This window comes from Vipera berus (assembly GCF_964194415.1).
Source record: "Vipera berus genome assembly, chromosome: 2".
Taxonomy (NCBI): Eukaryota; Metazoa; Chordata; class Lepidosauria; order Squamata; family Viperidae; genus Vipera; species Vipera berus.
This window is the reverse complement of record NC_138203.1, coordinates 144,334,803-144,406,891: the sequence shown is the minus strand read 5'-3', so window position 1 is coordinate 144,406,891 and position 72,089 is coordinate 144,334,803. Positions and strand designations below refer to the sequence as shown.

Here is a 72,089-nt window from a genome sequence, read left to right as displayed (position 1 = left end):
TAGCTGGAAAAAAAAACATTCTGAAAGAAGAAACCAGTTTTATGTGCAACAAGTACAACTAGTATACTGTGAAGCTTTTTTCACTGTTGGGAAATAATTGTAAATAAATATAATTCTTTGGGAAAAGTAGCTATCTAGGCATGTTAGTTTAGCTACTGTTGTAGAGTCAGTTTTGTTTCTCTCATCTAGGAAGCATGAGATTGGATCAAAGACTGAAGCTAAATTCACGAGACATGCTATGCCATTTCAAGTCAATCTCTGTTCTTGGGCCAGTCAACCTGACAGGGTTGTTGTGTGAGGAAAATGTAGTAAACCATATATATGTGTGTGTATCGCTGATATATATATATATATATATATATATATATATATATATATATATATATATATATATATATATACACACACACACACACATATATATATATATATACACACACACACACACACATATAATATATATATATATATATATATATATATTGCTGATTTTTTTAAAAAAAAAATGAAAAAAGGCTGGAGAAAGAGAGGTAATTCCCATGCCTTTGATGACCTTAGTTAAAATGATGACTCTGTGTTTTTAGTGAAAGCATTAAACATTCCCCACCGAGCAAATAAAATTATGCTAATTTGCCATTTTGGGAGTACATTATGCAAATTGCCGCATTTGCATACACATTATCGCTATTAATCATTTCTATGGCACTTTCAAGATGCTAATGTTTTACAGTGCTCTTCCTAGACATCTTTATGACAACCTGGGATAATGAATTAATATTCCCATTTTATAGATGAAGCAGTAAGGATAAGAGACAGTTAAGACTCACAGCAATTCTTGGCCACATAAAGATGTGAACTCAATTCCAGTCCCCGTAAGTATAATATTTTACTCTACATATTTATCTGTGTCAGACAATTAATTTTGGAATTTTTATGCTGAGTGTTATTTAAAAACAAAAACAAAAAAACTCTGAAAATGATTGTGACTCAGAAATAAATGAATAGTGTTCCTCCAGTCTTCACCTCCAGGTGTTCTAGGTCTCCAACCCACCGAATTCCCATCTAACACACAGAAAGATGAGTCTTGGCCTACACGTAGGCACTACCGGTAGGTTGGTGAAACTTTAAGAACTTCAGGAGGAGCACAGTGAGTAAAAGTGCAACAGCTTGAACAGATTTTTTTCCTCTTTTCCTTTGGATGCAGTAGAATATCCAGGTAGTCTTTGACTCACAACAGTTCATTTAGTGACCATTACAGCAGCACTGGAAAAAATGACTTCTTATGACCGTTTTTTACACTTACAATCTCTGAAGCATCCCCACAATCATGTGATCAAAATTCGGATGCTTGGCAACTAGTTCATACTTACGTCCCTTCCCGTGTCCCAAGGTCAGTTGTTGTTGTTAGCTGCGAAGTCCTGTCTGACCCATCACCCAAGGTCAGTGGTGGGATTCAAATATGTAAACAACAGGTCCTCTGTGTGGATGCCGCTTCCGGAAATCCGTTCTGGGCCCGGGCAGCAAAAAATTAGCTACTGGTTCTGCCGAACTGGTGCAAACCGGCTGAATCCCACCACTGCCCAAGGTTATGTGATCCCCCTTTGCAACCTTCTGGCAAGCAAAATCAATGGGGGAGCCGGATTCACTTAACAGCCATGTTACTAACTTATCAACTGCAATGATTCGCTTAACAGCTGTGGCAAGAAAGGTCGTAAAATGGGGTAAAGCTCACTTAACCAATGTCTCATTTAACAATAGAGGTTTTGGGCTCAATTGTGGTCATAAGTTCGATGACTACCTGTACTTTCTATTTTCGCACATCACGTACCAAGAATGTATTAGACACTTATAAATATCCAATACAGATAGTCCTTGACTTACCACCACAACTGGGAAAAGAATTTCCATTGTTAAGCAAGGCTGTTGCTTAGTTGTTAAGTCTGTCGTGCCTAGTTTTACAACCATTTTTCCCCCACAGTTGTTGAGCAAACCACCGCAGTTGTTAAGTGGATTGTGCAGTTTTTAAGCAAAACCGGGTTCCCCTGTTGACTTTGTTTTTCGGAAGCCAGCTGGAAAAGTTGCAAATGACCCTGGGACACCAGAACCATGACAAATACATGCCTGTTGCCAAGTGCTCCATTTTGATCATGTAACGGTGCAGACACTGCAGCAGATTGTAAGTGTGGGAACCAGTGGTAAGTCACGTTTTTCAATGCCATTGTAATTCTGAATGGTTGATCAACAAATGGTTGTACGTCAAGGACTACCTTTAATAACACTGCTGCTGCTGATGGTATATGGTGTCATGAACAATTATATCAATATTTTCCTGTTTGTTTGTTTGTTTGTTTAGCAAATTTATATGGCGTCCCAACTCACGCAGGGCGACTCTGGGTCACTTACACCAATGAAAAAACTCCAAAGCATAAAACTGATACAATCCCACCTCCACCACCCCCACCCCAGTGGCAACAAATACAATCATACCAATAACTTGACTACTTGCTTAAAGACTGAAAGTCCCCCTTGGAAAGCTAGTCACTACAAAAATGACCTCCATACTCTTTGACACTCCTGAAAATTGGGTATAATTTTCTGATAAATGACTGATTTCCAATAGAGAGAACTATCAATGCACTTATCTAAGGCAGGGCTTTTCAGCCAGTGGTACGGGTACCACCTGTGGTACATTGGCACCTGGCAGGTGGTACGCGACCATCCTAGAAAAGTGGTAGTGGGGGAGGGGAATGAGCTGAACCTGTGGCAGCACCGCACAAGCCTGAGTGAGAGATGGCTGGAGCTGCAGGGCTGTCAGGGCTCAGCGGAAGCAACAGGATCAGTGCCAGGCTCCAGCTGGAGCTCGGCGCTGATCCTGGCGCTTCTACTGAGCCCAGAAGAAGCGCCGATCAGCTGGAATGTTGCAGCATCCCCAGGGTCTTGTGATTTACATTCAGATGCTTGGCAACTGATTCATATTTATGACGGTCACAGTGTCCCAGGGTCATGCAGGTTCGCATCCCACCAGGCTCAAGGTTGACTCAGCCTTCCATCCTTCCGAGGTAGGTAAAATGAGGACCCAGATTGTTGGGGGCAATTAAGCTGACTTTGTAATAATGCCGCTTGGGGTGTGTGTGAAAGCCCTAATAAGCAGGCATATACATAGAATGAAGGCTACTGCTAAGCTTGTAAGCCGCCCTGAGTCTTCGGAAAAGGGCGAGATATAAATGGAATTAAAATAAAAAAAATGTGAAGTGACCAAAACCTGCTGCAACCACCCAGCAGAGGGGGGGGGGAATAAAAACCAAATACCCCCACCCCACCCCCGCTGCCAATCCTCAACAGAAATGCTCACAACAATGAAAACCTCGGACAGGAGGAAGAGCGCCACCGGGCAGGCAGGCGTCTTGCTCGGCTGTGGCTTGGGGGGCAATTTTTTCAGTGCCATTGTAACTTCAAACACTAAGTGAACTGTTGTAAGTCAAGGACTACCTGTACTTCATCACTTTTTTTCCTTTTTTTTGTCATCAAGTTTTTGACACCTTGCTAGGCGACTGGTGGTACTTGGATATTGCCATATCGTAAAAGTGGTACAATGGGTGAAAAGGTTGAAAAGCCCTGATCTAAGGAACAAGTAACCCGCAGTGCTGGACTTCTTAGAAGTGGAATAGGGGTCTTTATTCCTCAGATTCTTGGGAAAGCTCAGTTCTCCTCCTCCTCCTCCTCCTTCTTAATTCTTTCCTTCAAGTCCTGAAAGGTGTTTTTTTTTCCTTTAGGGCCAAAGCCAACTAGGTTGCTGAAGAACAAGAGACTCTAAGTATTCAACCGTCATAATGGATAGCAGTTTTTAACAAGCGTAAGCCCCAAATCGTGAAGGTGGGGTGGGCAAGGTAGGAAGGGAAGATGGCTTCATTCTATGCAAGGCCGTTGACATGTCAAGAGGGACCTGGGCTAGTAAGGGAGGGGGGAGCTCATACCATAAATACACATTTGATTCAAGGCCTTTGCCTCATCAGCCTTTCTTAGGGGTGTGGGGCTGTTTCAGACAGTGAATGTCTAATTGACAGTCAGCTGCCTCTGGGGTGTCCATGATGGATGGATCAGAAACATCAGTGCAAAAGGTTGCATCACTCAGTCATTGCCTTCTTGCGTGCTCCCCTCATCTCAATTCCCCAACCCCCAGCCCTCCACCTTAGCCTCTAAAAGAGGAGTCCTCCACCTTCACCTCCATCCATGTGCCATAGATTTGGGAATTGTTGGTCAGAATATGGGCCTATCGTGGGGAGGTTCAGAGGAATAGTGGGGAGGATGGTGAGACTGAGGAGAGTATTTATGAATTTATTCATGGCCTGCTGCCTACTCAAACCAGTGCTGTGGAATATGAATTCACCATTGTTGCTTCCTTTAAAAAAATCAACTTATGGTCAAGATTCTTATTCCACACAATACAGATTTTCACCAATTTACTTCTCCCTCCTCCCTCCCTTCCTTCTTTCCAGGATAAAGGAAAATATTAAATTAATATTAGTAGTTCAAAGTCACTGTAACTCAGGGGGGAAAAAGAATGTTGCTTTTGTTCATTCTGCAAGCAGAGGAGGCTGCCATGCGAGAGAGATTGTTGCCACACTAAAAATACCTATATGGCAAAAGTACTAATCCAAATTGATTATCAATTTTAATGTGAAATAAGAAGAAAATTAATAAGTAGGTGGCCAACACAGTGTTAACTGTTCTGTAGCTAATTTAATTGATATCAAATCAAACTTCTATTTCCACCTCATCCAATTTTAGACCATGATTCCTGCCACATCACTCAAAATCCACACTTAGTCAAAAGGTCATGCACCCTGCCATTCAATGCAAGATAAAAAAATAAGTTGGGAATTCAACAGGAATAATTTATCACCACACTCTGGGATTTCCTTGTCAGGAATTAGCAAATATAACACATACTTGTCCTTGCGGTTATCATGGCAACATTGCACAGCCAATAGAACCAAAGGCCATGGTAAAATCTAATATGATCAATAAGGCACAATTTCCTTTATTGATTTCTGTGGGGAGACTCATTAGCTCAAAGCACTTGCACATCCTTAGTGTCATATATTGTGAGACAAATACTAGACTGGAAAGGGCTGAAGACACTGATAGGTGTGCTTGAAATTGCACAGCAGTAGAAGGTGGTGTGTAGGATCAAGATGGGCAACAAGTTATTTGTCTTTAGGTGGGACTGAACCATCATCTATTCAAGATGTCTTTTTCTGACCTCCACAACAAGCAGGGAAATCACAGACTCCTAAGTTATTCTTGGGAACTCACCACTCCAGCATGATCCTTGATTCCACTTTTTCAGCAACTCTCAAATGCACATTGGTCCCTGACTCGTCCTTCTTTGTGTTGCGCTCGTTTAGACCGGAATTTTCCCAACACATTTCAGGTGTTTTGCAGAAACTGAAAACTCTTCAAATTGAGCTGACAATGGGGGAACCATCAAACAATGCTTCAGTGACCACACTTGATGACTAGAGGATAAGCTTAATCAACCAATGGTGTTTTTTGCAGCACTGATGCTGCTTCAACATAAAGATGAATAACAGCCTCCAGGTTTGTTTGTTTATTGCATACATTTATATGACTCTCCTACTCCACAAATTCTAGGTGGATTATATTATATTGGTAATATCATAAAACATCACAACTCATACATCATGCCACTTTGCATGCTGTACCCTCCCTCCAGACAGATGCCTGCAATTTAGTCACACTCTTCAATTAAGGTTCACAAGAAGAGAACAGTTTCCACCGCCTTCCAAAATGTTAGCAAGGAAGGAGTCATTGTCACCTCAGGGCAGGCTCTTCCAGAATAGGGGAACTGCTATTCAGTGGCCTTGTTCCTGGTCTGCCTCCAAATTTCAGTGGGTGTGATTTTCGAGTCTAGGGCAACTCGGTGTGGCCAGTTGATCACCACCAGCTCGCCACCGCCTCTGCCAACTCGCCACCGCCAAGTCATTGCAAGATGACTCAACATGGTCAATTTGCCACAGGAACTACTCGCCGTGGGTAGCTGGAGGGAGAGTTGGGTGAGCAGGGAAGCAAGCGGGTGGCAGAGCACAGAGCGGCAGAGCCTAGGATACTTTATGGGGGCCACAGGTGAAAATCATGGCCTGGAGCTCGAAGCAGCAGCAGCAGGAGGGGTAGGGGTTGTGAAAGTGGAAAGCCCCCAGCCGCCACTGCTGCTGCCACACAAAACTCCAGACCATGATTTTCACCTGTGCCCCCCCCACAAATACCCTAGGCTCTCCAGGAAGGCATGTACTTTCCAGTTGAGACCCACTGATCTACAAGACCAATGGGTATAGTTTCTATACCATGCTCAGCCTCAACACAACCTGGAATGGCATCCAGAAAATCTGCTTCATCCAGGACTTCTAAAGCTGTTGTCCCACCTTCTTCTCAACAAGCTTTGCTAAAATGGGAAGACTGGAAACAAGCTTGTAATTGACTATATAGGCTGGGTTCAGGGAAATCATCTTGAGAAAAGGGCACACCACCCTCTCCCTCAAAGAAATTGTTTCTATTAGCCAAACTCAACATCTCAACTCCTTCCTGGCAACCAAAATCAATGAAGGCAAGGATCAAGCTTTCAGGGGCAGGGCATATTTTACAGAGAACCCTGCCAATTGCTCAGAGATCATAGGTTCATATAAATCCCAGATGTCTTTGTAAGGTAAGCCCTGCCATAGCTTCAGCTCAATCAGCCTCTAACTCCACCAATAAATTATTAGTGCTTTTGTTTATAAGGAGCGTGGCAGAAAGATCCCGCTAGCCAGTGGCCAATCTCCCTGACCTGTTGCTCCCTAAGGTAGCGAGAATAACCGAAACAAGTGACTGGATGGCAATCTGCAAACCTAAGTGTGAAGAAGTGTGCTTTGCCGTTATTTCCATAATGTACCCATGTTTAATAATATTCATTTCTTATCTTTTACTTGCAGTGTTGTAGATGTCTGTTTTGTGTTTCGATCTCCCAGAGCTGCTCATTGAATCAAGGAGAACTCTGGATTGATGGACAAGGAAATGCCATCCAGGAACAGTTCTATTAAGTGCTTTTGTTATCTCCCAATTCCATTAGTTGTTTAGAAAACCAGCAACCAAATTGCTGGAAAAACTCTTCAAGTGCCTGCTGAAAATTTCTTGGATCCAGGAGGCACCTTAGGCAGGTCTTTAACAATCCCTCCCCACTGCATGAAGCCATGGTAACAACCAACATCACGGTGATCAGGGGTCTGACCATGACAGAGGCCTGAAAGTGATGTTCCCCACTATTAGATCACATTGTAACTGCTCTCAAGTGAAACTAGATCTAACTCTTCCATGTATTTTGCACCCATTATGAGTTGGGAGATGCCCGTGGATATCACTGAGTCTGCCCAAAACTCACCCCTAAGCATTGAAGTTAAAAGCCTCCAACACCAAGTGTGGGAAAAGTAGGAATCAACCCCCAGCCCAGAGGTTGAACAACTTTGGGATCCTGACACCCTATTTCATAAATAGGATATCATATGCAGCCATCTGAGTAGCAACTGTCTGGCTACTACCAAGTTCTCATAGAGAACAATTGCCTCCCACTTTCATGGCCTTGCAATCATGGCAGATGAAATATCTGATACCTGTTCAGTCATGGCTTGGACAGACATCCTGCTGTCCTCATTGAACTGTCTGCAATACAGATCCATCCTCTTTTTCCCAATTAGATTGTGGAGGGGCTGTTTTATTATAAAACACCATGGATTTATATTAATTGCATTGTGCTACAGATGAACCAATGGCTGGCCCTTTTTCAGACATCACTAACACCCAGTTCCTGGTAACTGCATTATTCTTGCTTTGACCTTACATTGCCAGTTCAAGTGTCAGCAGGCATCTGTTGGCATCTGCACTTGCAACCCTGCAAGAAACAACCAACTACCAAGTAGGCTTCATATTTTTACAGGAACCACTATCCATGTTTATTAGTAATTATATTCTGAAGACCTGTAGGGAATTCAAACCTTTATGCCTGCAGAAAATATAAGGTCATTTTCGCAGCATAGGTAAATTGCTGATATTTCTGGCAGACAGAACTCCAGGTTCAGTAAAAGGGCCGACCCTACTGTTTTCATTTGTGACAATTTGTTAAGTAATGTTGTGAACACTAATAATATATATATTGAACAAAATAGGTATGGGTGTTCTTTAAAGAAAAAGCTGGGTTTGCATGTGCTTGCCAATGAAATCTTGACTATCTTGATTACCTATGAATAACCGAATATTTATTTACTGGATTAACTCAATTACCCTGACGATAACCCAATGCTTAACCTTACCCCAACCCCATTTTCATGTTCATTGTTAATGGGATTTCCCATTATTTTACTGTGGCCCAGAAAAAAAATCCAAATGAAAACTTCTGATGTTATCTTTCTTTTGAGAACCTCTATGAATCTATCCCTAACACCAGTCCTCAGCCCTGACTCTGAGCAAGTCAAATCCTAACTCTAAACCTAGTTTCATTTTCCAATGCATTTTTTTAACTTTTTAAAGTTTTTTAATTTAATTTTAATTCCATTTATATCCCGCCCTTCTCTGAAGACTCAGGGCAGCTTACAAGCTTAGCAATAGCCTTCATTCTATGTATACGCCTGCTTATTAGGGCTTTCACACACACCCCAAGCGGCATTATTACAAAGTCAGCTTAATTGCCCCCAACAATCTGGGTCCTCATTTTACCTACCTCGGAAGGATGGAAGGCTGAGTCAACCTTGAGCCTGGTGGGATGCGAACCTGCACTAATTGCAGGCAGCTGGTGTTACTTAAGGAGGCATTAGCCCACTGCTCCACCAAGGCTCTATTTTACTGCAGCCTAGAAAATGTCCAGATGAAAAGAGGTCACTTTCCCTTTCCATTGAGAACCTCTAAGAATCTAGTCCTAACACCACTTGTGAGCCCTGATTTCAAGGAGACTTAATCCTAACCCTAACCCTAGTCTAACCCTAACCCAGGTATCATTTTCATTGTCAGTGGGATTTTCCTCTGCTTTTTACCGAAGTCCAGAAAAATGTTAAAAAGAAAAGCTGTCACATTCTCTGTCCTTTGAGGACCTTTAAGAACCTATCCAAAGCACTAGTTTTCAGCCCTGCCTCCAAGAAAACCTAACCCTAACTGTAACCCTAACCCAAGTTTCATTTTCATTCTCAATGGCATTTTCCCATGTATTTCACTCCTAGCCCACAAAAGAGTCCGAATGTAAAGCTGTCACCTTGTCCTTCTTTTGAGAACCTCCAAGAATTTAACCCCCGCATCATTTCTCAACCCCAACTCCAAGAAGAACTAACCCTAACCCTACTTTCATTTTCATTGTCAATGGGATTTTCCCATGTATTTCATTGCGGCCCACAGAAGAGTCCAAACAAAAAGCTGTCGTGTTCTTTTTCCTTTGGGAACTTCCAACAATCTAACCCTAATTTTTCATTTTTCACCCTTGACTCCAAGGAGACCTAACCCTAATCCTAACCCTAACCCTACTTTCGTTTTTATTATCAGTGGGATTTTCCCATGTATTTCACTCCTAGCCCACAAAAGAGTCCGAATGTAAAGCTGTCACCTTGTCCTTCTTTTGAGAACCTCCAAGAATTTAACCCCCGCATCATTTCTCAACCCCAACTCCAAGAAGAACTAACCCTAACCCTACTTTCATTTTCATTGTCAATGGGATTTTCCCATGTATTTCATTGCGGCCCACAGAAGAGTCCAAACAAAAAGCTGTCGTGTTCTTTTTCCTTTGGGAACTTCCAACAATCTAACCCTAATTTTTCATTTTTCACCCTTGACTCCAAGGAGACCTAACCCTAATCCTAACCCTAACCCTACTTTCGTTTTTATTATCAGTGGGATTTTCCCATGTATTTCACTGTGGTGAACAAAACAGTCCAAACGAAAAGCTGTCATATTCTCTTTCCTTTCAGAACCTCCAAGAATTTAACCCTAATACCATTTTTCACCCTTGACTCCAAAGAGATCTAACTTAAACCTAAGCCTAAACCTAACCCAAACTGTAACCCTAACCCTACTTTTATTTTCTCCTTCCCCCAAACAGAGGCCAGCTTTTAGAAATGTAGATTTGCGGCCACCTATTCATAAGCAAAATGCCTTCAGCACAGCACCCACCACCATTAGAATACCAAAAGGGCACAATCAAGCTCAGGTCAAAGTACACTGCACAGGAACAGGAACAACCTCAAATACAAAGCCCAAGAAGGTATAAAAACCCACCCACTCCCAGCACCATTTTGTCAGCCACCCCAGAAACATTCTGGCAACTAAATAAACAAGAACCTTCTTTCCAAACAGCCTCCATTTTAATTATTTCCAACTTGCTGGACCTGATGACTTTTCTTTCCACAAATGGCAGTTTCCCATGTATTTCACTGTGGCCCACAAAGAGTCCCTATGAAAAGCTGTCACGTTTTCTTTCCTTGGAGAACCTCCAAGAATCTCACCCTAACACCATTTTTCACCCTTAACTCCAAGGAGACCTAACTCTAACCCTAACCCTACTTTCATTTTCATTGTCAATGGGATTTTCCCATGTATTTCATTGCGGCCCACAAAAGAACAAAAAGCTGTCATGTTGTCTTTCTTTGAGAACGTCCAATAACCTAAGCCTAACACCATTTTTCAGCCATGACTACAAAGTGATAAAGCCATAACCCAACCCTAACCCTAACCCTACTTTCATTTTCATTATCAATGGGATTTTCCCATATATTTCACAACAGAAGAATCCGAATGAAAAGCTGCCCCATTCTCGTTCCTTTGAGAACTTCCTAGATTTTAACCCTAACACTGTCAGCCCTGATTCCAAGGTAACCTAACCCTAACGCTAACCCTAATCTTAACTCAATGCCTAGCACTATTTTCATTGTCAATGGGTTTAGGTTTAGTCTCCTTGGAGTCAGGACTGGTGTTTGGAATAGACTCTTAGAGGTTCTCAAAGGAAAGAGAATGTGATAACTTTTCATTTGAACATTTTTCTGGACTGCAGTAAAACGCATGGGAAATCCCTTTGGCAATGAAAATGAAGCTAGACGTAGTGTTAGATTTAGGCTTTTTGTTCTGACTAGAAATTCCTCTTTGGAGTCGTGTCCAAAGGCTGATATCGAGGGATAGATTCTCAGACATTCTCTAAGGAAAATGACGGTGAAAATTTTTCATTCAGACCAAAGTAAAATATATTGGAAAATTCCATTGTTAAAGAAAATTAAAGAATATGGGAAACTTCTGCTCAGAAAGCAGTTCATGGACACACACCATGGTTACTCTTTCCCCTAGCTTTCCTGGACTAATCTCCCTCCCCCTGCCTTGCATTCATCCACTTAAAATACATCATCTCTATCTACTGTGCTGCTCCACTTGTGATTTCCCCTTGTTCCCCATTCTTTCTTCCATTTTTGTCTGCTCGTGTACCTTACAAAGCACTAGGGACAACCATCTCTCACACACCTCCAGGTTCCTATTATTGTGTAGTGGGTCCGATGCAAGGAAGAGACGCCAGCCGGTGTGTGAGTTCAGCTCTTTATTGGAAGGGGGAAGTGAATTGGGTTATGAGGGCTACCTGGCCTCCTTATATATCTGGCCAGGTAAGCTAACAGCCAATGGGATTGGCCCTAGGTTTCCCACCGAAACTGTCCAGGCCAACGCCCCCTGGTGGCTGTTGCTATGCAGGTGCCTGCATACATAACACCCCTCCCCCCTTAGAGAAGAACCACATAACAGCAACAACAACAACAACTATGACTATGCCTATGTAAGAAAACACGGTCCAGTGTGCAGGTCACTTGCACACATAATCCGACAGGTAGGCAGGTGTCCTGTGTGGTCGTGTGGATCGTCTGGGGGTGGTTGGGCCCTGGGCTTGGACCGTAGGTTCTGGCAGCCTTTGTGCAGGGCTGCAAGGAGCCGGAATCAGGAAGTCCTCCTCCTCTGGTCCCTGCCTTGCAATGTCTGCGGCTGGGTTGACCTCTGCTGGAGTGTGGGCCCTTTGTTGCGCGTGTGTGTTTTGTTCAGGGTCGTGTGTGATGTGCTCAGGGACGTGTGTGATGTGCTCAGGGACCCTTCCTCTGAGTTGATCAATGTGTCACCTTATGCGCCTGTCCCCCTTCACCCCCACAATGTACGATAGGGGTCCTGTTTTCTCAATCACTGTCCCTGGAACCCAAGGGTGTCCGGCCCCGTAGTTCCTTGCCCAAACCAGGTCCCCCAGTTTGAGGACCCTGTGTGTGGGTGATGATGGTGATGGTGGTGCTGGCCTTCCGGTCTCGGCTGCTACTCGGTCTGGGTGTAGGCGGTCCAGCTTGGTGATGAGGCGCCCAGCTTGGTGATGAGGCGCCGTCCCCACCGCAGTTCTGCTGGGCTCTTCCCGGTAGTCACGCATGGTTTTGTGTGTTGGGCTAGCAAAAATTTCGCCAGTCTGTGATGCCAATCCCCGCTGATGATGTGCCGGAGTGCGTCTTTGGTCGTCCTTACCATCCGTTCGGCCTGCCCGTTGGTTGATGGATGGAAGGGCACGGAGGTGGCGTGCCTAATCCAGTTCGCCTTCAAGAACGCCTGGAAATCAGCAGCGGTAAACTGAAGCCCATTATCAGATACAATTACGTTGGGGAGGCCGTGTGTTGCAAAGATCGCTCTGAGCACCTGGATTGTCCTCCCCGAGGTCATATTGGGGACAGGGACTACCTCTAACCACTTGGAGTGACTGTCCACCACTACTAGAAATAGTTGGCCCTGGAATGGCCCCGCATAGTCAATGTGAATGCGGGACCAAGGCGTGTGCGTGGCCTCCCACTGGTGTACTGGTGCGTGTGGCATTTCTGTCCTGGATCTCTGGCACGTGTAACAGGCCTTGACCCGATCCTCAACTTCCTTGTCCAACCCGGGCCACCAGAGGTAGCTCCTAGCCAGTGCCTTCATCCTGACCACCCCCGGGTGCCCCTTGTGTAAGGAATCCAATACCCTGGCGCGTAGTGTGGGTGGAATGATGACCCTGCTACCCCACAGGAGGCATCCCTTGTGAGTGGAGATTTCATCGCGTCTAGTAAAGTAGGCCTGAAACTCTGGTCCCAGGGATTTGTCCTGCCACCCTGTGCAAACCCATGAGAGCATGATGTTATCCGTGGCTGTGTGGCTGGCAATGTCCTTGGCTAGCATTGGGCACTCGGGTAGTTCCTGCAGGGCTAGGATCTGTGTGGCTGGTGCTGGATCTGGCTCGTGTGTGTCTAAAGGAAGCCTGCTTAGACCGTCTGCGTGGCCCATCTCCTTCCCTGGCTTGTGCACCAGCTTGCAATTGTAGGCTGCAAGGAAGATGGACCACCGGAGCATTCTGGGGGACAGAATTTGGGGGGTCTGCCTGTCTGTGGTGAACAGGCCCAGGAGTGGTTTGTGGTCTGTAAAGACAGTGAACTCCCTGCCATATAAGTAATCGTGGAATTTCTTTATTCCTGCCACGATTGCCAGGGCTTCCTTGTCAATTTGTGCGTAGTTTCTTTCTGCTCCAGACAGTGTCCTAGAATAGTAAGCTATGGGGATCTGTGCCCCATTGGGCTCAAGGTGACTGAAAACAGCGCCCACACCATAAGGGGATGCATCGCAGGTGATGCAAATGGGCTTAGCCTCGATAAAATGGGTTACTGTGGACTTGTCCGACAGCAATGCTTTCAAGGCCTTGAAACTCTGGTCATGGGTGGCCGTCCAGGCCCAGGTTGCCTGCTTGTCTAGCAGCCTGTGGAGCGGTTCAGCGATGGCTGCCTTGTGTGGGAGGAATGTATGATAGAAGTTCAGCAGACCCAGGAATGCCTGAAGCTCTGCTTTGTTCTTGGGTGTGGGTGCTAGTTTGATGGCCCTCACCTTGGATTCTGTGGGGTGGATTCCCCTGGCATCTACTCTGAACCCCAAGAATTCTGTGGAAGGGACGCCTATGCTGCATTTTTCCTTTTTGAGTTTGAGGCCAGCTGTGCGCAGCCTTGATAGCACTTCCCTGAGCCTACCTGCCAGCAACTCTGCTGATGCTTCTGCGATCAGGATGTCATCAAAATACAGGCAGACTCCTGGAATGCCCTTAAGTGTCTTTTCCATGACCTCCTGGAAAATGCCAGGAGCAACGCTGACTCCAAACTGCAGTCTGTTCACCCGGAACGCCCCCCTGTGGGTTACTATGGTTTGAATGTCCGCTGTTTCCCTAGTGACCGTGAGTTGCTGGTACGCCTGCGCAAGATCGAGCCTTGCAAAGATGGCGCCGCCTTGGAGGGAAGCGAGAACGTGGCTGACCGCGGGAACCGGGTAAGCGTGCGGGTTTAGGGCGCGGTTCACCGAGCACTTATAGTCGGCGCAGATCCTTATTTCCCCGTTGGATTTGAGGGGGGTCACGATGGGGGTCTCCCACTCCCCCCCATCTACAGGCTCTAGAATTCCCTGGGCCACCAGCTTGTCTAGTTCACGCTCGATTTTGTGTTTGAGCGCAAAAGGCACTCGCTGCAGCCGGACCCTAACGGGGGGAACGTTCGAGTTAAGCTTGAATGAAATGGGCCCCCCGGTGTACTTTCCCAATGACCCGTCGAAAATGTCGGCGAACTCCCGGCAAATGGTCTCAATGGGGTCCCCTTGGATCCGATGGATCCCCGATACTGTGATTCCCAGGGCCTCAAACCAATCCAGCCCCACCAGGCTGGCTCTGCGGCCCTCTACCACCACAACGTCCAGATGCCCTTTGCGACCCTTAAAACACACTGACACGGTGGCCTCCCCCTTCACCTTGACCGGTGAGTTCTGGAAATCGGTCAGGGTTAATTTAGTAGGCCGTAATTTAATCCGTTGCTTGCTCCAGCTAATTATGTGATTAAGGGTCTCGTCTGAAATAATCGAGACCACTGAACCGGAGTCAAGCTCCATGCTGCAAGGGACACCTTGCAAACGGATTGCTAATCTAATTTTGGGTCTGAGCAGCCGGCGGCTACCCGTGTGGTTAACGGCCAGCCGGCTCTCGATAAAGCCAATTTTTGTTTTGGTGGGGGCCCCAGTACCTTCGAACGGCGGTTCCTCCAGCTGCAGCTCGTGGATCTCCTCCCGGGGGTGGCAGCTACGGCAGACGGCTATGTGGCCTGTTTTCTTGCAGGCCCGATACGTGGCGGACCGGAACTTGCAGAGGCTGCGCACATGGTTCCCACCACACCCTGTGCACCTCTGAGGGACGGCGGTGTTGCTGGGAGGCCTGGGCCTGTCTGGGCGTCTGGCTCGCTGGTCGGGGGTTGACTTCCGCTGGAGGAGGTCGATGCTCAGGTCGTCCTCCTCTGTGGCCCCTTGCCGGTGGACGCTGGCTGCCTGGTTGCCGGGCCGGACTCCCTGGCAGGCTTGGACGGCCCTGCAGGCCGCTTCATGGGCTAGGATGGCGTCCTCGGCTTCTTGGAGGGAGACCTCCTCTCTTTCGAACAGGCGCTCCTGCAGCCGCCTGTTGCGTAGGCCGCAAATCAGCCGGTCCCGTAGCCGCTCCTCCAAATTTGTGAACCTGCAAGCGACGGCAGCTTCTCGCAGGGCGGCGAGGAAGTTGGCGCCGGTCTCGTCGGGGCGCTGGTCCCTTTTCTCGAATTGTGACCGCGCGGCCACCTTGGAGCGCCGGGGCTTGGAGTGGGCGTTGAGCCTGGCCATGAGGTCTCGGTACGCGACGGTGTTGATGGCCTCCTGGGGGAACAGATTCGCGGCGACTTCCAGCAACGCTGGTCCCCCGATGCAGAGCAGGGCGGCCGCCTTTGCACCGTCCTCCGATATTTGATTGAACCGCATGTACAGTTCAACGTGAGCCAGGTAGTGGGCCCAGGTCTCGGGGCGGCGTGTCTCAAATTCGTGGGGTTGTCCGGCTCTAGCCATGGCGATGGTTCCGGTCTTGGTTGCGGATGCGGCGCTTGGCGTTGCCGGGTTGGCTGGCGGTTGTGGGGGGAAGAAGGAAAATGCCTTTCCCTTCAGCTCGCGGAGCGTTTCCCCAGTGACTTCAGCTCTTGGTCGGCAGCAATCCCACCTTCGTCGCCACTATTGTGTAGTGGGTCCAACGCAAGGAAGAGACGCCAGCCGGTGTGTGAGTTCAGCTCTTTATTGGAAGGGGGAAGTGAACTGGGGAATGAAGGCTACCTGGCCTCCTTATATACCTGGCCAGGTAAGCTAACAGCCAATGGGATTGGCCCTAGGTTTCCCGCCGAAACTGTCCAGGCCAACGCCCCCTGGTGGCTTTTGCTATGCAGGTGCCTGCATACATAACACCTATCCTTCCTAACATTATGAATTATTGCCCTTTTTAGGAAAGCTGCAGTTTTCCAATTCTGTATAGTGGAATTCAATAATTTCACGATGTTTTTTTTTAGTAAAAAAAAAACCGCAACCAGAAAATGGAGCTTATTCTCAATTTTAAGTTTTTGTATACTATGCACTTCTGATGGGTAAGATTTAACTTGACTTTCTTAAAGAAATGTAAACCATATCTTGATGAGTGATTATCAAAACTTTTAAAAAAATAATTTCAGATAAGTGGATGTCCCCCTTTCAATGTCTTGCTTTTATTAGAAGAAATAAAGATTCTTTCTTGACTTTATAACCTTTTGGTTTCGAATTAAGGGAAGTTTTGCACATTCTGTTTTCTGCTGACTCTGCTTCTAAGAAGTGCTCCTGGCCTGCAAAGTAGCATCTGGCAAGCATGCAAAGCATGATAATCTTCTCATTTAAGCTCATCTAGAAAGCAACCTGGCATTTCAAGGGTGCTTCATTCCTAAGCAAAGTGAGAAGGGATGTCAGGTCTACACATACCCTCCAATGGAGAGAATTCACTACCCAAATAATGAAGACAGCTCTGCTATTTTTGCTCCTGGAAACAAACACACAGGAATGCACACTTCTAATGTGATTCTCACTTTTAACCAAAATAACCCGGCTTTTGGAATCTAGTACAGTTAAATGATTCCTTTGTGTCAGCTCACTGCTTCAGGCAGTGTCCAGCAGGCATTTGTGCATAATTCTGAGAGTAAGATGGGCAGTAGTTAAAGTAGTTAATTTAAATAGAGATTGATAGATGATAAGATGATAGATTTGAAACTTAACATTAAGATTTGAAACTTAACATTAAGAAAACCAAGATCATGGCATCCGGCCCTCTCAATTCCTGGCAAATAGATGGGGGAAAAATGGAGGTAGTGACAGATTTTATTTTCCTGGGCTCCAAGATCATCGCAGACGGGGACTGCAGCGAAGAAATTAAAAGAAATTAAAAGAAATTAAAATTTTCCTCCTGGGGAGGAAAGCCATGGCAAATGTAGACAACACACTAAAAAGCAGAGACATCACCCTGCCAACAAAAGTGCGTATAGTCAAGGCTATGTTCCCAGTTGCAATGTATGGCTGTGAAAGCTGGACCATAAGAAAGGCTGAGCGCCAAAGAATTGAGGCCTTTGAACTATGGTGCTGGAGAAGACTCCTGCGAGTCCCTTGGACTGCAAGGCAATCAAACTGGTCAGTCCTAGAGGAGATCAACCCTGACTGCTCTTTAGAAGGCCAGATCCTGAAGGTGAAACTCAAATACTTTGGCCACCTAATGAGAAGGAAGGACTCACTGGAGAAGAGCCTAATGCTGGGAAAGATTGAGGGCAAGAGAAGAAAGGGACGACAGAGAATAAGGTGGCTGGATGGAGTCACTGAAGCAGTAGGCGTGAGCTTAAATGAACTCCAGAAGATGGTAGAGGACAGGAAGGCCTGGAGGAATGTTGTCCATGGGGTCGCGATGGGTCAGACAAGACTTCACAACTAACAACAAAGATGACAGATAATGAGAGAGAGAGAGAAATAGAATCACAGAATAGAGCTAGAAGAGACTTTGGAGATTTTCTAAATCAGCCCTCTGCTCAAGACAGGAGTCCCGATAGATAGATAGATAGATAGATAGATAGATAGATAGATAGATAGATAGATAGATAGATAGATAGATAGATAGATAGATAGATAGATAGATATACAGTAGATATCCTGTAGTGCCAGAAGTTGGCACAGAATATTCTGCCATCAGAGAAGCATGTGTCACCATCTTGTATTGTGTCATAGTGGTATTTGTTGGGCGCATGAGAATTGGTAAGAAAGGGATAAAAACAAAACAAGGAAGGGATGGGCAGGCACTAAAATCAAAGAGCAAAATATAGGTGGGGGAAAAATGCCAGTGATGAGAACCTTTATTAATCAGGTGGGTCAGGCACATTATGGAAATAAGATGGAGTGGATCAATATAGGGAGCCATATAGGACAAAAATATTTGTCCCACTTTAGAATATATGATAGGCATCCTAGCAGGAGACCAATTTATCTTGTCTGCTAAAGCTAGGCATACCATTACAACTTAGGTCTCTATGGGATTCGAGGATGGGGTCACCATTTGTGATTGACAAGCAGACCTTTGATTGTTTTGCAATTTGGGGCAGTTAATGAGCAGCGCTGCAATAAGAGCCATTTCCCTGAAATCCTTGTGGCTTAAATATCAAAACAATGAAGTCATGAATTACAAATCTCCAAGTCATGAATTAAAGAATAACCTGGGATCTTCAGTCTCTGTGGTGATGAGAATTCAGATTTAAACAGGGCCCAGAAGAACGAGAACCGTGGGGCCAAGGAAAATAGGAAGATTAAGACTCTTATTCAAGCAAGGTTGCCTCCCCAGTAGAGAATTCATTTGCAGATATTATTTAATTTCCATTTGTTTAACTTCCACACCGCCTAAAAAGGATTTCTGGCTGGTATAGCATTGGTGATAAGTACATAATTCTTACCAAGGGTTCAACATTTATATGTTGACTTCTATGTTTCAGTACCTCTAAAACGTAAGTGAAGGGCCCAGCATTGATGTGTGCAAATGAAACTTAACAAAAGCAGTATTGTAGTTCTTCCCGTTTTCAGAAGTTTTAGCACCTACAATTTATCCAGACTTCCTCAGCCTAGTGCAGAGGTCCCCAACCTGTGGGCCGTGGCCCACTACTGGGCTGTGGGCTGCTGGCCACTAGCCACCTGAGTGGCTGGCCAGTGCACATGCATGTGTGCTCACACCCACACCCACATTCGTGCTGGCATTGCAGTAGCATGGGAAGTGCTAGCGATACTGTGAGCATCATACAGGCGCTAGCTAGTGTCACCACAAGCGCACCCCCACTCGCGCTAGCATCACAGCGGTGCATGGCCTCTATCTTTGCTGCAAGTGCACACCACCCCCACTCGTGCTAGCATCGCATAGGTGTGTGCGCACTACCATCACTTGAGTGCTTATGGCCGTTTGCAATGCGCACGCAATTGTGGCCCCGTTTGTGCATGCGCTTGCAGCTCCATTCGTGCACGCATGTGAGCGTGAATAAAGGCACCTCCACCACCACCCTGCACCAGGCTGCCAACCAAGAAAGTTTGGGGACCCCTGGTCAAGTGTCTCCTGGATTACTGTTTTTCAACTCTCAGAATTTCTTGCCAACATTTTAGATTTTTTTTATTAGATTTTATTAGATTTATATACCGCCCTTTCCCGAAGGACTCAGGGCGGTTTACAGGGCATTTTAAAATCACATCAATATAAAATACAAAGTTAAAAGAGAATTAAAGGTTTAAATTATCCCTGAAAATAAAACCCCAGTTAAAATTCTCAGCCTGGGTCAGAGCTGTATTAATTGGGAGATTATGGGAAATGAACTCCAACACCTCTGGAAGACACAAGAATTCAAAATACGGCTGAGAATTTGGCACCTGAGATTGTACAAAGCAATAATCATTGATTAGAGAATATGTTACTGAAATATCTGATTATCAGAGATGGGCTGCAAAAATGCAGATGACCACTGGATAACAAGAAAGAGGAAGAGTTTTCTGTATCTCTTTGGTGCCTTCTAGTAGTCATCCATCTTTTTGCAGTCCATATCTTGCAAGTACTGTACCTCCACCTCAAAGGAGCTAGATTTTTTACTTGGTGTTTCAATTCACCCACTTGACCAGCATGCAATTTTCAAATATTAGTATGTTAAACACATAAATGTGATTTACATTACACAGACAGGAGATTGCATGAGTAGGATCTAGTGAGATGTGTGATGCCAGAATGCATTTTGTTTTAACTTAATTACTTTTGTAATCTCAATGGTTCCAGTGAGCTGATGGCTTAGTGTGATGTGTGAACTAAGCCACTTTGGCTTATTCAACAAATCATGATTAAAAAAACAAGACATTAATGCAGCCTGTGAGCCTGGCATTCCTTCCTTGCAAAAACTGACACCTGTTCAAGCCAAGTTTTCTTTTATTATTCTAATAATACAATTTGATGACAAGCAGAGTAATTTTTCTCTACTGTAGTGTTAATTAAACAGTTAGGATTTGAAATCTGTAGTGGCCTACAAATCCCTCAGAAATCTAATTGAAGTGGCTGAAGGACCACACAGTGACAGCTGGCTGGCTAACAAGGTTTATTTAGAGCAAGGCAAAGAAGGTACAAACTAGCTCGGCTTTTATAGCTGGCTGCCGGCTGGCCGGACCAATCAGGTTTAAGTCTTTTCGCGCCGCGCCTTTCTCGTCCAATCATCCGGGCCGCTCCTTGACAGTTCTTCTTCCTCGTGGCCGGCGGCTCCTCGTTGTTTTGACAGCCGCGAGCTGTCAGTCGGCTGCGCCTGCGCTCTGGCGGGGAATTTTGACAGCTGTCAAAATTCCCGCATGTTCTTCTGTCAGATTGGTTTACCTCATAGTTTAACGTGTTTAACAATAGTACGAAATATAGTAATAAGTATTTGCATTCATGTACACATATATTACACCCCTTACCCTTCCCCTGGATTGCTTCCTCCCCCCTGTTGTTGGTTGTTGCTGCCTGCCCATTCGTAAACTTGTAGGTAGGCTGGTGCTCTCCTGGTTCGGCTGGATCGTCGAGGGGGTGTTTCGTTTTCCGGCTCCCCTTCCTCCTGCGGTGGTGCTGGCAGTATGTGGTCGGGGGGTGGAGTTGAGTCATTGGTTGAGGGGAGGGCCTGGTGGTGTGACGTGTTTTCTGGTTGTCTGGGTCGGAGCTGGTCTATGTGCCGCCGTAGGTTGCCCTCGGACGTAGTGTGTATTAAGTAGGAGATGGGTCCTGTCTGCTGTATGACGACCCCTTGGACCCATTTGTTGTTGGTGGCATAAGTCCTGGCCCAAACTAGTTGTCACAGTGAGAATGTGCGTGGTGGGGGGGGGTTGTTCCGGTTCCGGGATGTTGTTATCGGGGTGCAGTCTGTCCAGCCGTGTTATCAGCCTCCTGCCCCACCTGAGTTCTGCCGGTGTTTTGCTGGTTGTGGTACATGGTGTGGTATGTTGGGCCATGAGGAATTGGCTTAGCCGGCGGTGCCAGTCTCCCTTTACGAACTTTTTTAACGCTTCTTTGGTTGAGCGAACCATAATTTCTGCCATCCCGTTCGTCGATGGGTGGAACGGCGCTGATGTGACCAGCCTAATAGAGTTCCTCATAGCGAACATCTGAAATTCACGAGAAGTGAATTGTGGTCCGTTATCTGAAACTATGACATCTGGGAGGCCGTGGGTGGCAAAGACCCTCCTGAGTGCTTGTATGGTGGATCTTGATGTGGTTTTCTTAAGGGGAATTACTTCGAGCCATTTTGAATAGCTATCTACGATTACTAAGAAACTTTGTCCCCGGATTGGTCCTGCAAAATCCAAATGGATGCGGGACCATGGATTTCTAGTAGTCTCCCATTTGTGCACTGGGGCGTGGGGTGGTTCACCTCTTGTTGATTGGCAAGGGTAGCATCCCCCCACGTGGGTTTCTATTTCCTTATCAATTCCGGGCCACCATACATAGCTCCTTGCTAGGGATTTCATTTTGACCATCCCAGGATGTCCTTCGTGAAGGGTGTCAAGGGTTTGTGGTATGTTTTTGTTGGGTATTACTACCCTGTTGCCCCATAAGAGGCATCCTAAATGGGACGACAATTCTTGTTGTCTGTTAAAAAATGGTTGGAAGTGCAGTTCCGGGCATTTGGCTGGCCATCCTATGGTCACCCATCGTAGGACCCTGCTTAGAATTTTATCCTTGGCGGTGTTTTTGGCTATGATTTTAGCGGAGAGTGGACACTCCGGTAGCTCTGATATTGCTAATATGTTCCCTGCGGGAGCTGGGTCTGTATCTTTTGATTGAATGGGCAGTCTGCTAAGACAATCAGCGTGTCCTAGTTCCCTTCCTGGCTTGTGTATTAGCCTGTATGAGTACGCTGACAAAAAGGTGGACCAGCGGAGAATTCTTGGGAATAAAATTTGGGGGGTTGTTTTGTCCCAAGTGAATATTCCCAAAAGCGGCTTGTGATCGGCGAAGATCGTGAAGGGTCTGCCGTATAGATAATCATGGAACTTTTTTACGCCTGCTACTATGGCTAGAGCCTCCCTATCTATCTGCGCATAGTTCCTTTCTGCTTTAGATAGTGTGCGGGAATAGAAAGCGATTGGTCTTTGTGTGCCGTCCTTATATAGGTGGCTTAATACTGCCCCAATTCCGTAGGGGGAAGCATCGCAAGCGATGCACACGGGGACCTCTTCCTTAAACAGGGTGACCGTTGAGCTGTTACAGATAATACTTTTCAGTGATTGGAAACTGCTTTTGTGTGTCCTGGTCCAAGACCAGGGAGTGCCCTTGTCTAATAGTCTGTGGAGAGGCTCCGCGATTGTAGCCTTGTGAGGTAGGAATGCGTGATAGAAGTTTAGTAGTCCTAAAAAAGCTTGGAGTTCTTGTTTGTTTTTGGGACTGGGGGCTGTTTGAATAGCTTCTAATTTTTCACTGGTAGGATGGATGCCCTTGGCGTCTATTTTATAACCCAGAAATTCTGTAGAAGTGACTCCTATGGAGCATTTCTCTCTTTTTAATTTGAGACCGGCTGTTCTGAGCCGGTCCAGGACAGCTGACAGCCTATCTGCTAAGTTGGCTTCTGTTTCTCCGGCGATGAGTACATCGTCGAAGTATGGGCAGACCCCGGGTATTCCCTTCAAGGTTTTCTCCATTATGCCTTGGAAGATCCCCGGGGCTGCCGAAATGCCAAACTGTAGCCTTTTTACTTTAAAAGCCCCGCGGTGCGTGACCATTGTTTGTGCATCCGCGGTTTCATTGGTTACAGGCAATTGCAAGTACGCCTGCGTGAGGTCAAGTTTCGCAAAGATGGCGCCAGAGCGGATGGAGGCGAGGACGTCTCTCACCGCTGGAACCGGGTAAGCGTGGGGACTTAGTGCTAAGTTTAGGGTGGCTTTATAGTCAGCACATAGTCTTATCTCCCCGTTAGGCTTAACGGGGGTTACTATTGGGGTTTCCCAGCTTCCCCCATCTGTAGGTTCAAGCACCCCTAGTTTCACGAGGCGTTCCAGTTCGTCCTCAATTTTTTTCTTGAGAGCGAATGAAACCCTCCTGGCCCTTATTCTAACGGGTTGGACGGTCAGGTTTAGTTTTAAGGAGATGGGGGGGCCTGTATATTTTCCTAGCGAGCCGTCGAAGACGTCTGCATATTTGTTGCAGACGGCTTCGAGGCTTGCGGCCTGTACGGAGTTTACCCCGGTGATGGCGATGCCCAAGGGGCTGAACCAGTTCAGCCCTATTAAATTGGTGCGGTTCCCCTGAGTTACTAGGACTTCCAGGGGTCCCTTAAACTTTTTGTATTCAACCGTCACCCTGGCCTTTCCCTTCAACTGGATGGGGGTTTTCTGATAATCTGCTAGTTGAACGTGGGGTTTTTCTAAGGTGATTTCCCTTTTGCATCGGCGGCAGATTTCCTGGTACATTTTAAAAGAAATTAGGGATACTGCCGACCCGGAGTCGACCTCCATGTTGCAGGCGACTCCCAGAATTTTGGTCTTAATTTTTACTTTGGGGCTTAAGCTATGCACCCTTTCCACCGTTTCCACTAAACTCCCCTGAATCTTTTCCCTGCTGTTTTGGGGGGTGTTCCTACCTGGGGGGTTGGCCTCCAGTTCGTGTAAGTTGTCGCGGGGGCGGCTTCGGGAGACAGGCTTGATGTGGCCGGTTTTACCACAATTGTGGCACTTTGCGTTGCGGAACCGGCAGCTGGCCCGGGCATGGTTGCCCCCGCAGCTGGCACAGTTGGCGCGTTGGTCTCTGTGTGGTGGCAGGAGGTTTCTTGCTTTCTGGCGGTCTGTAGTGTCGTTTCTTCGGGGTTGCCGCCTCTCCATTCGGCGTTGTAGGGCGTCCCCATCGGTGAGGTCTACGGACTCATTTTCATCGCTGAAGGTTGCTTCGTCTTGGTACACGGTTGCGTGGCTTTCAGGTGTGGTCGTGGCTGATTTCTTTCGGTGGTTGTCCTCGTAGGCCATTATCTCTCTGGAGAGTTCAGCTAGACTCATATCTGGCTTTGATATGAGCTTCTTCTGGAGACGTTCATCCCTCAAGCCTATGACCACTTGGTCCCGGATTCGGTCTTCCAAATCCGGGAAACTGCAGCTACGGGCGGCGTGCCGGACACCTGCAATGAAATCGTTCGCAGCTTCGTACGGCCGCTGCTTCCTTTGAGCGAATTGTACCCGCCAGTACAGTTCGGAGCGGGCCGGCATGTAGTGTTTATTGAGCCGGTCAATAAGGTCAGCGTAGGATACTTCGGCGATCAGCACGGGGCTGAACAGCCCCACTGCAGCATCGTAGACCGGGGGACCGCTTATGTAGAGGAGTGCGGCGGCCTTTGCTCTGTCGTCAGTAATTTTGCTGACTAGAAGGAAGCCCTCGACCTGCCCCAGATGCGATTCCCATCGCTCCAGATGGCGGGTGTCGAACTCCCTGACGCGCCCGAAATTGGCCATGCTGTCTGGGTCCTGGGGTCTGCTCCATTGGGGAAGTTAGAACTTCCAGTGACTGCTCTTGGCCGGGAACTCTCTTCCTCAGCCGTGACTTCAGCTCGGTGGAGCGGATCCCATCCTCGTCGCCAGTGAAGTGGCTGAAGGACCACACAGTGACAGCTGGCTGGCTAACAAGGTTTATTTAGAGCAAGGCAAAGAAGGTACAAACTAGCTCGGCTTTTATAGCCGGCTGCCGGCTGGCCAGACCAATCAGGTTTAAGTCTTTTCGCGCCGCGCCTTTCTCGTCCAATCATCCGGGCCGCTCCTTGACAGTTCTTCTTCCTCGTGGCCGGCAGCTCCTCGTTGTTTTGACAGCCGCGAGCTGTCAGTCAGCTGCGCCTGCGCTCTGGCGGGGAATTTTGACAGCTGTCAAAATTCCCGTGTGTTCTTCTGTCAGATTGGTTTACCTCATAGTTTAACGTGTTTAACAATAGTACGAAATATAGTAATAAGTATTTGCATTCATGTACACATATATTACACTAATAGTAGATTTAGATCTATTTTCTACTCATCCCAGTTCCATATAATTATTATAGGTGGAGTTGAAGGAAGAGTGGCAGAATCTGGGGGTAGAGTTAAAAGAGGGATCAGCCAAGAATCTCTACACAGCCACAAGCAAACTAAGCCCAGCCTTCCTTGAACTCTGTGGACCCTTATCTAAGTCCAAGCAGGTGCTAACCATTAGTTGAGAATACTCCTGTGCATAGGTATGAGTAGCAATAAATCAGTTTAATTGGGATGATATGTGGACCTGATCTTTCACTACTGACAGGAATAGTCTGTATGCTATGTAAGCTATTTTTTACAGCGTGGGAAAATTTAATGTTATATTATGTTGTGTTGTGTTGTGTTGTGTTGTGTTATGTTATGTTAATATATTATGCTCAGTTTTAACTGTTTTATTGTTTCTCTGAACTTAAATATAGTTGTAAATTCACGTGTATATATTAAAAATGGATTGTTCTCAGATTGTCTTTTTTAAATGGATTCTTATAATTTGCCTAGGGAATTGAAGATCAGCATACAAATAACCCAATAAATCAGCATGAAAACCAAATCCTAATGCTTTGAAAATCAGGATGGGGCCTCAGAGATGAAAGAATGCAGCCATATATATAAGAGAAGGCTTCTCAAAACAGAAGCAGGTAGCTGACTGGTGGTTCCCTTTGGTTCTGTGCAGCACTGTGCATAGGGGCATCTCTATATGATGGAATAGAATTTAAAAAAATAGAATAGAGCTGGAAGGGACCTTGGAGGTCTTCTAGTCCAGCCCACTGCTGAAGCAGGAGAACATACACCATCTTAGACAAGTGGGTGTCTAGCCTCTTCTTAAAAATCTCCAGTGATGGGGCGCCCACGATTTCTGGGGGCAAGCTATTCCACTGGTTAATTGTCCTCACTGTCAGGAAGTTTCTCCTTAATTCCAGGTTGCTTCTCTCTTTGATCAATTCCCAACCATTGTTTCTTGTCCTGCCCTCTGGTGCGTTGGAGAATAACATGACCCCCTCTTCTTTGTGGCAGCCCCTCAAATACTAAAATACTGCTATCATGTCTCCCCTATTTCATCTTTTCTTTAGACTAGCCAAACCCAAGTCCTGCAGCCGTTCTTTGTATGTTTTAGTCTCCAGGCCTTTTCAGCATCTTAGTTGCTCTTCTCTGAATTTTTTCCAAACTCTCAACATCTTTTTTGTGATATGGTGATCAAACTTGGCTGGAGTATTCCAGGTGTGGTCTTACTAGGGTTTTATAAAGCGATACTAATCAGTAGTGGGATTCAGCCAGTTCACACCAGTTCGGCAGAACCAGTAGCTAATTTTTTGTTGCCCAGGACCAGAATGGGATTCCGGAAGTGGCTTCCACACAGAGAACATATTTGAATCTCACCACTGGTACTAATGTCTCGCATGATCTTGATTCCATGCCTCTGTTTATACAACCCAGGATTGTATTAGCTTTTTTGGCTAATGCTGCACACTGCTGGTTCATGGTTAAGTGATCGTCCACTAGGACTCCAAGGTCCCTCTCACAGTTACTGTTTTTAAGCCAGGTCTTGCCCAATCTGTACTTGTAACTTTGATTTTTCCTGCCCAAATGTAAAACTCTGCTTTTCTCCACATTGAAACTCATTTTGTTGGATAGGGCCCATTGTTCAAGTTTGTCAAGATTTTTTTGGATCCTGAGTTTGTGTTCTGGGGTATTGGCCAGTTTGGTGTCATCTGCAAATTTGATGAGTTCCCCGTCAATTCCCTCATCTAAGTCATTGATGAAGATATTGAAGAGTACTTGGCCTAAGACGAAACCTTGTGGTACCCCACTGCTTACTTCTCTCCATGTGGATGTAGTGCCATTGAGCAAGGGTCCCCAACCCCCAGTCCGCGGATTGGCACCAGGCTGCGGCACGCCAGCAACCAGGGCATGCAAACAAGCGAAGCCCCATCCGCGGGATACAGGCAGTACCCAAAACCAGGCCCCCTCTGGTCCGTGGAAAAATCTTTCTCCATAGAACCAGTCCCTGGTGCCCAAAAGGTTGGAGGCCTCTGCTGTTGAGGACTACTCATTGAGTACAGTTTGTCAGCCAGCTACAGATCCATTTGGTGGTGATGTTGTTTATTCCACATTTTTCTAGCTTATCAAGGAGTAGGTTGTGGTCTACTTTATCAAATGCCTTATACTGAAGTCTAAGTATACTACGTCCACAGTATTTCGCTGGTCTATTAGTTTAGTTACTTTGTCGAAGAATGAAATAAGATTGGTTTCACATGATCTGTTTTTAACAAACTCATGCTAGCTACTAGTTATAATTTTGTTTGCTTCTAGTTGTTTGCAGATCTGTTTTTTATTATCTTTTCTAGGATCTTCCCAGGTACTGATGTTAAATTGAATGGTCTGTAGTTTCCTGGGTCCATTTTTCCCCCTTTCTTGAAGATGGGAACCACATTAGCCCTTTCCAATCCTCAGGTACTTCTCCAGTGCTCCAGGATTTTTGAAAGATGAGGGGCAATGGTTCTGAGATAACATCTGCCAGCTCCTTCAGAACTCTGGGATGTAATCTGTCAGGCCTTGGTGATTTGTATTCATCAAGGTCGGATAAGTGTCCTCTTGCCATTTTGTTGCTTATTTTAATTTTTGTTTATAATTTGTCTTTTGCAGTGGTTTTTTTGGTATGTTGGGCTACAGTTTCTTTTTGTGTGAAGACTGATGCAAAGTATGAGTTAAGCAGCTCTGCTTTCTCCCAGTTGCCTGTTATTTCCTGCCATCTTTTCTCTTCTGACATTGTTTGTTGTTCAGGAGCGGCTTGACAAGAGGAATATGACATTTGAAGCCCATGTCCAGGATCGGTCTGTGTGTGGTGGTTCTTGATGCACTGACTCCAGCCTCAGTCCACTCCTTGTGAAAGTCCGCAACACTTTTGAATGGCCTTTTCCTGACAATCCTCTCCAGGCTGCGGTCATCCCTGCTGCTTGTGCACCTTTTTCTTCCACACTTTTCCCTTCCACATAACTTTCTATTAATGTGCTTTGATACAGCACTTTGGGAACATCCAACTTCTTTTGCAATTACCTTTTGAGGCTTTCCCTCCTTATGGACGGTGTCAATGATGGTTTTCTGCACAACTGTCAGGTCAGCAGTCTTCCCCATGATTGTGATTCCTACTGAAACAGACTGAGAGACCATTTAAAGGCTCAGGAACCCTTTGCAGGTGTTATGGCTTAATTAGCTGATTAGAGTGGGACACTTTGAGCCTAGAATATTGCACCTTTTCACAATATTCTAATTTTCTGAGATTGTGGATTTGGGGTTTTCATGAGCTGTAAGCCATAATCATCACAATTAAGACAAATCACGGCTTGAACTATCTTGTTTTGCATGTAATGAGTCTATCTCATATATTATTTTCCCCTTTTAAGTTGCATTACTGAAATAAATGAACTTTTGCACGATATTCTAATTTTTCAAGTTTCACCTGTATTATATTTCCCCAAAGGAATAATAGAAAATCTTAGTCAGAAACCACCGGCCCCAAGTTTCTCTGCCCCAAGCAGAAACTAGCTCTGTAGAAATGCAGATTTGATCATGGTTTCAGAAAGACTGGAGCCAGGAAGCTTGGAGCTGATGGGATTAGAAAGACAAAGATCCCTAGAACCAACAACCCCTCACCCAAAAAATCCAACACAGGACATAGCCATCAGCACAGCCCCAGGGAAGTAGGACATGACCTTTAGGGCATAATAGGATTAATCCACCACCATTAGAATACCAGAAGGGCACACTGAACCTCAGGTCAAAGTTCATGCCACAGGAACAACCCCAAACACGAAAGGCCAAGAAGGTATGAAAACCCACCACTCCCAACTCCATGTGGTCAGCCACCCCAGAAACATGCTAATGTCACTGAAGTTTCTGGCAACTAAATAAACAAGAACTTTCTTTCTAAAGCAGTCTCCATTTTGTTTATTCCCAACTTGGACTGGACCCTAATGAAGATTTTTCTTTCAGCAGAAGGATTTATATTCTTTGAATATTCTTGGAAAGAATATAAATCCTTTAATTTCTCATCATTCGGTTAGAACTAAAGAAGCTTCTTGGATGAGAAATGAAACATTTTCAAGGAAAAAAACGAAGAAAGTCCAGTTTCCTTTTGGAAAAGCACCCTTGGGACACCCATGACCTGGATGACTGAGAATCTCCATAGACATTTAGGATCCTTTTTACTTATTTCTAATGAAAAGGAACCAACTTAAATTTGTGTCCAATCCTGATCCCACATGAGGGGCAGCCAGGCAAAACAGAAATAGATTTCGTACAGCCACATGTAATTGTTATGGGTGTAGGGAACCCAAGAGAGAAAGATGAATATTAGTGGCCATACAGAACTGTAATCGATGCAAGCTGCATCATGAACCTATTGCACAACTGCGTCCCTGCATGCTGATCCCTGGACACATCCTATCTAAGTTGCAGACAATGTTGCAGGTTATACTTGTGCCTGTTGCTTAGCTTAGCTATTTCATGCTGTACCCAACCTGTTCTCTAGGAAATCAAGGTGACGACTCAATAGGGCTTTCTTTTTGCATTTGATTCCCACAACGTCCCTGTGAGGTAGGTATCTTTGGATGAAAGGCAGTGACTAGGGCTCTTATAGTTGAGAGTGGGCTTGGACTTGATTTTCCACAGTCCTGGTCCATGATCCACTACTAATTACTTGGGAGGCCGGTGTGTGGTGTAGTTGGTTCACATAGTGTGGCGGGATGGAGGGTTTGTTGTCACTGTGTGTTGGGGGGAGAGAGCACAGGGGGAGGCTCAGCTAATCTCAATGTACACATGTTGTACTTTGACAATAAAGGTTTATTATTTAATCAAAGTATACACTGGATCTCTTTTGTGTTGCAGTTCACCAAGTTGATCATTGGGTCTGCTGCACATAAGGCACATTCCGGAGCCTTGGACACATAGGAAGAAGCTGGTAAGTACAACCTATATATCTTGGTCTTTCTGATGCATGAAACAAAGGCAGTTCTTAGGAAAGCCCACCCTCCCTCTGATCAGAGAAAGGATTCCCTTGGCACTTGAGCTACCTTGAGCCTTTTCCTTGAGGTCTCTGACTATCTGCCACATTGCCTGGATCCCCCCATCCAGCCTCCTGCTAATTAGCAGGGGTTCCACTTCCACAGGCCTCTCCTCTCCCCACTGTTCGGCTTCCTTCTAATTAATTCACTTCTGCTGCTCATTAGGATCAGCCTGCAGAAGTCTTCCAATACAGTCTTTCTAGTGGCCTCTGGGCTACAAAGGAAACAGCCTGACTGGCTGGTTAGAGCCTCCTTACCCCCCTCCCCCCTCCCCGTCCCCCCCATCAAGCAAAGCTGAGTAGAGGGGAGGAGGGGAAAGCAATTGTCTTTAGCCAAGGTGGAGCTGAAGATCAGAGCATCGATCCTATGACAATCCCCTCAAATATATTCTGCTCAGCCGTTGCGCCGAGGATAAGGGCGGGTGGCAAGCATAATTTGCTGCACAAACATTGCCAGCTGTTTTTTTTCCTTTTAAGAATTGCATTGATCCTAGTATATAAAGCATCCATAAATCCATCTAATATCCTTAGTTGATTGATTATTGTCCTTTGAAAAGACTCTGTCCAGGACTGCAGGTTTTAAAATGATACTAATAAATTATATATACTGTTGCAGAAATGGGAGGAAGTGGGTTCCTGTAGGTGGGTTAGCAGCAGAAAAGAGGGACAAGGAACTCAAAGTCTCAGAGCGGGAACTGTCCGATGCCCCAAATCGTGTAACGAATCAGTGTGATAACAACACAGCAAACCAGTGCAGGGCAAAAACAAATAAAGGATGCCCAGTTGAAGTGTAAGAAAATATCACACATAAAGCACAGGAAAGAGATGCCAACACACACACACACAAACACACACACACACACACACACACAACTACAGAGAGATGAAGCAAACAATCAATAGGTGAAAGAAAGACAAATGATCGTACATTGTACAATAAGTAAGCAATTGCACAAAATAATTCACCCAAATGTTCACCGGAAAAAAGTTTTAATTCTGACAAGAAGCACAGAAATGGATCCCAGGCTACAGAGATATAAGAAATTAAATGCTGTTCAACCAGGTGCATTGTTTACATGTACACAGTTTGAGACAAAGTAGGATTCACAAGGACAGCAGAGAGTAAAATAGAGAATAACAACAGGATACAAGTGTGCAGACTTGGCACACACTGGCTAGTAGTGGCAAAGCCCTTAGTGACAAAGAGCCACACTTTTCTTTCCTACACCAGCAGAAACTAGCACAACAATGGAGGCCCAGCCAAGAAAGAGCAGGAGGGGATGTGAGATACAGGACCACCCCTCATTTCAGTAAAAAAAAAATAAGTGGGCACTGCTTTCACGAACACAGACAAATTATGTCTCTCTGTCACCGAGCCCCACCCACAGTGCACAACAATAAAATCTTGCATTTTTCTCGGCTTTTTTCCCCTCTTCCTTTTTAATTGCCTAGAAAAATGCAGACTCTAATCCCTCCTGAAGGAAATCTAGCCTCCTGGGAATTCTGAGGGCAAAAGCTAAATTTTGCATAAGGAAGTGGTATTCAGCAAAGATGCTAAAATTCAAGAAAGATGGTAAAAGAGCAGCTCATAAATCAGCCGGCTTCTTCAGTTTGGGGAGAGATGGGAAAGTGAATGACAGCTGCTAGGGGCAGAGGCATGTCAGGATCGAGATGTATTGGAATCTCTGCGTTGTTGCCTTCTGGGTGAAAACACCGCAAAGGAGTCCTCTGATACAGCTCCGTTTTGTCACATGCCAGGGAACAAATCAACGTTAAAAGTTGTGTGGAGAGAAACATGAGATATTAAGCAAGGAGGATAGAAATGGATGCAAAAAGTGTATGAGAAATGCAAGTGAGCAGAAATACTAAGATGAAGTTAGCACCTGCTTAGCTTATACTGTATGCTATACAACCCCAGAAAGTAGCAACAAGGTATTAAGTGTAAAGATTTAAACACTGCATATTAAAATACATATTTATACACACACAGAGAGAGAGAAACACATACAAGTGAATTAACACTACATCAATCCCCCAGCCCAAACTGTTATCATCTGTGCAGGGATGACATCACTCCCCCAGACAGAACTGAGAAAGGCAGAACAGTTCAGTCATTCCTACAGAGGGAGTCCTTGTTTAGCGACTGCCTCGGACAGCGAACGTTTGCAGTTATGACGGTGATGAAAATGTAACTTTGCACCAGTGCTCACATTTATGACCTCCGAAGGTTGGCAAAGCAAAGGAAAGCTGAGGTTTACTTAATGACTGCTTTGCTTAACAACTGAGTCGCCAGTCCCAATTGTGCTTGTTAAACAAAGGCATGCTCAGTATAAGGCAACCTTTTCCAGGTAGGCATCTTTCAGATGTATTGGAATCAACCTGACACATCCAAGAGCTATTTTGGGCTGATGGAAGTCTCTGTTAAACCTGCTTGGAAGACACTAGGTTGTGGGGGGGGGGGACCTCACACATTTGCACCACACATCTTTGGGATTTACTAGCCACACAGCTCCACTTTAGCAAATTGTTTCTTTCTTCATCAGCTTTCCCATAGGGGAAGTTTCCAGTAGAATTCTTCCTGCAGGAAGAAAATATATGTGTTACCACCAGGGAGATTGATTGATTGATTGATTGATTGATTGATTGATTGATTATGAAACTACTAAACTGTTTCAGGGGACTCTAAGCAGTTTATAAAAGCAACAACAGCATAACCCAAAGCAATAGTACATCGAGTAAACTAAAATATTGCATTATATCCTTAGTCATTACATCGTATCTGGTTCCAAAGGCTTTCCAGAGGGGCCAGGTCTTTGCAAGTTTCCAGGAGGCTATGAAAATGGGAGTCACTCCTGCCTTGGGGTGAGGGCAGAGGGGGAGGCAGTGGCACTGTTCCAAAGGAGGAGCCTCCAGAGAGAACACCTGCTTTGTTAACGCCACACAGGCATTTGTTATTGCAGGTAGTCCTCACCTTGCAACCATTCATTTAGCGACCATTTGAAGTTACAATGGCATGGAACAAAGTGACTTTTGACAAAAAGTCACTTAGCAACTGTCTTGCTTAGCCACATAAAAGTTGGGCTCAGTTGTGGTCATAAGTCAAGGACTTATACTATTGGGGGGGATTAATTCCACTGGTATATGAGTCTAGTATCTCCACATTCTCTTTTTTATCTAATGTTTGTTTACCAAACATATAGAGGTATATGTGCTTCAGATCCAGATTCAGACCCAGTTTAAACAACCTTCCTTCCTTCCTTCCTTCCTTCCTTCCTTCCTTCCTTCCTTCCTTCCTTCCTTCCTTCCTTCCTTCCTTCCTTCCTTCCTTCCTTCCTTCCTTCCTTCCTTCCCTTCCTTCTTTGAATGCTGCAGAGCAGAGAGCAAAGCGACTCTTCTAGAGAAGGAACTGCAACATTTCCATTTAAAACTCACTCTCTTTACCTAATATCAAGCTTATAGCAACTGATTAAACCCAAACAGAAGCAAACAAGGTAGAATAACATCTTCAAAACACACTTTATTCGTCACCCTTCCAAAGGACATCAACATACACTGATGATACAACAGAAGGAAGATGCCAATGAACTGAAAGAGAGAGGCAGAGAGACATAGAGATGGTGTGTGTGTGTGTGTGTGTGTGTGTGTGCGCGCGCGCGCACGTGTATCTGTATGTGTTTAGTACATGTGCACATTTTTCTGATCATTAGACAAATATAATTCTGCACATCCCAATATAAGTGCATTCATGAATGCGTGTATACAAAAGTAAGCATTCCGCTAGAACTACAGTACATATATTAGTGTAGTAATGGATTTAGAAATAAATGCAAACAGAGTTCTTTCTAATCAGACAGAACTAATGCTGGTCACATATACCTGCATGTTTCTGATGACTCTTGAGCACACAGATCTTGTGCAGAAAAGCCTGCTTTGTTTTTGTTTTTTTCTGCTCACTTGGTGAAATCTGCCTCCATAACATCTAACAAAAATCAAGCCTTGCATTGGTATGCCTGTGGATTCGAATGTGAAGGGACAGAGAAAGGACAAGGTAATGGGCATACAATGTTCTTAATGCTTATAAAGAGAGAATGAGCAATGGATAATAAAATCATAACAGCACACTGACCGAAGGACTCTATATAGTGAAAGGTGAAAGGGACTGGCCTTTTTTGTAGTATCTGCCTTTAGTAAAATATCGCCCTACTCTAGTATCCTGATCCAAAATTTGTTTCATATCAGTAATAGTTAATCAAACAATTCAACCTGCCTCTGAACAAGCTATTTCTGTTTTCAGCACATAGGTGTATACTATAATGTATAAAGAGGGACAGATACTCCTCTGCCACTTCAAATGTATTGATCATGCACATATCCTCAATCTTCCAGGATATTCATCTAGTACACACTTCTACAAACCAAATGCAAACTTCAGTAAATACAGGCATGCGCGCACACATCACTGTATATTATTTGCCTACCTAGCAGATACCATATCATCTCTTTCACATGTGTACCTATATTTATGCATGGATCTTTTTTTCATGCACGTTTATGAATAATCTCCATGTCAGCAGGAGTAAATAGTCTGACTGGAACATGCACTCATTCTCACGCATGTGTTCTGTTCTATTTCCTCAGCCGTCTGAATGTGTAGCTGCTTCCTCTGAAGTTTTAAGTCTGCCTCCTCCCATCCCGCTTTGTATAGCATCTCAGCAAACTGAAACAGAGTGTTAAGGCACCTCTCTTTGGGCAGTGTGAGTGTGTGTGTGTGTGTGTATGAGAGAGAGAGAGAGAGAGAGAGAGAGAGTTGGGTGTTTGGGGAAAGGGGAATAATTGATTAATTAATGAATGGGATGGCTTGCAGCCCCTCTAGGAGATTCCTGCTGGATCTGTCAGCTGTTAATCAATCTCCGTTGAGAGGCAAAGGAGGCACAAAGGTATTTAATTGCGGGGGGGGGGGTGATACAACCCCAGCATATAAAACACATCCTTAAACATGACTCTGGATGCCAGCGGGGGGTGGTGGTTGGGGGTTGGCTAGGATGTAGACAGAGTGAGCTGAGTCCAGGAGAGATGGAGGAGAGGGGACACCAACTACGGGGTCTCTTCCTCAGCGATGCAAATGGCCAAGACAGGAAGGCAGAGAGGCTTCATCCCTCAGGAATCCTTCTTCCTTCCAAGACAGGGGACAGGGATGGATCCAGTCCATCTGGATTCCTACCACCAGAGGACGGAGGCCTCCTGCTCCCTTATGCCTGAGCGTCTGCCCCAGGCTCAGGGAAGGCAAGCAGAAAGCCCAGCTGCCATGGATGGCGGGAGACACTTCCAGACTTCAGACAGACTTGTCTCCGTAGCTGAGCCGCTAAGCCTCCTTTGTGAAGCACCAGAGGTCGCTCTGGTTGGCTTAAAGCTACTTTTTGCATCTTGGACAGCTCAGTCTGATCTTTTTTTTGAGTTTATGGAAAGAGTCTTGCATGTGGTAGGGAGGGTTGCTGGATGACCTGTTTGTTAGGAAATCCTGCTCTCTCTCTCTCTCTCTCTCTCTCTCTCTCTCTCTCTCCCTCTCTCTCTCTCTCTCTCTCTCTCTCTCTCTTGATGGCCATATGATATGGCACAGGAAGCCTGGAGCTGCTCCGTGGCCACCAGCTGAGTTCTCCACTGGAGAAGAGAAAGGAAGGCACAGAGAGGCTTACATATTCTCACTCTCTGACACACACACTGGCACACACATTCTTTCTCTTTCCATCTCCACCCCCTAACACATCTGCTGCTGCTGCTGCTGCTGCTGCTGCTGCTGCTGCTGTGCTGTGCTGCTCTCTGGGAAGTAGGAGCGAGACAAAGTGATTCCTGCGAAAGAGAGCAGTTCTCTAGTGGAGGAAAGACAGACCAAGAAGCAGAGCTGCACAACTTGGGACGGAGTTTGCCTTGTAAGGAAACCGGGGCTTCGTTGCCAAGGACAGGACCTTGGAGGAGAGCATCACTCGAGGGACACTTGGGGGGACATCTCCATCTGCTTGGTTCTTGACTCCAGAGAAACTTCCATCATTACCTCCAAAAGCGAAGACGATTTTTTAACCCTGGCCGCCTCCAGGCTGAGCCGCAAAAAAAGGGTCATTGGGGCCGCCATTGGGGTGGCCATGGTGCTGGTACTCTTGGTGGCCATCCCGTTGCTGGTGCACAGCTCCAAAACCACCTCCCACTATGAGATGTTGGGCAGCTGTCGCATGGTCTGTGATCCGTACACTCCCCAGACCCATGGGGCATCTTCAGCAGAGGCAAGCCAAGAACTGGCCCTCATCTCACCACCGCCTTACGTGTCTGGAGGGAAAGGAGATCCAGGGAGAAAAGCCAAATCTGGAATACGCGGGCCGCCAGGACCGCCAGGGCCACCCGGGCCCCGAGGTCCAGCTGGAGAGCCGGGGAGACCAGGTCCCCCGGGTCCAGGTCCTGGAGGTTACATCCCATCTTTCTACAGTCCTAAAATTGCCTTTTATGCGGGATTGCGGAAACCACACGAAGGGTATGAGATCCTTCGTTTTGATGATGTGGTGACTAATGTGGGAAACTACTATGAACCGTCAAGTGGCAAGTTTACCTGCCCTCTACCTGGCATCTACTTCTTCACCTACCATGTGCTCATGCGTGGTGGTGATGGTACCAGCATGTGGGCAGATCTGATGAAGAACGGGCAGGTAAAGCAATGCTCTCTCTTATCCCCAAAGACTTTCCTTTCCAGTGTCATCTCCTGCTTTACCTTTCTCTCTTTTTCTGTATACAAATCTATGTGAGTTCCTTTTCTGTTGCCTCTGCCTCTTCCCCAGATAACTTCATCTACATCCCAGTCCCATTTTACTGATTGTTGTAGCCGATTATACCTACCTGTTCTTCATTCTACCTGTTCAAATTTAGGACCCCTCCCAGTTCAACAATTAACCACAGTGACTGTTAATAGCTCCTCCTCTTTTAAACCCTAACTCCTCCTAAGCTAACATTCACCTTTGCCTTACTTCTTACTCATAAACACTGTGCACCTGTTCTCAAAACTTAGTCCTGAATGTACTTTAAGTGCAAAAACTTCACAACCAATTACTTGGAGCACAATCCATCTCACATCTCAGGATTGTGATATGTATTTCTGTAGCATTGCGTTGTAGAATTTGCAGTTCAAACGAGTGGTTTTATTATTCATGAGTCCTCTCACAAAGAGTTAGAAGAAGGGATTAATTCCTCCAACTTTAGTTAAAATTGTCATTGCTCTGTACATTCATTTATCACTCATTTTTACATTTGTAATGAGCGATCTAAAATAGAACAGCAACATCAGTATTATAAAGCTCTACAGGAATCGTAAGACATGCTATACAGTGTTTAAAATAAGTCTGTGTTTATAAATGGTCGTTGGTTCTATGCGTAGGAATTTTCAAAGAAAAAGAATATGGCTTAACACATAAAATATATTTCTGGTATTTATCACTTAACAGAGATTCTTCCATTAAGAAAATTTCTAGATTTGCAATTCAGTGTTGCTGTCAATTGAGTAAAAATTTTTGAATTGGAAATTACCCTTGAATTCAACTTTTTTTCTCCTTTTCTCTATCCTAGATGGCTCTTTTGTGGGATTTTTTAAAAGAAATATATATTTCAAAATAAAAGGCCAATTTCAATATATTTTGAAATATATTTCAAAAGGCAATATACTATTGAGAAAAGAATTCTATTCTGTGATTCTCAGACTATTTGGATCAAAAGCAGCTGAAAAAGGATTCACAGTTTATACTGTGTTTATTCTATTTACACATCTCTAGATAGCCTGGAAAGGGACTCTATTTTTTTTAAAAAAATATTGTTTATATTAATCTACTGTGAAACTTCATTCACCATGCCATAATTAAAGAAATACCTTCTGCTTCTTGATACAGTAGCAAATTTGAAATCAAAACTTTGCATAAGAATGCAACCAGCTGTACACTGATGGGCATTCTTCCAAACAGGTATCTCTCGTTAATGAATAGAGTTTACAACTGAAAGCAGAGGAAACGGATATTTGTTTTTCAAAAAAAATTAATGAATGGATTTTAGAAAGCAATTAGTAAAACAATCAAATCAGTAAGATAATTGTTTTCTTCTAGTTTCAGAAGAATTAAGTTTATTTTAATAAAATGGTTATTATACATGTCCTGCACACAAAATGAGGTATTTCTTAAAATTGTTGTGTCTATATTCACAAAATGTAAGTTTGATAAATTATACATATATAATGTACTTGTAGCATGCATATGAATTAATCATTTATACAAATTGCTACCATTCATCTTCATATTTTTAAAAAATGAACGTTAAGAAGTATTCATCTACATGAAAAAGGTATTCACTTTAACATAATGTCTAATATGTATTCTTCAATATTCCATTGTTCTATTATTGAAGAGATACAGTCAGTATTGTACTGAAAACATCAAAACATATAAAATTTAAATGCTAAGAATTATCATACATATATATGTTATATGATGTATGCAAATAGTTAAGAAATAGTTATGCTGAATTGCAGAGAAAAATTAAATAATTTCTGTGTATTGAACTATGTTGTACAATCTAGCTTTACTTCAGGTTTTGGGAGTAACCCATACAGGTATGTAAAGATTAGTAAGTTTACATAATTATTATTTGTATACTTTCCAATTCAATAGCACATACATTTATATGTACACATAGTTGTATAAAATTCAGTATTCATATATTTCAGCAACAAAACTTACTAATAATTTTATTAGTAAGGGTTAATGAATCCGAAAAGAAAAGTAGGGTTTGGAATATTTTTTAGCCAAGTGAATGCCAAATACAGAGCAATATCACTTCAATACCTTCTTGCATGTTTTATTATTTAGTTTCTCTCTAGCCAAGCATTTTTTCCATTCATCAAAAACCATTGCTCCTCCTTTTAACCAGCTTTCAATAAAACTAGTTTATATGATCTCTCCCTCTTCTCTGTATTTATTAACTGCCTGCCTGAAGCTTCAGGTGGATAGAAACTTTACAAGCAACTTGGGCTTTTAAAAAGTTATTTATTTTGAAGATAATTCTTTTTTTATTGAATGGCTTTTCATAAGTCCCCAAACTTGGTACCATAAGATTAAGAGAGTTAACTATGAGTGAAATGTTTAAAGTTTTTTTAAATCTACCTAGGGCACCAAATTATTACATTGATTAGGTTAAATTAGAGAGTCTCATTTCCAACTCTTTCCATTTATTAAATAGAAAGAAGACATCGATCTGAAATTTAAAAATTCATTCCTTTATACCTCAGCAAGCCACCTGAACTAATGAAAGCAACATCTCAAGAGAAGGAATCTGTCATCTCCCTTCAACAAATCAATAAACATATTTACATGTGCTAACAGGGAGCTTCAACCAAAGGGTTTGGAAGGCACACCATGTAAAAATAATTTCTTATTTTGTAAAAAGACACAAACAACAAAAATCTTTTAACAGCCAGATAGAATTATTCTGTTCAGTTGGTATCTGTTTCTATTGTTGTGCATTCTTTTTTTGTGCATCCTTTTTTTCACTTTTTCCTTTCCTTGTTAAAAAAAATGGATTGGAAAGTGAATGAGAGCTAACGTCACACTGAATGGTGGGGGGTAGTTTGTGCCCTCTGAAATAAATGTGGATTAAGAGCAGCAAACACCCCCTCAGGTGCTACAGGTGGAGTCACTTCGATCTCGATAGTGGACATGTGACATACATCCTTATTGCAACATCCCAACCAACAATGTGTGAAGTGAAGACGCAGGAACAACGCATGTAGCAAGCAAAAGGGAGCTCAGTGGAACTAAGACAATAATTTGGGCCCGAGATTCCCAAAATACAAGTCCTAACCATTCTTCTAGAAGATAATCACATAAATTAAAACAGGTTGTGTCCGGTTCCTCACTTTGGCCCCCAAAATGAATGCCTGCCCAGGTGTGTCTGAATGCTGTAGCGTACAGATCTGCCACCTACTTTCCTTGCCACATAAATAGATTGGGGACAATCCAAATATGCCTTTGGGCTTGGCTCTATTGTTTAATTCCAGGTCAATTGTTTTTTTTAAAAAAATAGAACACAATCCATTTCATCTCTTATTAACAATCCATTTATCTCTTATTCATCCCCAAAAAGTTAATTAATTATCAGCAGTATTTAGACATCCAAAAGGCTGCCAAACCTAAGTTGGGAGACTCATACCTCCCAGGTAGTAAAATGGCACTTGGCTCTATTGATCATAATTTACGTCAGGCTGGATCACTTACTGCCTTGCCCTCTTCTCCAAGTGATTGATGCTGTGAGGTTTTCTGTTCTTTTTCTGCTTTTTCCTCCCAGCCCCCACTCCTAACTTGAAATAAAAATTTCTCCCCCTTACTCTTTCCCTAACAGCAGCATAGATCGCAGCAGACAATTGAAAGCAGCAACGAGAGGGTTAATTTTCCACCTCCCTCAGAGAGATGTTTAAATTTCAACACCTTCACAATTTGTGCCTGGTGGAGAGGAACAATTGCCTGCTTATTAAATAATAAATAGCGGGAAGGATAAAAACTGACAGGACACCTGGTAATATTGGTTCAGTCAATTCGCCTCCTGAGACCTGTTTGCAGTCAATTTGTCAGGAAGGGGCATTTTAGAAAAAAAAATAAAAATTTTAAGATCAAAATACCTCCTGTCAGTTGAAATCGGGGAGGGAGCAGTAGCCATGTTCTTACTTCCCTTCCCTTTTCCACACAACTCCTCCTGTTCTCTTTACTGTATGTCCTATATACCTTTTTTGTAACCAAAGGATCAAAATAGAAATCTAGGTGTAGCCTATAAATCCAACAATAACCTTACAAACAAATAAGGGGGAGGTTTAAAAGCTTACCTACACATAGACAGCAGGATCCTATAACAAATAAAATCTTTAGCACTTAATCTTTGTAAGTCTCCGAGTTTAATGGCACTCTATCCCATTCTTAATGCACAATTAATCAGGGCATAAATAGAATGGATTCCTCAGGACAGAGCACCAGAGGTTGGGGGAATATAACAATTCCCCCAGTTGTGATTTTTAAACCTAAATACAAAACCTTTTCTCTCTACCAATCCCCAGTTTTTAATTGCCAAACCCTAAGCTCCAAAATTAGAATGGCAAATTAAATTCAGGAGGCATTTCTCAATTCTCAAAAGGCAGAAATGGTAAGATGGACACGTAAGCCTTGCTTGACGTCTCCAGCAAGATCTGAAAAGCCACCTAGACAGGAGTGATCCAAGCCTAATAAGGGTCTGATTCAGCATGAGACTTCAGAAATTACCGAAAATCAGAATTCGAACAACTCATTTCTGTCCTCCATCTCGTCAGGCCCATTTTAATTTTCCTTCATCTTTAACTGCTTTCTATGCCATGACAGCCAAGATTGTAAAGCAGATGCACAGGGAGAAGATCAAGAGGATACTTGGAGGCATTTGGGGGAGCTGATACAAAATTCCATTCCTTTTGGTAGGAGTCCAAACCCATAAACAGCCCCCACCCAACCCCAAATCTCAGTCTCAGTTCAGCTATTCCATCTTGGCACGGTTCAGCTCACTGGCAGACAGACAAGCGTACCTCTCTTGGAGTGATAACCTGGAGCATTCCCAAGTAGATCAGACTGTCTTGTGCCCTCTTTGGCCAATCTCTTTCAATATTCATCATTTGTCAGTCCCAAATCTCACAAGGAAGTCGACAGATTCTTGGCTCCTATCCCTGGGTTTTGAAGAGGTTGAATTTCGTTTAATTTTCCTTTTCTTCTCAGCCTCACGGATAATTCAAAAATTGCTTCTATAATGACTCGGATATGAGATTTCACTAGTAATGGGGCAGCCCCAGGTATGACTTCAATCCAGCTCCTCAAGGGATGGTTATGGCTTAGATCTGCCTGGAAATTATCACCTCCAGCCGACAAAGTCTTCTTCCTAATTAAAGATACATGGAGAGGCTAAATGTGAGCCTTTTGCACATGACTAGATAAACATTTTCCTTGGGTTTATCTCAAAGGACAGGCTAGACAGCCAGTGAAGTATCATGGTTAACGAACTGGACTGGCGTAAGAGAGATTGACGTTTTGGTCCACACTTAGCTGGCTCATTGGGTGACACTGGGACAGTTACTCTCTCTAAACCAACCTACCTCAGAGGGTTGTGGTTATTGGGGAAGAATCGGAGGAGAGACTATGTATAAAAAGTGAGACACAGATCTAATAAGCAAATAAATAATGGTGCATCATCCTGGTTCAACTTAATATCTCCCTCACGCCCCTTTTATTGCCAGTGCAGAAGTTCCCTGCACCCACAGACCAGATTTTATTGATCAGGATTCAGGAAACTATTCATTTCTAGAGAAGCAGCATGCCTGCATATGACAGGCAGCATCTGAAGACCATTCATTGGGATTCACACAGACAAATACATACCACTTCGCTAAACAAGTATCTAAATTAACTGATATCTGTAGCAGAGGGAAGATGTGGGTTAAACAGGCTGTGAAGAACCTAGACTTTCATGGTAGATCCCTGGCCAGGATCATGGAAGCCACTGGCTGGCAAAGTTGTGTCCACTGTATGAATAAACAAGAATCAGCTGCCAGTCGAGCATCATTTTGTAGAAAGGATTTCTCATACTTGGAAAGAAAAAGCTACAAAGAAAATTGCACAAGAGAGCAGAAGAGGTAGCCTTAAAAACATTATGTGTCCAGTTGGAAATGGGAAATAATTATGGCCACCACCTTTTCTTATTTTTAAATGAGTTTCTGTGCTTTTCAGTTCTAGGGACACTAGTTCAACAGGAGAAGCCAACTCACCACTGAAATGTTTTGGTGTGTCTCTGTCAGGAAAAGGACTATTGCTTTTGATTCCTATTGTGCAGATAGTAACACAGAGAAGCCCTGCCAGGAAAATAGAAAAGTTGCAGGTATGGGGAAGCTGACAGCCCCCTTGTTATCTATTATCACCATAGACCCAAAACTCAGGATGGTATACAGCATAGGAGATCTCTACCACATTTCTCCCGACAATTACCATGTAAAATATATAATGAGATCTATTTTCCAGTGACTTTTATTGCTGTGCTGAGATTTGAAACTTGTTCTATTTATGATCCGGGTCCAGCACTCAAATCTACCACAAAACATCGTCTTCCTCCAAGCACTGGAAGGATAAACTTTAGAAATTGATCACTACAACTATGATCTCTCATTAGGAGTGTCCATCTTTGAGATCCAGAGAACATAGTCTTAGGTTTCAGTATGAAAAATTAAATTAAATTCACTTGCTAGGAAGACTGAATAGGAGAACTGTTAAAACAGCTGGTCGTGGAAAATATTTCTAGAAATGAAGTAATGGAGGGGGGGAGGACAAAGAAATCCATAAACCACGGATTGTATAGGAATAGAACACCAACAAATTATTGTCTGCATTATGCCAGAGTTAATACTGAATGGCACCTGTTACTGAATAATAGATGAAGCTGGAATTCTATGAATCTTTGTTTTGGCGTATGTAGCACTTCTGATCATTGTTGGTACAGTGTATGCTTTCAAATTGCCAGTGCAAAGGCATTTTTTTCATAATGGCATATATTTCAACCAGATCTTACATTTGCTTCGTGGGCCAATAAAATAAAATTAAGAATAGCAACTGTGATAAAGCAAGAGCAGTGGTTCAAGTCACTGGAGCCAATAATTGTCAAGTCAAAAGTTTTCTTGAAGAGCAAGAAAAAAAAATCTTCTCCAATTCCTGGCTTCCCATAGCCATTCCTCTTAGTTTACTATTGTCACATCTTTGCAACATAGTTTAAACATAGTTTATTATCATCACATCTTTGTTGCTCAACATACCTTAGTTTAAGCAAAAATGGAGAAGTAGGCTTCAGTTCTACCTTTTCAAGAACTAAACTAATTCCCATCACTGGGGGCTCCGGAGATTTACTGTTTACCTGTTGATTTCTAATTTATATGCCAGAAAGAAAGTACTGTAAAGATTTATTCACCCCAATTTCTCTCCTTGAATTGTCCTTTGGTGTAAATGATGGAATCCACAGCCAAATCCATAATTAAGTACTAAGCCCTGCTGTCCATCAGCAAATGCAGGATGACAAGCCTCTTCCTTTTAGTTTCTCTATTTCACTCTCTCCCTTCTCCCTCAAATCCTAAATGTCCAAATTCTAACTGAGCCTGGGCCTCAGAAGCACACCCAGGCCTTCAGCCTTCACTCAGCCTGCCTGAGGAAACACTGGAGGAATTATGGTCAGTTCATCGACAGACAGCGATTCCTTCCAACTTCTCTCCAGAGTCATTTTTAAAACACATATACATTCCCAGGGCTGCATGATTCTCAGATACACTGTCATAAATACCCTCATCGAATGCAGTCCTGCCAACTCCGTCTGTGATCTTGTCAGTGTATCCTAGCTTAGCAGCTCGGCTCCTTGGACAGGCAGCCACTGAGGAAAATTCTAGCAGATCAAAAAAAGGTACTACTCCTCTACGTTGGGAATCAGGACTAATTCTTTGGCTTCCCTGGGTAGGAATTATACCCATGCAGAATGTGTCTTCTGCTGTAATATCTTTGCCCTGTTTGAAAAGCATTGGATTGCATCTCACACTACAGATTCAGATGGTCCTGTAGGCAGAGAAGCCATCCAGTACAATGGATTCCCCCACTAGGTTCACTTTGAACATTGGAACTGGAGAAATGACCCAAATCCTTGGCCTTTCAACTACAAGTAGTCCTCAACTTACAACAGTTCATTTAGTGACTGTTCAAAGTTACAACAGCACTGAAAAAGTGACTTATGACCGTTTTTCACACTTAGAACCGTTGCAGCATCCCCGTGGTCACATGATCAAAACTGGCAACTAACTCATATTTATGATGGTTGCAATGACCCCAAGGTCATGTGATCACCTTTTATTTTGCAACCTTCTGCCAGGCAAAGAGCCTTGGTGGAGCAGTGGGCTAATGCCTCCTTAAGTAACACCAGCTGCCTGCAATTATTGCAGGTTCGCATCCCACCAGGCTCAAGGTTGACTCAGCCTTCCATCCTTCCGAGGTAGGTAAAATGAGGACCCAGATTGTTGGGGGCAATAAGCTGACTTTGTAATAATGCCGCTTGGAGGGGTGTGTGAAAGCCCTAATAAGCAGGCATATACATAGAATGAAGGCTACTGCTAAGCTTGTAAGCCGCCCTGAGTCTTCGGAGAAGGGCGGGATATAAATGGAATTAAAAAAAAATAGGAAGAAATATGTCCATTCATATAACCCACCCACTAATCTCTTTCACACTGCAGTTCTAAGCACTAGGCAGGAAAAGGGGGAGACTAGTTGTCAGAAGACATTAAAGGAAGGAGCTGAGAGGGAATTAAAGAAAACTAACTACCCAGTGGTGGGATTCAAATATGTGAACAACTGGTTCTGTGCGTGGATGCCACTTCCGGAAGTCCATTCTGGGCCTGAGCAACAAAAAATTAGCTGCTGGTTCTGCTGAAGTGGTCCGAACCGGCTGAATCCCACCACTGTAACTACCCCAGTACCATTCACAGTATCTCACCTTGCCTTTCTTCCCTTGACAATCTTCTCTTCAGATAATGTTTTTTGTTCTTTAAACTTCTTTCTTTTTGAGGATCTCACCTCTCTCTAAACTTTCCCCTCCTCTTGATCCATTCACTCTTCCTTCTTAGATTTGTTTTGCAATTTAATCTATATTCATTCTCCCTATGACATCAACACACTTCTTTTGAACTGGCCATTTTGATATTCGGTCCGCATCCTTTTAGCCCAGAGACTTTCTTGAAGCTCTCTCTTCTTGTTTTACCACACCCACCTTTGCTTTTTCCTGACGTACCCAACTCTCAAAAGTGAACAAACTGCTTCTATACCTGGCCATTTTCACTTTTTTAAACAACACTAATTTGTTACAACTGACCTCTACACTGTGCACTCCTACAAAATCTCATTGGCATAGTAAATCACCTTGTGCAAAAAGCATACCGAACAAGTGAGACCTGCAGCAAAATGTGATATATTCTGATCTTCCCATAGGAGGGCCATACCAGAGGCCATTCCATTGTACTCTCACTTGCTCCATTTTCTTTTTTCATTTTCAGTCAACATGCTGTAGCTTAGTTCTCCTTTGTCTCATTTTAGTCTTTCCAGTGACTGGAAGATTGGAAAGAAATTGTGGAAAGATTCTGACTTTCTCTCTGGCTGTCCTTCAGCAGGATTGCTCTCCAAAACCAGAACACAATAGGACTCTGGTACAGTGAGAAAAGCTAGCAAATGAAAGCTTGAGCTCAAAAAAATGGGCAGATTCTGGGCAGGGGTTCAGAGAAAAATAAAAACCTTTCTTAAAGTATCTCTATGGGACAGGAATTGGGGAAGGGCGTGGAATATTGCAGCATCCTCCATTCTAAGTCTTTGTCCACATCCTGTTCACATGACCCATATGTAAATATGCAGCCTACCTCATGCTTGTAAACCACACACACGCAAACATATGCAAGGGAGGAGCAGAAACACGCACACACACAGACACAACATATATGCTATATGCCTGCCCAGAGAAAGTACCCATTGTCACATCATGTCATGAACCTCCAATTTTTTTCTCCCTTTTTGTTTTGATGTTGTATGCTACCCAGAGTCTCTTGGAACTGGGGCACGTTACAAGGACTGTAAAATAAATGAACTAACAAAGAAAGGTGGCAACTGCAGAGATCATTACAGTCACCAATAAACAGCAGAAGCATTTCTAATGCCTCCATTTATCATCTCTATCCAAGAGGGAGCATAGTCAATAAATGTGTCATATCAGAAGGGCTGTTTCGAAGATTCAGGTGTTGCGGGATCAGGCAGCAATGACTGCTCATCACCCATCAAACCCCAGACTCTTCACACAACCTCATATCAACTGAAATGCAGCACCTACGGTAGCTGAATTACTTTCTCAAGTAAGTGAGACGGTCCATCTCTGTCTCACCAATCTTCCCCAGATCCCTCCATCTCCAAGTCCAGTCACCACTTCAGCCCAGAAACCAGCATGTGAAAGAACTGGCAATGATAATTGCTCCAGTCAACACTGGAGAATTTCTCTGCATGAAAAGCAATCACGGAGGCAGAAGGCTCTCCTTAGCAGTAGGCCCAGGGCAGAAATCAAACAATACTGCTCCATATAAGGGCCAGAGAACATTGTACTTTTCCATGAAGCAGTGATGAGCTTTCAGACTGAATAGCCATAGTCTAGTTTTATTTCACCAGCAACTGGTGGTTGACATCTCCAGAAGCAGGGTAAGCCGCTTTATGGCATCATAAATAAATAAAATTAGACCACAGCCATTCAGCCCAAAGGCTCATCACTGCTTCACTGATACCAGCCATGAACGCCTATATCAATACTTCTCCATATCCAGATTCGCTTTTTTTAAAAAAGCCATTTTTCCATGTACAACTTCGCACCTTCTGTGGAAAGTAATACAGGTAGTCCTAGATTTACGGCCACAATTGAGCCCCATATTTCTCTTACTAAGCCAGATGGTTGTTAAGTTAGTTTTGCCCCATTTTATGACCTTTCTTGCTGTTAAGTGAATCACTAAAGTTAGTAATACGGCTGCTAAGTGAATCTGGCTTCCCCATTAACTTTGCTGGTCAGAAGGTCTCAAAAGGTGATCACATGACCCGAGACACTGCAACTGTCATAAATGTGAATCAGTTGCCAAGTGCCCATATTTTGATCACATGACCACAGGGATGCTGCAGTGGTTCTAAGTGTGAAAAATGGTCATATGTCACTTTTTTCAGTGATGTAGTTAGCTTCGAGTGGTCACTAAACAAACGTTTGCACACTGAGGACTACCTACAGTTTGGTATAGTGGTTAAGGTGCTGACCTAGAAACCAGAAGATGCCAAGTTCTAATCCTGCCTTAGGCATGAAAGCCAGCTGAGTGATTTTGGGCCAGTTGCCAGTCACTCTCTCTTATCCCACCGCACTTCACAGGGTTGTTGTTGTGGGAAAAATAGGAGGAGCAAGGAGTAATAAGTAGGTTCTCCGCCTTAAGTTACTAATAAAGTAATAAAGGCAGAATAAAAATCTAATAACAAATAAAGCTGAATAGGGGTTCTTTTTGACCCTTGTTGAGATTTTAAGGTTTGTTTGTTTTTTTTTGCTTTAATTGAGTAGCCTTCAATTACATGACAGTCTTTTCTCCCAGGCTGCATTAATTTACCGACTCATTGCACAGATTTGCCACTCTCAAACTTCCTAGGCGAAAGAATTTTCTTTTCCTTTTCGGAGATCAGGAGCTGAAATTGCCTATAGTGCCAAATACTAACACCTCCCCCCCACACACAGACCTTTAACAGGCCTCAAAGCAGGTCCTCCCAACCTTCGTACCACTTCAGACCTACCATTTTCAATCTCATTATGCCTCTCCTTCCTCTGTTCCCTCTTCTATTGTTGTCTCTGGGTGCCCATTTGTGTGTAGTGCCAGCCCAGAGCCTTTCCACCTCTCCCTCTACAGCCATGTTTTTCAGCTTTGGCAACTTTAAGATATGTGGACTTCAGCTACTAGAATTCCCCAGCCAGCATGAATTCTGGGAATTGAAGTCCACTCATCTTAAAGTTGCCAAGGTTGAAAAACACTGCTTTATAACAAAGTAAAGCAGCATGGGCTATGGCTTCCAACAATTGTAGCTCAGAGCTGAGGCAAGAGTAAGACTGAACTAGCTCTTCTATGAAGTATCTTCACTTTTTGCAGCCCTGTAGTGCAATCACAGTGGCCATCTGCAGCCATTCCCTCTTAACAGCAAACACAGGTTGTGACTGCTGAAATCCACAACTGAACCCCGGAGAAACAAAAACCAAGGCACTCTCGAAAAGTGAGCGTGCTCATCGCCACACAATGTTGAGGATTTGGGGGAAAAGAAAAATCTAATACCTGGAAGACAGAGGTTGGAATGACTCTCTAGGTCTGAGGGGTATGCATGGCTGACTAGCTGCTGGTAGTTATTACGTAGGAAAAAAAATCATTTTTAGGTAAGGATATATTGCAACATTTGATCATAGCTTGGATTTGCATTTCCTGTAAACTTTCCTTCTTCATTCTTAGTGGAATTCACCTTTTTCTGCTGAAAGAGTGATAACTATGCAGGAAGCAAGGCTGTCTCTTCAAGTGAAAAAAATATACCGTATTTTTTTTTCTTCCATTCAATTGTGTCTGATATTTGGAGACTATCTGGACACAAGTCCCTGCAGTTTTCTTGGCAAGGTTTTTTCAGGAGTGGTTTGCCCTTGCCATTTTCCTAGGTCTGAGATAAAATCACTGACCCAAGCTTGCCCAGCTAGCTTTGCACCAGAGGCAGGACTAGAACTCACAGGCTCCCATATTTTAGCCTGGTGACTTCATCACTACATAAACTGGTTCTCTAATGCAGGGCTTTTCAACCAGTGGTACGGGTACCACCTGTGGTACATTGGCACCTGGCAGGTGGTACACGCCCATCCTAGAAAAGTGGTAGCGGGGGAGGGGAATGAGCTGAACCGGAGGCAGCAGCGCACAAGGCTGAGTGAGAGATGGCTGGAGCTGCAGGGCTGTCAGGGCTCAGTGGAAGTGCCAGGATCAACGCTTCTTCGGGGCTGTCAGGGCTCAGCGGAAGCGCCAGGATCAGCACCAGGCTCCAGCTGGAGCTCGGCGCTGATCCTGCCACTTCTGCTGAGCTTAGAAGAAGCGCCAATCACCTGGAATGTTGTAGCATCTCCAGGGTCTTGATTTACATTCAGATGCATGGCAACTGATTCGTATCTATGACAGTCACAGTGTCCCAGGGTCATGTGAAGTGACCCAAGCCTGCTGCAACCACCCAGCAGACGGGGGGGGGGGAATAAAAACCAAACACCCCCACCCCACCCCAGCTGCCAATCCTCAAACAGAAATGCTCACAACAATGAAAACCTCGGACAGGAGGAAGAGCGCCACCGGGCGGGCGGGCAGGCAGGTGTCTTGCTTGGCTGTGGCTTGAGGGGCACTTTTTTCAGTGCCATTGTAACTTCGAACAGTCACTAAGTGAACTATTGTAAGTCAAGGACTACCTGTACTTCATCAGTTTTTTCCTTTTTTTTTTTTTGGTCATCAAGTATTTGACACCTTGCTAGGCGACTGGTGGTACTCGGATGTTGCCATATCCTAAAAGTGGTACAATGGGTGACAAGGCTGAAAAGCCCTGCTCTAATACAGTATTATGTCAGGGGAAAATGAGCTGACTCAACAGGAGAATTAAACTTGCTTTAGGAAGACATAGATAAATATCTGTTCTCCATTTGCCTCATGTCCATTCACTCAGTTTCCTCATTGGCTCTGAAAAACTAATTAACCAAAAAATCGATTTATTATTCTGTTTAAGACTTTTTGTAATTTCCTCTGTGTTGGCTGAAACAATGCCTTGGAGGTGGTCAGTGGTCTGGAATGGTTTTCTTAGAGCAGCTTCTGTCTCTCTACCTCTTGTGTGTAACACATTACCACACTTGTTAATTAATGAATTGGCTCATAGGGTGAATTACTGCAATTAGCAATTTATTTATTTGGCACCATCCATGTGCATGCTACTTTACTAAAAAAAAAGGTAAGAAAAGCAAGAGAGACAGCTGGAGAACAGAAGGGACATGTAGGAAGAATAAGCAAGAGAACAATTTTTTTAGTTTATTAATTAATTCGTATTATTCTTATACCCTCCCAAATCAATCAAGTGACACAGATCAGGTTATAATTCTAAAATTATAAAACAATAAAAAACAATAAAAACACCCTGAAATCATCTGGCCTAGTGAAAAGAAGGACTAGGGGTGACATGATAGCAATGTTTCAATATTTGAGGGGTTACCATAAAGAAAAGGTGGTGGGGGGGTTTCAACCTATTTTCCAAAACACCTGAAGGCAGGACAAGAAGCAATGGATGAAAACTAATCAGGGAGAGAAGCAACTAGAACTAAGGAGAAATTTCCTGACAGAACAATTAATCAGTGGAACAACCTGCCTCCAGAAGTTGTGAATGCTCCAAAACTGGAAGTTTTTAAGAAGAGACTGGACAGCCATTTGTCTGAAATGGTATAGGGCAGGGGTGTCAAACTGCCAGCCCGCGAGCCGGACGCGTCAACAGGAAGCCACGCCTACCCCATTGCCGGCAATGGCGAAAAAGCTCCGATACGTTGTGCAACATCATGTGATGTCGCAAGTTTGACATGGGGCTTCCTGTTAGAACAGGGGGTTGGACTAGAAGAACTCCAAGGTCCCTTCCAATTCTCTTACAGGTAGTCCTCAACTTCTGACCACAATTGAGCCCAACTTTTCTGAGGCTAAGACATTTGTTAAGTATGTTTTGCCCCATTTAACACCTTTTGTGCCACAGTTATTAAGCAAATCACTGCAGTTGTTAGGTTAGTAGCACGATTGTTAAGTGAATATGACTTCCCCATTGATTTTGCTTATCAGAAGGTCTCAAAAGGTGATCACATGATCCCTGAGACACTGCAACTGTCAGAAATTTGAGTCAGTTGCCAAGCACCTGAATTTTAATCACTTGACCATGGGGATGCTGCAACTGTCTTAAGTGTGAAAAACGGTCATAAGTCACTTTTTTCAGTGCTCTTGTAACTTTGAATGGTCACTAAACAAACTGTTGTAAGTTGAGGATATCTGTATTCTGTTATTCTGTTAAATAAATGCAAACAACAGCATTAATTATTAAACAATTATTGTTACTGTTTCAATTAACTGTGCTTAGTCTTATTTGAAAATGAGATTTCAGTCTCAGGAAGTAATGCATGTGATCTTTTGCCTGCCTGTATTAATTCTATGCATTTTCACACATATTTCGGGAACGGCATGTTGCTGCTCCCAGAATGTGTGTATAGTGTGCAATATATTTCCAAGCCACAACTGAATTGGGTGTCTGAATCCCGCTCATCTGCATTTGATCCAGAAAAAAAAGTTGCATGATTCAACGCAGAAATCCCTTTCCAAACATTATTGTATTATTTCTAAGGCATGCACTATGCCTCACAGTAAATAAGGTTGACTGTTTTACAACAGTTTTTAAACCTTTCAGGCTTATTCTGTCTGTTTTTAATTTGAAGAATTCAAGCCCTGTTTTACAGAGATCAGCATACCTGTGATTTTGGGAATCAGGAAAAAATAAACAAGATATATCTTTGATGGTGTCCTTTTCATGGACTCGTCTACAAAGCAGAGAGAAAGCAAATATCTTGAGCCCAGTTTGAACCAGCAACCCTAGATATGACCAATTCCCCATTAAATCCTGTCTGCGGCCCCATGGCAGTTGCCCTATGTCAATGGCTCAGACATAAGCTCCACATGGCAAGTTTATCCCTCCTTTGCTGATACAGGCAGGCTTTCATCTCCCTTGGTGACAGCTTGATCCATGTAAGAGCTCACTCTGTGTCAGAGATTTGTTTGGTAAAGCCTGATGCTGGCCTCTTTTGATCTGTCTATCCAAGAGATTTATTACCTGGACACTGTCACTAGAGCATCTGAGCTTTTCGCATGAGTGATATATCTGTCCTTAGACATATGCACCAAAATGTGGGTGTGCAGGTGCATCTCTTGGTTTCTCTGGAGCACTAAGCACGCTGCTGGATTAAATTGCCCAAGGTGAATCTGAGCGCCGGTGGTGGAGCAAAAAAGTGAAATCTGGTTTCTCCAAAGGCAGAGTGATACAGAGAGCTTTAAATGAGGTCTTGCCACATTTTAACACATTTGCAGGGCTCAGAAACATTCCAAGGGTTACTTTAGGGAAGTACCATTCATATCTGCTTCCCTGCTTTGAGTCGGCTAGTTTAGGATGACTAGCCTGTGTGAGTTTTAGAATCAGGATCACGTGCATATTCTTTTCATGGGTGAAAAATTATCTAGGAACATTGATCACCCCACACTAGTCCAATGTTGCCTCTCCAAAGTATTTTATTTTCAATGCTACCACATTCAAAGAAAGTGAAAACTGAGATGCCTAAGTTATGTGGAATTATTTACATTGCCTCCAAGTATTGAAAGTATTCTTTGGGGAGAGCGGTATATAGATAACATAAAAAGAATAGCTTGACATGTATTGTATACATTGTTTGGTAGCAGGAAGCAAGCAATTCTACATCAAGAAAAAGACCCTTTTAGAACCACTTCAAATTATTTTGTGTACTTTGGGGTACAACTGAAAAACTAAAACTTCAGATTTCTGACCCTGGGCTACTTTGCTTCTGATTCTCTTTAGTGGTTCCTTTAAGATAAAATAATCTTTTTCTGGGTTGTTGTTTTTTCCAAATAACCCTGGGTATGGTGTGTATTAAGCACAGAGCAACACAGGAGTGACACAAATCTGAAAGCATTTTTGAGAGTAAGCAACTGTATTAAGGCTTTTGTGAATCGCACTTCACTTCATCACATACACATCACCATTATAGGAGTTTAAATACAGTACAGTGAGTTAAAGAAAAAGAAGGGATGGGGGGAAAATAAGATGGGGGGGGGTTAACAGATTTACCCAGTAGTTGAGATACAAAGGAAGTTCTCACAAATAAGGAAGGAGGGTGAATTATACAAAAAAAATATATAATGGGACGAAAGAACAGCCAGTTTGTGAGGTGGTTAAGGGACCAGGAGAGAAGTCAGGATTCTGTGAGTTCTAGTCCTGTGCTGGACACAAAGCCAGCTGGGTAATCGTGAGCCAGTATCTTTTTCTCAACCCCAAGAAGAAGCAAAGGCAAAAAATCCCTTTTAAAGATCTTGCCAAAAATTGCAGGGATTAGTCTAGGCCAGCTGGCTGAGGAATTCTGGGAGGTGAAGTCCACAAGTCTTAAAGTTGTCAAGGTTGCAGACCCCTGGTCTAGACCAGGGCTTTTCAACCAGTGGTACGGGTACCACTTGTGGTACATTAGCACCTAGCAGGTGGTATGCGACCATCCTAGAAAAGTAGTAGCAGGGGAGGGGAATGAGCTGAACCGGTGGTAGCACCACACAAGCCTGAGCAAGAGATGGCTGGAGCTGCAGGGCTGTCAGGGCTCAGCAGAAGCACTAGGATCAGCACCAGGCTCCAGCTGGATCCTGGCGCTTCTGCTGAGCCCAGAAGAAGCGCCAATCAGCTGGAATGTTGCAGCATCTCCAGGGTCTTGTGATTTACATTCAGATGCTTGGCAACAGATTCATATTTATGATTCATATATTTGGTCATGTGAAGTGACCAAAACCTGCTGCAACCACCCAGCAGACGGGGGTGGTGGTGGAATAAAAACCAAACACCTACCACCCCAGCTCCCCGCTGCCAATCCTCTACAGAAATGTTCACAACAATAAAAACCTCGGACAGGAGGAAGAGCGCCACCGGGCAGGCAGGCAGGTGACTTGCTTGGCTGTGGCTTGGGGGGCACTTTTTCAGTGCCATTGTAACTTCGAACAGTCATTAAGCGAACTGTTACTTCTACCTGTATTTCATCACTTTTTTCCTTCTTTTTTTTTGTCATCACGTTTTTGACACCTTGCTAGGCGACTGGTGGTACTGAAATGTTGCCATATCTTAAAAGTGGTACAATGGGTGAAAAAGTTGAAAAGCCCTGGTCTAGACAGTTAAGCAGCATACTAAAAAGCAGAGGCATCACCTTGTTGACAAAGGTCCATATAGTCAAAGCTTAGGTTTTCCCCTATGGCTGTGAATTGAACCATAAGGAAGGTTGAGCACTGAAGAATTGATGTTTTCGAATTGTGGTGCTGGAGAAGACTTGTTGAGAGTCGCTTGGACTGCAGGGAGATCAAATGAGTCAATCCTAAAGGAAATCAACCCTGACTCTTCTTGAACCCTGAAGTTGAAGCTCAAATACTTTGGCCATCAAATGAGAAGACGGGGCTCATTGGAAAAGATCATGATGTTGGGAAAGATTGAAGGCAAAAAGAGTAGCAGGTGGCAGAGGATGAGATGTTTAGGCAGTATCATTGATGCAACCAACATGAATTTGAGCAAACTCCAGGAAATAGAGTGCAATAGGGGCATCTGACGTTCTGTGGTCCATAGAGTCACAAAGAGTTGGACACATCTTAGCAGCTGAACAACAAAATCCGACAGTTGCCAGTAGTCAGCACTGACTTGAAGGGCCACATATATAAAAACAGAGTAAGAACTCATTGTTCCTGTTCAACTAACACTAGAATTAGCACTTAGACTTATATACTGCTTAACAGTGTTTTACAGCACTCTCTAAGCAGTTTACAGAGTCAGCATAATTGCCCCCAACATTCTGGGCCTTAATTTTACTGACCTTGGAAGGATGGAAGGCTGAGTCAACTTTAAGCTGGCCAGGATCGAACTCCTGGCAGTGGGTAGAGTCAGCCTGCAATACTGCATTCTAACTACTGTGCCACCACAGCTCTTTGGTAATAGTTGGGATTAGTTAATGTATTGTAATAAGATTGTCTTTCATTGGGTTGAAATAATATCTCTATTCCTCCATTAAAATCTTGAGTTCAGTGATGGAGTAACCAAGAAGTAAAATGTTATTTATCTCTCTTGTTGCAGCCTCAGATGTCTAGTTTGTGCTTATTTATTCTCTGGGCAGAGTCTGTCTAGTTCAGCCTACGTAGAGGATTGAGAAATTTATTTATTTATTTATTACATTTATAGGCCACTCATCTTGCTGTTCAAGGTGACTCAAGTTCTTAGAGAGATGGGAGTAGGCCTACAGATAGTTAATTTACAGTAGCCGTGCTATGTCTTTCAGCTTAGGAAGCAAAATCATTTTTTTTTGCAGATGAAAATCAGTTATTAGAAAATAAAACCATGTTTATTTTAAAACTGGTTTTTAAGCAATTAATTATACAATGTATGTTAGCTAAAAAGACCAGTGAATAAAAATGAAGTCTGATATGAGTTCATGTATTTAAAATACTGAATCAGAAGACCTTTATTTCTTTCTACCAATGGGGAGGATACAGTGCATTCAAAAACTTTGTGGGAATAGCTTGTGCCTGAGAAGGCATTTGGCAGAATTCTGATTAAAAGAGTACAGAAGGTGATAATAAGCTCAGAAGCTCTGATCTTATTTTCCAAATAATCTTATTTAACATTTTTTTCTTTCCTCTATAAAACATATTCAATAATAAAACCACCAATTTATGTTTTAAATGCAACCCAAATCACCACCAAATTTGCATGTCTATTAAAAAGTTTTCAAAATCTTGTTTCCTCTGTTTATAAAAGTCTTTCAATAATGAGCTACTTGTGTTACTTCTAATAATTGATAAAAATACTAGAACTTGCTCAGATATCTTATTTACATATATATAATTTTTGAGCTAAACAGTAACAGAAGGGAAGTCTAGCTTTATACTGGGTAGTGAGTATGCAGGATATATTTTTACTCTTCAGTCAGTTACTGAGAAATCTATGTACGTGACAAGGAAAATGTATTTGATCTTCATAGATTTAGAGAAAGTGTGTAATAAAACAAATTATTATTAATTAATAATTAATAATTGCCATAATTTCCAATCTTCCCCTCGACTGACACAATAAAAGCTAGGCAATAATTAAAACATCAGTGATAAAACTATATGCAAATGTATTTCATGTTTAATGTATTTATAGATAATGTTTGTGGTGAGCCAGAAGTTGTTGATTGTGATGAGGGTAGAAGTGTGTGGAATATGTGCATACATTTGTGTGAGGCAATGCTATGTTGTTGAATGAAAACCTTAATGGTTTGCAGTGAATATTAGATATACTGTAGATGCAATGAACAATTTCTTATCAAAAAGCAAAACAGTCAGATTTGACAGAGAAAACCGAATTTTAAAATGCACACTATACATACATGATGAAAAGTTAGAGCAAGTAAGCAACTTTGTGAAGCTTAATAGAACGTCTACTAAAACATTTAAGTGAGAATGAATCAAACATAAGATGTGTGAAAGCTGTAGAAAGGTACATAAAATCATTTGTGAAACAATAATCAAATTTGTCAAAATAAACAAAAAATGCCTGTGCATATTTGCACACTTTTGTCAACTTTGCTATTGGGAAATTAAATTTGGGGGTTTCGGAAGAGATATAAAATAAGTTGAAGGTGTTAAAAATATGGGTTACCGTACTTAGGAAGAGTGAGGCAAATTAAGAGGAACTAAGATTCAAAATGAACAGCTGCTGGATTAGAGTAGGTGGACTACAAAAATGAGTGACTACAGAAAGTGTGATGATGTGGTTTGGTGAAATAGACAGTGAAGAAGGATCCAGTTGCAAAAATGTAAAGGCAGAGTAAATGGGTCAAAAAGTATGGAGTTGATGAGAATCTCAAAAAGAAAGAAGTGAGAAGGTTAAACAACAGAAGACAATGTACAAAGCGATGCATCAGTATGGTAGAAGCATCAGTGGTTTGCAAAGACAGGAAGATATGGAATGACCAGTATGCCTTAGATTTACAAGTTGTTTGTCCTTTTCTGCATTTTGCATAATCTCGCAAAGGTAATAACATAATGAATATCTATACATGTATATATAAATCTATACAAATAACTAAATACTTGATGATTATGAAACTCAAGCATCTGTTTGAATGTAAAAGAAATGTATCTTGTGATGAAGTCTTGTAAAATTATTGTGGCAATTATTAGCATTTGTGAACATTGACTAAGTTGGACAACCGGTCAAGGCATAATTAAGTGTCAATCTGAATATATTCATAAGTGCAAAGAGCTACTCTTATTTAAGAAATAACATGCTTGAATAAATCCGCATTGTATCTGTTTGTAAATTGAACAATGCTATTTCTCACTGACTGGATTCACAAATGCACTAAGCTGCTGCTTATATTGGATGGTAAATATCTGATTCTGGGCTAGGTAAAATACATTTTTAGGGCAGAACTAAATAATACACACACACACACACACATATGTGTGTGTGTGTGTGTGTGTGTGTGTGTGTGTCAAATGCTTGTTAACTATTTTAGATTACCTTGCTAGGCCCCAAACATGGGACAAATCTTTATTTCCTGTGTCAGCCTAACCTGAAGGCCATTGACAGGCAGTAGTCACACCGGTGACAGCTCATATTTGTGTAAATTTTAAATTGCTAACAAAGAATTAAGGGAGACTGATATGCATTTCAAACTTATTAGTTTTCATCAGTCAGCCATACCCTTCTGAGATTCGAACCTGGGCTGATTGCACATTAGGCAGTTGTTTTCACCTCTAGGCCACAGGCTCTCTCTCGCTTTGTTAGCTGAGAAGCAAGGGGAGATATGTGTCAAATGCTTGTTAACTATTTTAGATTACCTTGCTAGGCCCCAAACATGGGACAAATCTTTATTTCCTGTGTCAGCCTAACCTGAAGGCCATCGACAGGCAGTAGTCACACTGGTGACAGCTCATATTTGTGTAAATTTTAAATTGCTAACAAAGAGAGGGCCTCCTCAGGGTGCCTCCGGTCAGAGAATGCCGGCTGGTGGCCCCCAGGGGGAGGGCCTTCTCTGTGGGCGCCCCGGCTTTATGGAACCAACTGCCGGTTGAGCTCCGGACGGCACCGGATCTTCGCTCCTTCCAGCGCGGGCTATAGACCCATTTATTTGAACAAGCTGGCCTGGCCTGATGGGGGAACGTTAGGGTTTTAATGGGTTTTATATTGTAATTAAGGGACGCGGTGGCTCAATGGGTTAGGACGCTGAGCTTTTCGATCAGAAGGTCGGCAGTTTGGCGGGTCGAATCCCGAGTGCCGTGTAACAGAGTGAGCGCCTGTTACTCGTCCCAGCTTCTGCCAACCTAGCAGTTCAAAAGCACGTAAAAATGCAAGTAGAAAAATAGGGACCACTGCGGTGGGAAGGTAACAGCGTTCCGTGCGCCTTTGGCGTCTAGTCATGCCGGCCACATGACCACGGAGACGTCCTCGGACAAGCGCTGGCTCTTCGGCTTTGAAACGGAGATGAGCACCGGCCCCTAGAGTCGGAAACGACTAGCACGCATGTGCGGGGGAACCTTTACCTTTACCTTTACCTTATATTGTGATTGTTTTAATTGGGCAATTATTTAATCCTTTTTTAACTTTTGTATTTCTATTTATATGCCCTGTTCACCGCCCTGAGTCCTCCGGGAGAAGGGCGGTATATAAATTTAATAAATAATAATAAATAATAATTAAGGGAGACTGATATGCATTTCAAACTTATTAGTTTTCATCAGTCAGCCATACCCTTCTGAGATTCAAACCTGGGCTGATTGCACATTAGGCAGTTGTTTTCACGTCTAGGCCACAGGCTCTCTCTCACTTTGTTAGCTGAGAAGCAAGGGGAGATACACATATCCCCCTTGCTTCTCAGCTAACAAAGTGAGATAGAGCTTGTGGCCTAGAGGTAAAAACAACTGCCTAATGTGCAATCAGCCCAGGTTCGAATCTCAGAAGGATATGGCTGACTGATGAAAACAAATAAGTTTGAAATGCATATCAGTCTCCCTTTAATTCTTTGTTAGCAATCCAAAAAATTTACACAAATATGAGCTGTCACTGTTGTGACTACTGCCTGTCGATGGCCTTCGGTTAGGCTGAAACAGGAAATAAAGATTTGTCCCATGTATGGGGCCTAGCAAGGTAATCTAAATAGTTAACAAGCATTTAACACATATCCCCCTTGCTTCTCAGCTAACAAAGTGAGATAGAGCTTGTGGCCTAGAGGTAAAAACAACTGCCTAATGTGCAATCAGCCCAGGTTCGAATCTCAGAAGGGTATGGCTGACTGATGAAAACAAATAAGTTTGAAATGCATATCAGTCTCCCTTTAATTCTTTGTTAGCAATCCAAAAAATTTACACACACACACACACACACACACACACACACACACACATATATACATAATTTGAGATGTGTCCTGCATTAGTTGTAAGCCAAAAATTTATAAAACTGTGGCCCATGCACACAAACATGTTGCCTATATTTGCACTATTTAATAACGTATTTGGTTTGGTTACTCCTAATTACAATATATAATAGAAATCCAGCAATTGGTGATATTAACTCAGACAATTAAAGCATGATATGTGGACCATGATGTTAACTTCAAAGGCAGGGTGTTTGGCTGACATTTAATTTCCCATAAAAATCAGTGGGAGTAGAAAACCTTCAAACTGAGCTGAATTATGTTCTTGTTCCCATGTTAAATTATTTAGTCAGGAAGATATTGCATATTTAAATACTGAGAAAAGAGCATGCGTTAATATCCACAACACAATTACATAGAAAACCTAAGCAAAGTTCATTACCATCTGTAATTCTAGTCAGATAATAGCGGAATGCAAAGAGTTACTCAATTATTGTCTAAACGTTTTGAATTGGTACACTCCCTTTCTACTTAATTGCAATCCAGGGTACTTTAATTGCAGCAGCGACCAAGGAAGATTTGTCTTTGTTCAAAAGTTCAACTTAGGAAACTACTAATTATTTTACATAATTTAATTTAATCAACTCAAATATTCAATTATTAAATTAAATAATTAAGGGGAATGATGTAAACATAACATTTATTTAAATGGGTCTGAATGACCTTGGGGGGGATTTTTTGATTAAAGTTAACCCATCCTATCCTTGATTATAAAGAGACTGTTTGGTGTAGGCTAGTTCTAGTCCTGTATTAGCCAGCTGTGTGACCTTGGGCAGTCACTCAGCCCAAGGAAGAAGGCAATTGCAGACAACTTCTGAAGTCTTCCCAAGAAAACTGCAAGGATTTGTCCAGTGAGTCAAGACTGACACAAAGGGACATGCATGCACGCCCACACGCCCACAATTATATAGGTTATATATTCCTGTAGAATAGCAAACCACAAGGATTCCGACAACGATAAAAGGGAACAAGACCTGCCTTCTTCCCTTCACACAGCAATTCACATCTCTTCTGGATGACACTTTCAGTTGTGGTATTCACAGAGGTGTGGAAAAATTGAAAGTAGCATATGTTCTAGTGCTGAAATTAACAATGCAAATTAATTTAATTAAACAGAATTAACATAACATGCACTAATTACATTTCATATAATGTAATAACAAAGAAGGGGAAGGGAGAAACATGACCGATCAGCCTGTGTAGCAGTTTAACCAGCTACTAAAGGCTGGGTTTCTTCAACATCGTATTTGTTTGTTTGTTTATCTATTACATTTTTAAACGTTCATAGGTTGTTCATAAACGTCCCATCGTTCATAGGTTGTTCATAAATGTCCCATCGTCCTGTGCGCTCCCACAGGGAGGGGCTTTTCAGGATACCGCCGGTTAAGGAATGCCAGCGGGTTATTCCCAGGGGAAGAGTGTTCTCTGTGGGCGCGCCGGCCCTATTGAACCAACTTCCCACAGAACTTAGGACTGCCCCCGATCTTCGCTCATTTCGCCGGGACCTGAAAACTTGGCTCTTCGAGCTGTCTGGCCCAGACTGAGGGGTTTTAATTTTTATTGGGTTTTAGTTTTAAATTTCGGGGACTTGAATTAATTAATTGTTTTAACTGATTGTATGTTATGCTTTTAATTTTCCCTGTAAACTGCCCTGAGTCCTATGGGAATAGGGCGGTATATAAATTTAATAAAATAAAAATAAATAAATAAATAAATCTTCGTAGGATTTCTCTCCCAATTCCATAGTATCTGTAGAAAGAGAAAATGTAATATAACAAAATGAAGAAAACCCTATCCTCTATTGGGAAAATTCTTTGGTTCAAGAATAGCCAATTTGAAATCTGGAAAAAATATCTAGGGGATGGCAAAATTTTTATATACTGTATTGGTTTTCAGAAAGTGCCCTTTCTGCTGTCAGGTCTGTCCCACCTATGATACTTTTTGTAGAAGCTGATATGTGCACCCTGTGTAATACATTTCTCCAAAGACTAATAGAAACATTACACTTGGAGAATCAAGTGACATTGTCAGCATCAAAGGGGAATGTTTTGAAATCTCGGTGTCATACTTGGATGGACCTAGATTAAGAATCCTTGGAGCCTTTGGCAAAACAACTTGGAGCTGGGATAGGATGAAAAACTGCCAGTATAGGTTTATTGATAGGATTACACACTAGCTCACGAAAATGGTCCAGTGCAGACCTGTGCACTGGAAAACCCTTTTTCAAGATGGACCTGATAGACATGGACCCTGTGCGATGTCTCTCAGGCCTGAGAAAACTTGGAGAGAGTTTATTGGATTAGTTTCCAGTCTGTTTCTAAGCTTTTATTTTCAGCTACCTCATTCCGGGTCCACAACTTCACAACAGGTCCCTTGACTATTTAACATAATACAGTAACACAATAAATGCAGAGGATGGAAGTAGAAATCTGAATTTACAGACTTCATTCAGGTCGCTGTTGACTCCTGCTAACTACGTGGACAATTTATTAAGTTACCATCAGCACCCAATATCAGCAGCCTCCTGGCTCAAGGAGAGGTTTTGGTACTGCTGGTTAACAACTGCAATCAAATTATTTGATTTGATAGGTTTTGGACACTTCTGCAGGTGACCGATGCACTGCTTCTGCGTTGGCTCAGTGCCCATGTTATCACATGCCAGACCCTATATGGATAGTGGAGCTTTTAGCTTGCCCTATTGTGGCATAAGAAGAAACCCTGCAGAAAGATAGTTTTGCAACAAAAATATCTGGAGCACAGAGCCAGTGTTTCACTGAGGCTACTCTCCTACCTCCCAGCTCCTGGGTTCGATTCCTCTCCATATACCACACCATCCTCTCATTATTGTTTTGAGTGAGCCAAGAGGGAAATTTTATTTTGCTCCATTTATTTGACAAGGTACATGAGTCATTCCAATTGCAGCCATTTGAGCAGCGACCAATGTTAACCTATATAACTCAGATTAAAAGAAACAAATAAGGAAAGCAATATAAAAGTAATGATTCAACTCTCCACTGAAAAGACGACACCATGTAAAAAATGGGAATCCAGCTGTCAATGGTCTCAAACTAAAACAAACGTTGCTCACTAAAAGTAGCTGGTTTTCAACTCATCTCACAGTAATGCAACTTCTTTGTTTTTCTTTAAGTCCATTAAACAGATTTTTTTAATTAAAAGAAGTTTATTTGTTAGACTTGTAATCCACCTTTCCTCTAAGAGCTCAGGGTGAAATACAAGTTGTCCTCAACTTAGAACTGGTCACTTAGTGAAGATTCAAACTTACAGTAAAGGTAAAGGTTCCCCCGCACATGCGTGCTAGTCGTTTCCGACTCTAGGGGCCGGTGCTCATCTCCGTTTCAAAACCGAAGAGCCAGTGCTTGTCCAAGGACGTCTCCGTGGTCATGTGGCCAGCATGACTAGACGCCAAAGGTGCACGGAACGCTGTTACCTTCCCACCGGAGTGGTCCCTATTTTTCTACTTGCATTTTTACGTGCTTTCGAACCGCTAGGTTGGCAGAAGCTGGGACGAGTAACAGGTGCTCACTCTGTTACGCGGCACTCGGGATTCGATCTGCCAAACTGCCAACCTTGTGATCGACAAGCTCAGTGTCCTAACCCACTGAGCCACCGCGTCCCTTCAAATTTATGACTGACCCCCCAAAAGCTACTTACAATCTAGTTTCTAAGTTCCAATGTTTGGTGCTTGCCCCTCCGCAGTCATATGCCTGCATTTTCCGTGCTCAGCAACAGCCCCACATTTGCAATGCCCCACAATAAACTGTGACCACAATTTATGATATTTTTGCAGGAAACTGACATTTACTTCCGATTTCCAGCAAAAACCACCCCAGAGTGAACAATGTGTTCACTTAACCATTACCACAAAAAATATATCAAAAAATCTAATCCTGTCATGCGGTGACCCACTTTATGAGTCTCACAATTTGTGACCATAATTACAGGCTCAATTACTGTCGTAACTCAAGGACTACCTCCTCCCATTTCCCCCCCCAAAGAGCGGCAAACCTTGGGAGGAAAGGATGTGCTGAGGGAGAGTCCACAGCTATGATATTATTATGGTTATTGTTGTTATTTGAAGTTGTATGCCACCTGACTCTGAAGAGTACTATCCAGTTGTGCTGCAGACAATCACAGATTGATACAAAACTGCTCCTGAGCATTTAAAACAGCGATGCACAGTGGTGGGATTCAAATATGTGAACAACTGGTTCTCCATGCGGATGCCGCTTCCAGAAGTCCATTCTGGGTCTGGGCCACAAAAAATTAGCTACCGGTTCTGCCAAACTGGTGCAAACCGGCTGAATCCCACCACTGGCGGTGCAGAAGTGTTCCCTGGATGAAGGGGAGCATCGCTCAAAGCAACTGTTTCTTCCTAACAGAAGCTGAAAGTGATGGGTCTATTTTTTCAATCAGATGTCTATAATTCCTGTCACCTTGCATATAAAACAGGGGAAAATATATAAGCAACAAAAGAATAATTTGTAGATGAAATCATCCCAGCATTTGTAAATTTCTGTCATTTTTCAAAACAGGAGTCATCCTAACCAGAGCTCTTTCACTCAAGCAAACCTTGCGATCCATCTATTTATATACTTTGTTGTAAGGCAACAACAATATTAACAATGAAGGTTCAGAAACAGCAGGTGAACTGCAAGAATAGGCGTATTCATAGAAAACTCTTGTGATGGTCAGCTCTGGCTTCCTTACTAAATTTCAAGTGCAGAATATTCTGCGGTAGGAAAATATCTTACAGTCATGGGATTATTCATTATTCAGCTCCCTTAGCTATACCTCTACGCCCTGCAACTAAATTGCACATTCAGAAATAGGTATTGTGGCTCCCTGGATACAACTCCAGGACTGCTTGCAAAACAGGCTTTTATTGTATAGTAACATGCTTCATTCATGGGATTTTTAAAAGGGAACCAGGGGGAAGTTGGATTGCACATCCCCTTATAACCCCTTGTGCTTTCATCTATTTCTTCCATTTTTTCCCCTTCATAGAATATGTGCTAACAGAGGTCGGAAAAAGAATAATGTGTCGTCCTCTTTTGAATGATAACAATAGAAGTTATTTATCCAGAAGCATCCAAGCATCCAATAGGTTTAACTGGGAATTAATATCTCCCAGATTTGAACCACACACACAAATTCACACATTTCCCTACCTCCGTGGTGGCAAACCTATGGCATGCGTGCCACAGGTGGCACGCAGAGCGCTTTCTGTGGGCACGCATACTGTCACCCCAGTCCTAGGCCTTCAGCTAAGTTTTATAAAACCTTTTTGTTTTAGGCCTCCACCACTGTGTGCAAAAAAAGAAAAGAAAAGAAAAGGTTCAATCAATCAATTTCAACTTCTTGTGGGGAAAAAAAAGATCTCACAAAGTTGGAATTGATTGATTGAACTTTTTAGTCCCACCCAGTCTGCCGTTACCACCGCAGCCATGCCCACCCAATTGGCCACGCCCACCCAGCACCCGACAATACATAAGTGGGTTTTGGGTTGCCGTTTGGGCACTCGGTTTCTAAAAGGTTCACCATCACTGCCCTACTTCCTTTCTGTGAAAGTGTGTTAAGTAGGACTTCCATTTTTTTTCCATACCAGGTAAAAGGTAAAGGTAAAGGTTCCCCCGCAAATGTGTGCTAGTCGTTTCCAACTCTAGGGGCTGGTGCTCATCTCCATTTCAAAGCCGAAGAGCCAGCGCTAGTCCAAAGACGTCTCTGTGGTCATGTGGCCGGCATGACTAGATGCCAAAGGGGCACAGAGCGCTGTTACCTTCCCACCGTAGTGGTCCCTATTTTTCTACTTGCATTTTTACGTGCTTTCGAACTGCTAGGTTGGCAGAAGCTGGGACAAGTAACAGGTGCTCACTCTGCTATGCGGCACTTGGGATTCGACCTGCCAAACTGCCGACCTTCTGATCGACAAGCTCAGCGTCCCAACCCACTGAGCCACCGCATCCTTTTTCACCTTTTTACCCTTTTTACCTTTCCATACCAGGCAGGAACACAAATGCCAAAGTCTTACTTGAGGCAGAAGACCGAAGGATATTATTTGATTTGGCATCCCACTACCTTCTTATTTACCCACTCACTCATATCTTAATCTATTCCTGGGCTGTGATGAAGGACAACATAACAACACTAAAAACCTCCTAGAGAGGGTTCACAATACGGTACGTGCTCAGCCATAAATGCAGTTTCTTTGGTTTCAATTCTGCATGTTGTGCCAACCCAATCAATCATGCTTTGTTCAAGAAACCAAGTTTAACAAAATCACGACAGCATAATCTGTAAACCCAGCCTTGTCATTTGAAGACAGTGATTAGATAGGAGCTATTTCACAAAACTGCCAGCTATCCGATCTTTCATGGGATTTAACAGTAGAAGATAGAATTATTGCTGTGGCCTAATCCTTTTGTCTGTCTTATTTTGTGGACTCCTAAACAATTCAATTTTTATTCAAAGGAAAGCTCCCTGGCTGTTGCAAATGTTACGGTTTTTGTTTTCTTTCTTTGGGCCTTCTCATCTTCATCTATAATCTATATTTTCTCTATAGCTCTCAGAATCTAGAGAACTGATTCACAGAGTGAAGGCACTCAGTTCAAACACTTCTTCTCCTGAAGAAAATCTGCATTTGAGGAGGCAGCAGCCACCCTTGTAGCTACTCAATAAAAGTAGGGAGACCTTCGGATTAGGCTCAGTTCCTGGTGACTACAAAGCCATGTCCAGATGGTTTTGATAACAAAATAGAAGGTACTTTTTAGGAGCACCCATAGTCAACTAGTATAACAGGAATACCAAAATGACAGAGTTGGAGGGGAGCTTGGAGATCTTCTAGTCCAACCCCCTGCTCAGGCAGGAAACCCTATGCCAGGGGTGTCAAACTCACAACATCATGTGACGTGTCTTGACATATCATGACTTTTTTCCCATTGCCGGCAACGGGGTGGGCACGGTTTTGGCATGACGCATCTGGCCCTCAGGCTGGCAGTTTGAGACTCCTGCCCTATGCCCTTTCAGACAAATGGTTGTCCAATCTCTTCTTAAAAACTTCCAGTGTTGGAGCATTCACAATTTCTGGAGGCAAATTGTTCCGCTGATTAATTGTTCTGTCAGGAAATTTCTCCTTAGTTCTAGGTTGCTTCTTTCCACCTATTGCTTCTTGTCCGGTCTTCAGTTGTTTTAGAGAATAGGTTGACTCCCTTTTCTTTGTGGCAACCCCAGAGATACTGGAACACTGCTATGTCATCTCCAGTCCTTCTTTTCATTAAGCAACTATTCTTCAAATGTTTTAACCTCCAGTCCCTAATCATCTTTGTTGTTCTTCTCTGCACTCTTTCTAGTCTCAACATCTTTTTTTACATTGTGGCATCCAAAACTGGAGGCAGTATTCCAAGTGTGGTCTTACCAAGGCATTATAAAGTGATATCAGCACTTCATGTGATCTTGATTCTATCCCTCTGTTAATGCAGCCTAGGACTTCATTGGGTTTTTTGGCAGCTGCAGAACACTGCTGGCTCATATTTAAGTGATTGTCCACTAGGACTTCAAGATCCCTGTCACAATTATTAATTTTGAGCCAGGTACCACCTATACTAGACCTGTGTGTTTGGTTTTTGTCTTGCCTAAACAAGACATAACAATCAAGACATCATAAAATGTTATGTGTAAAGAGGAAAAAATGGCAAGGCATAAGCCAACCTCAGATATTCAACATCTTTACCAAATATGCCTTCTAAAACCTGAGAAACTAGATAACATTTAGAAGCAGCTTAGGAAAAGACCTCCCTACTTTACTGAGTGTATATATAAGAAGGGGGAAGAGGTACCGCACAATCAGACAATTCTGTCATTGTAGCCAATTAAAAGCAATTCTAGTTCTTCTATGTAGTTTCCTAATCTGGTTTACCTACTTGGGCTGACAGCAAGGCCAGGCATTTGATTCAATTTAGAATGAACAGAATGAAATTTCTTCACAGTTTAAAAATTAGTTTGGTGATAACATAGGCAGGATTTGCTATATTGAACAGGGTTTTTTTGCCGGGGCAACCACCTATGGTCTTGGAGACACTCCTGATAGAAATTATATTACGTTGGCTCCAGGATAAGGGTGCCGATCATTCTCAAAGAGTAGGTGCCTGATGTATATAGTTTCACCATTCAAGGTGAAAGATGAAACAGAGTAGGGATGGGGATCAAGCTAAATGCAAGTGAAGGACTATTTATATTAAATAAATTTACCCTGTACATCTTCTTTTCAATGAACAGCCTTACAGGTTTTCATATCCACTTCAAAACCTATTGATAAGAATATATGCATTCATATCTGAGCACAATGATACCAACATGGAAAAAAACCCCATATGTTATGAGTCACAATGCAAACTCTACCCTTTCGCACAACTAAAGTATGAAGGCAATGGAGCTTGCATCATAAGACCACATACAAGTAGTCCTTGACTTATAACCACTCATTTAGTGATTGTTCAAGGTTAGAAAGGCACAGAAAAAAAAGTGACATGATCATTTTTCATAATTAAGGGCCTTTGCAGCATTGCCATGGTCATGTGATCAAAATCTGGGCACTTGGCAACTGGCATGCATTTAAGATAGTTGCAGTGCTACGTGATCACCTTTTGTGACCTTCCGACAGGCAAAGTCAATGGGGAAGCCAGATTCACTCAACATCGTTGTTACTAACTTAACAGCTGCAGCGATTCACTTAACAACTGTGGCAAGAAAGGTTGCAAAATAGAGCAAAACTCACTTAGCAGCTGTCTTGTTTAGCAACCGAAATGTTGAACTCAGTTGTGGTCCTGAACAGTGGACTCCCTGTACACATTTTGTCACTTGCCTTTTGTCATTCATCCCACCTCAGCTGGGGAGCTGAGGCTAGAGGTTCTATCTAGTTGTTGGATTCTCATTGTTTGTGAAAGCAGAAGAGGCAGAACCAACGTTGTTGTTTTTTTAACTAGGTCCGTGCCAGCGCTATTGCACAAGATGCTGACCAGAACTATGACTACGCCAGCAACAGCGTGATCCTGCACCTGGATGTAGGTGATGAAGTCTTCATCAAGCTTGACGGCGGGAAGGTTCACGGTGGAAACACCAACAAGTACAGCACATTCTCCGGATTCATCATCTACCCAGACTGAGCTTTCCTCGCTCCAGTTTTTCCCTCCCTGTTTTCCCTCCCCAAATCCTTTCCCTGTGAGTCAGCTTTTATTCTTCTTGCCTTTACCATCTCTGTGGATTCCCAGAGGCTCCTCCTGTAAGCTCTGGTCAATGGAGGATGAATCAGAAAAACCTGGAGACACGGTGATTCTACCCTCCCCATCCGGTCTCTCCCATGGAAGGAGGGTGGGTGAGATGGGACTTTCTCTGCATGGGGAAAATCAGGGAGGGGGTGGAAACAGGGTAAACTATTATTATATTATGGTTGGTGGCCCAATCAACCAGAGGTTTAGATTGGGTTTGTCATTGATTATTATTATTATTATTATTATTATTATTATTATTATTATTATTATTATTATTATTATTATTATTATTATTATTATTATTATTATTATTATTATTATTATTATTATTATTCATCGCACAGTCAGACAGATGTCGTTTTTGTCTACCTGTCAAGTCCTTACCAAGGACCTGGGATAAGCAGATGTGGATGTTTGAATTGATGGTATTACAGATATTGTCGCAGGATGGAAGCAGTTCCTAGTAAGGCCGCAATTGATAATAGCGCATTTGTCAATGCCAATGGTGTTCAAGTGGTGTGCCAGTTGTTTTGGGATTGCGCCTAAGGCACCTATATTATTATTATTATTATTATTATTATTATTATTATTATTATTATTATTATTATTATTATTATTATTATTATTATTATTATTATTATCATCATCATCATCATCATCAGACCTTGGTCAATAAAAGGAGTGTCCCTAAGAGAGATAACTTCTAATTTGGGAACTTGGGTTACTTTGGGGTGAAAAAAACCTAATTAAAGGATGGAACCAAACCCCTGGCAAATTCTACAAAATTCATTCTCTCTGCATATATACAGTACTCCTTCCCTAAATAAAAGTGGGGGGAGTTTTATCAGCACTCTGTTTCATCTTTCACCAAATAGAAGTTATTGCATTGATGCCCCTTCTTTCCTCCAAGAAGCTCAGGATAACTTATAACCTTACAATTATCCTAGGAGAGATTTCAGTTTCAGAGTGGCCAGTTTAAGATCACCCAGCCAGCATCATGGCTAAATGGGAATTTAATTTGGGTGTCTTAACTGAGAGCAGTATCATTTCATGGAGCTATGCTGGCTCTAGATGCTACAGATATTTTCAATCTCCCTGCCTTCTTTAAAACTATATTGATTAGAGTGAGCTGCTTTTTTTGTGTGTGTGTGAAGGGGTTACATTTCTACAAGAATAATCTGTTGCAGAGTTGCATTAAATGCCAATGGTGGGCAGGGCTGAAGAAATGACGGGCAGGGCCAAAGCTGAAAAGGTGTGGGACCATCCACCTCTCTTTATCCAACACCACAATAATATTTTTTGTCTGACCCTTTCCCCTTCTGTCTCACACATACACACTGTCCTCCTCACCCATCCCACCTACATGTTCAAGTGCTGGTGAAGAGACACATAATCCTCATTAAGGATCTCAGCTGATGACTAGCAAAAATAGACCATGATTTTCCAGGTAGAATAGCCAATGTGAAGTTATTTGTGGGATGGAGCACTTCAAGCAAGTTTTAGTTTCCGCAGTCCTAATGTCCACAGAAATGTGTGTTGGCCTCCATAGAATCTGAAATATATCTGCATGAGAAAACATTCAGATAAAACTGTGCATATGAGGCCGAAATTTTCCAAAAGGAGATTGTTCTGTTGGAAGCAATGGGGGAAAAATCCTTTTCCATTCATCAATCCTGCCTCCTACCTTGCTTTTCAACAGACATTAGACAGCTCAACCTCAATTCCTATCTAGCTTTGTACACTTATTCACAGATTGTGGAGGCAGCTGCTCCAGGGGACAATCTTTGCATGAAGATATATACATAATATGAAAATAGACTTTAGACATAAAAGAGTTGGAGTCTTTTCCACTTTCCACATAGTCCTTTTGAACTCAGAAATGAAACTTATACTATCCTGGATCACAGATCTTCACATCAAATGATGACTCTACTACAGAACAAAAAGAGCAGCAAATGTTCTCTTTGGCTGCCCTCCTGGAATCAGCCAAAGGGCTGATGGATGGTTTTTGTCATGTTCCTCAGAAACAGGACAGCCAGCCCAATAGGCAGCAATAGAAGCTCCAGATGTCTCATTCTGACCTCACTTTCTCCTTGACCTATCCACCAAAGACTACATCGCTCTTATCTTGCTTCAGGTATGTACACTTGCCAGTAAGACATTCATAGCAACATCTGCACATTCGTTCTTGCATTTGCCTCCTTCATTTGCAGATCTATGGAATCCTATTCCAACTACATCCCCAACACAGGTCAATATGTACTAGAACAACTTCCAGATGCAAACAAAGTCATGCTCCATCCATAGACTTTAATAAGGATAGAACAGATTGAAGCAATGAA

At 43.0% G+C, this 72,089-nt stretch overlaps 1 protein-coding gene across 1 annotated transcript; it reads left to right on the top strand.

Annotated features, from left to right (window-relative positions):
• Positions 1–36,645: 36,645 nt before the first annotated feature.
• On the top strand, positions 36,646–69,642 carry C1QL4 (complement C1q like 4; the record flags this gene model as incomplete). Its single annotated transcript, XM_081321138.1, has 2 exons — positions 36,646–37,200; positions 69,463–69,642. 2 exons carry the CDS (start codon positions 36,646–36,648, stop codon positions 69,640–69,642), a joined length of 735 nt encoding a protein of 244 aa, XP_081177264.1.
• Positions 69,643–72,089: the final 2,447 nt, after the last annotated feature.